General features: G+C 36.2%; 3 protein-coding genes, 1 long non-coding RNA gene and 1 other non-coding gene across 5 annotated transcripts; 3 read left to right on the top strand and 2 right to left on the bottom strand.

Moving 5' to 3' along the window:
• Positions 1–21,036: 21,036 nt before the first annotated feature.
• Positions 21,037–23,778, bottom strand: LOC136232317 (cyclic dof factor 3). Its single transcript, XM_066021394.1, has 2 exons — positions 23,468–23,778; positions 21,037–22,537 (listed from the first exon to the last, which is right to left on the bottom strand). The coding sequence occupies exons 1-2, from the start codon at positions 23,615–23,617 to the stop codon at positions 21,308–21,310; spliced, it is 1,380 nt and encodes a 459-aa protein (XP_065877466.1). The 5' UTR covers positions 23,618–23,778; the 3' UTR covers positions 21,037–21,307.
• A 17,504-nt stretch (positions 23,779–41,282) lies between these two features.
• LOC136201485 (uncharacterized) lies at positions 41,283–41,981 on the top strand. The gene is made up of 2 exons (XR_010673868.1): positions 41,283–41,510; positions 41,596–41,981. It is a non-coding gene; the product is annotated as an uncharacterized lncRNA (long non-coding RNA).
• Positions 41,982–60,791: 18,810 nt separating this feature from the next.
• On the bottom strand, positions 60,792–62,121 carry LOC136201403 (GDSL esterase/lipase At1g74460). The gene is made up of 3 exons (XM_065992094.1): positions 61,762–62,121; positions 61,447–61,686; positions 60,792–61,359 (listed from the first exon to the last, which is right to left on the bottom strand). The coding sequence occupies exons 1-3, from the start codon at positions 62,119–62,121 to the stop codon at positions 60,877–60,879; spliced, it is 1,083 nt and encodes a 360-aa protein (XP_065848166.1). The 3' UTR covers positions 60,792–60,876.
• Positions 62,122–64,962: 2,841 nt separating this feature from the next.
• TRNAD-GUC (transfer RNA aspartic acid (anticodon GUC)) lies at positions 64,963–65,034 on the top strand. The gene has a single exon. It is a non-coding gene; the product is annotated as a tRNA-Asp (tRNA).
• A 344-nt stretch (positions 65,035–65,378) lies between these two features.
• LOC136232306 (geranylgeranyl diphosphate reductase, chloroplastic) lies at positions 65,379–67,012 on the top strand. The gene is made up of 2 exons (XM_066021385.1): positions 65,379–66,135; positions 66,218–67,012. Exons 1-2 carry the CDS (start codon positions 65,422–65,424, stop codon positions 66,917–66,919), a joined length of 1,416 nt encoding a protein of 471 aa, XP_065877457.1. The 5' UTR covers positions 65,379–65,421; the 3' UTR covers positions 66,920–67,012.
• The last annotated feature ends 5,077 nt before the right edge of the window (positions 67,013–72,089 follow it).

The raw sequence follows: 72,089 nt of genomic DNA, 5'->3' as shown, positions 1-72,089 counted from the left end.
GAAGAGGTGTTTCTACAATCTCTACAGGAACAGATTGATCAGCAAATGATATTTCAATTTCTTGCTTACCTGAGGTCAGCCCTTGTATAGATGGCACATAGGCTTATGGTTGATCAGCGGAAGCTGAGCTTGGTTCATCTTCTTCGAGCTGAGCTGACTTACCTGTAGGGTCAGTTTCATCGAACTCAACATGTACAGACTCTTCTACAACTTGAGTTCTTTTATTAAATACTCTATATGCTTTACTGTTTGTTGAGTACCCTAAGAAGATTGCTTCGTCAGCTTTAGCATCAAATTTTGCAAGGTTGTCTTTTGTATTGAGTATAAAGCATTTACAACCAAAGGCACGAAAGTATCCAATGTTGGGCTTTCATCCTTTCCAAAGCTCATATGGAGTTTTCTTAAGTATAGGTCTGACTAGAGCCCTATTCAGTATGTAACATGTCGTGTGAACAGCTTCACCCCAGAAGTACTTTGGAAGCCTATTTTCACTCAACATTGTCCTAGCTATTTCGACAATAGTTCTATTTTTCCTTTCAACAACCCCATTTTGTTGAGGTGTTCTAGGAGCGGATAAATTATGGTCAATACCACTGGTTTCACAGAATTCATCAAACTGTTGGTTTTTGAATTCTCCACCATTGTCGCTTCTAATGTGAGCTACTCTTAGGTCTTTGTCATTTTCAAGCTTTTTAATCAGGGTGGTAAACATCTCAAAAGTTTCATCCTTGCTACTCAGCAAGATGATCTAAGTGAACCGAGAGAAATCATCTACAATAACCAAGGAAAATTTCTTACCTCCCAAGCTGAGTGGCTGGATAGGTCCGAAAAGATCCAAGTGTAGCAATTCCAATGGTCTTTTGGTTGAGACAATATTTTTGCTATGAAATGACTTTTTGGTTTGTTTGCCTTGCTGACAAGCTTTACACAGTTGATCTTTTTCAAACTTTAATTTGGGTAATCCCTCAACTAATTGCTTTCTAGCTAATTTGGCAAGAAGGTCCATGCTGACATGCCCAAGTCTTCTATTGCATAGCCAGGAGTTGTCCTCTTTAGACACTAAGCATATGTTTTTAGAAAACTGTTTTTCTAAGTTCAACATGTATACATTTTCTACAAGAGGGGCAGTTAAGATCAATTCATTTGTATTTCCCTCGAGTATTTGACACTTAGTATCATCAAATACAACCTTTCTGCCGCTCTTGCAAAGCTGAGCTACACTCAGCAGATTGTATTTGAGACCTTTAACTAAGGAGACAGACTCAATGGTTGGGTTACCTCCGATAGTACCTGAGCCGACTATCTTACCCTTCTTGTTGTCTCCAAAGCTTACGCTTCCACCTCGTTTAAGCTCTAGTGTGATGAACTGTGTTTCATCACCTGTCATGTGCCTTGAGCATGCGCTGTCTACATACCACAATTTTGACTTCTCCACGCATGTCAAGCTAACCTGCAGTTCAAACTATTTATTTTTAAGTACCCAATTCCTTTTGGGTCCTTTCTTGTTAGTATAAACAGGTGCAAAATCATATTTTAACTTGTGACGGCATACTTTTATGGTGTGGCCTGGCTTACCACAGAAATCACAAAATGGTACCCCTTGAGGGTTGAACTGAGCATGGTCAGCATTGTTGTGTTGAGCATGCCAACATACTTTTGTGGTATGCCATTTTCTTCCGCAAAAGTCACATTGGACAATCCGCTTGTTATGCCAACACACATCCCTTGTGTGCCCCCTTTTTCCACAGCATTCACATAGAGTGAATTGCTTACGCTGACTAGTACTTGCGTACTCAGCATGGGGTTTATTCTTACTTAAGCCTTTTACTTGGCTTTGTAACATTGTGACATCCTTTCTGAGTTTCTTTGACTCAGTTTGAACCTCCGTGACAAACTCATATATGATTTGCATGTTGGTATGTAAGTCAGAGTTGTCCTGGAGGAGATATCGGAGGTCACTCAGCTTGACCTCTTCAATCTCGTCACACCACCTGCTGAGTGATTTAATCTTTTTGTTACACTTCTTAGTTAGTGTATATAAGTCACTCAGGGCATTTACCATTTCGTTTCTAAGCAAAAGTAAGGATGTTACCTCATTGTTGTTTTCCTCCTGCTCAGATTGGGATTGGTCAGCTCCATCATCTGCCATGAAACATATGTTGGCAGTTTCATTTTGCTCAGCTTCAGATGATGTTGACACATCACTGTCACTCCATGTGGCTACCATAGCCTTTTTGCTTCCCTTCTTCTCTTTCTTGAGGTTGGGACAGCTTGACTTGATGTGCCTGGTTTGATGACACTCAAAACATGTGACAGACTTCGGGCTGTCCTTCTTGTACTTGTCACTTGACTCGGGTTTATACTTGTCATTTCTTCTAAATGACCTTTTGCCGTTTCTATCATTTCTCCTGAACAACTTCTTCATCTTTCTGGTGAACATGGCCATTTCCTCATCATCAGTTGACTCAGCTTCAGTCGAGTCAGCTTTCATGACAAGAGACTTTTGTTTCTTATCTTTTGATTTTTCTTTCTCTTTAGCTTCAAAGTTTTTCATAGAGATTTCATGGGTCAGCAGAGATCCGATCAGCTCATCATATTTATAGGTAGTCAAGTCTTGAGCTTCTTCTACAGCTGTTTTCTTTGCTTGCCAGCTCTTAGGCAGACTTCTCAGGATTTTCTTCACCTGTTCCTCTTCAGTGAAGTTCTTTCCAAGCCTTTTTAGCTCGTTTATAATATTTGTAAACGTTGCCTTCATTTCTGAGATGTCTTCACTCTCATTCATCTCAAACAGCTCGTAGAGTCTCATATGTTGATTGACTTTAGACTCCTTAACTTTGCTTGTGCCTTCATAGGTTACTTCAAGCTTCTTCCAAATCTCCTGTGCTGACTCACAACCTGAAATCTTATTGTATTCTGCAGCATCTAACGCACAGTGAAGCATATTTATAGCCGAAGCATTATTTTGTAATTTTCTGAGGTCATCCTCTGTCCACTCAGCCTCACTTTTAACAATTTTCTCATTGTTAACAGTTTTGTATTGCACATGTGGACCTTGAACAATTGCAAGCCATGCACTCATGTTTGTGGCTTGAATAAAGTTTTTCATCCTATTCTTCCAGAATGTATAATTTGACCCAAAGAATAGGGGAGGTCTAGTGATTGATAATCCCTCAGGGAGTATCTGTGTTGTTTGGTTTCCTGGAAGGAACCGAGTGCTATTCTCACCCATTTTTAGGGATCAGCTCAAGATTGTTAGATCTTTGAGTAGAGAGCTTAGGCTCTGATACCACTTGTTGGTCCCTAGTAATTAGTTCCAAGGGGGGGGGGGGGTTAGGAACTAATATAACTTTTTCGCGTTCAATTATGCTGACCAGAAATTATTTTAGGAGTTTGTTAACTCAGCTTTTGGTCAGCTTGGTGAGATATGTTTTAAGACAGCTTTAGTCAGATGTTGACCAAAGTTATTTTCTTGTAAGTTAGGAGTTGACACTCTTGGAGGTCAGCTTCTAACTCAGCACCGCTTATTTACTCAAGGTCAGCTTTGGCAATTTATATGCTAAGTAGATAAAGCAAACAACACATGCAATATGAGAGAGTTTAGAGATTACTTAGTATCACTTATCCTGGTTCGGCCTCTCTGCCTACGTCCAGTCCCCGGAGTCCTCTGGGCTTTTTGAATCCAATACTGAGCTCTTTAACGGTAGAGCACAAACCAATTACAAGGCAGTTGAATATGCAAGAGTACCTTCCTCTATTCGTCTACTCAACTCCTACTAAGTGCTACAACCCAGCACCTAGATTTCTCTACCACTGAATGCTTACAACCAAGCACTCAGCTTAACACTCTCAATATTCCTATTGATCACAAACTTGTTCTTTTTCAACTAAAGAACACTTTAGATGATTATAAAACAATCAATCTAGCATTTACACAGAGAATAGAAAAGTTGGTGTAAAATCTTTTTGTATTTGAGTGCTTTCAAGATTTTCTCTCTTTGTATTTTTCTCTTGATACTTCGGTAATTATCCAAGGTTCTTCATTGTCCTTTTATAGAAGGAAAATTGTAGATTTGGATCGTTTGAATTGTTGTTACCGTTAACACCAAAACGACTCTTTTGGGGGACAGATTCTGGTCAGCTTCAGTCTGTTCCGCCATTCCCTTCCTCTGTTTTCTTCAGGCGTCAGGTTTTGTCTTATTGCACCAGACTTGTCTTTTTGCGCCAGTTGTCTTTTACCAATAATCCAATGACCCATGTTTCTTGGAATTAGTCTTTTGTGTGTCTTCGAGGTTCCAATTATTGGTGCAGAAGATTTACAGAATTTGTCCTTTAGTGAACAGATCCTTCATGCTGTCCTGACTGTCACTCAGCTTCATTCGTTATCTTCGGATGTTCAACTTCTAAGCTGAGTTCCTTCTTGGTCAGCTCTGTTCTGGTAACTTTTTTGAAGAGAACTTCTGATGCTAAGTTCTAAACCACTCAGCTTTCATTCTATCATGCTGAGTTCAGTTCTACTCAGCTTTGTTTGTGCTGACTTTTGTCCTGTCTTTACTTTATATATATTTTTGCACTCAATATTGAACAAACACATTAGTACAATTAAATCAAAGCATTTAAATTTAATTGCCTCTTAATCATGGATGATTTTTTCAAATCAAAATCTTGTGGAAAAGGTGTTCCAACAATCTCTTCTTCTTGAACTTCGTCAAGTTCAATCATGCTTCCCTTTTGTGTTTCTTCGAGAAACTCTTTCTCTAAGAAGGTTGCATGCTTGGATACGATTACTTTCTGATCATTTGGACGATAGAAGTAATATCCCATAGTTTCCTTAGGGTATCCAATAAAGAAACATTTATCAGATTTAGAATCTAGTTTGTCGGACGCAATGCGTTTGACAAACGCTGAACAATCCCATACTCTCATGAATGAGAACACGGGTTTCCTACCAACGAACAATTCATATGGTGTGGAACTAGCGGATTTAGTTGGTACTCGATTTAGGGTGAAGAGGGCAGTTTCTAAGGCATAGCCCCAGAACGTTTTTGGAAGTAAGGCCATGCTCATCATGGATCGTACCATATCTAGTAGGGTACGGTTTCTCCTCTCGGATACACCATTGTGTTGTGGTGTATAGGGAGGCGTCCATTGTGAGCATATCCCACATTCAGTTAGATAGTTCAGGAAATCATCCGAAAGATATTCGCCACTTCGATCAGATCGAAGCGTCTTTATTTTCCTTTCTAATTGATTTTCCACTTCATTCTTGAAGCATTTGAATTTCTCAAAGGCTTCTGATTTGTGCTTCATCAAGTAGACGTAACCATATCAGGTATGGTCATCTATGAAGCTAATGAAGTATCTGAATCCTCCTCTTGCTTGGACTGACATAGGACCGCATACATCTGAATGAATAAGTCCTAGAGTGTCCGATACACGCTCACCTTTATTGCTAAAGGGCGTCTTTGTCATTTTACCTTTTAAACATGATTCGCATGTTTCCAATGATTCATGATCGATTGGATCTATAAGCCCATCTGAATGTAGCTTTAGCATGCGTCTCTTGTTTATATGGCCTAAACGACAATGCCACAAGTAAGTTGAATTATCTATCTTATGTCTTTTGGTATCAATTGAAAAAACAGGAGTTTTGTCATCCAACACATAAATCCCATTTTGTGATATTCCTGAAAAATAAAAGATCGAATCTTTATAAAAATTGCAACTATTGTTCTTTATTGAAATATAAAAACCGTCGTCAACAAGACGGCTAATAGAAATAATGTTACGAGACATTTCAGGAATGTATAAACAATTCCTTAATTCTATTACAAGCCCAGATGGCAAAGATAAAACATAATCTCCAATTGCGATGGCGTCAACTCTTGCTCCATTTCCCACTCGCAAGTTTATGCTTCCTTTCTTTAGTTCCCTAGTCTGTTTTAGCTCCTGCATATTTGTACAAATATGAGATCCACATCCGGTATCAAGTACCCAAGATTCAGACAGTGAAACTGTATTTATTTCAATATAAAACATACCAGATGTTGAAGCACCACCGTTTCCCTTCTTGAGGGAGGCTAGGTACTCCTTGCAGTTCCTCTTCCAATGCCCGTCTTTACCACAGAAGTGGCACTCTCCTTTGGGCTTCTTCACTTCCTTTCCCTTTGCTTTGTTGGGAACGGCTTTCTTACCTTTCTTGGGATATTTAGGATTGGGATAATTCCCTTTCCTCTTCTTTGATCCCTCAATGACAAGAGCCGGTATGGCTTTATCTTTCTTTATATTGGGCTCAACCGACTTGAGCATATTTGCAAGCTCTTCAAGAGAGGTTTGCAAGTCATTCATCTGCTAGTTCATAATGAACTGTGAATAACTTTCTGGGAGGGATTGAAGAATTAAGTCTACACTTAATTCGTTATCCATCGCAAATCCAATACTAGAAAGTTTGGTAATGTAGCCAATCATCTTGACACAATGTGTCATGACAAATGTGCCCTCTTGCATCCTACTACGATACAGCAACTTGGATATCTCGTAGCGTTCACACCTGGTTTGTTTCCCAAACAATTCCTTTAGGTGTACGATGATGGAATAGGCATCCATTTCCTCATGTTGCCTTTGTAATTCCGGTGTCATCGATGCAAGTATGATGCATCCGGCATGATCATCATCAGCCTTATGCTTCTGGTAAGCATCAATTTCCTCAATGGGAGCATCATCAGTAGGGATAGGGGGTATCGATGTATCAAGTACATACCCTATCTTATCGAACTTCAAAACAATTTTGAGGTTACGAAACCAGTCGGTGAAGTTTGAACCATTCAACTTGTTATCGGTAAGAATGTTTTGCAGATTGGTGTTAGTCATGATTTTAAGAGTGTGCGGTTAATTAAACCTGAGAGTGAGAAAGAGTAAACGTATGTCATTCATTTGCTTAAAGTATATCAATCTAAAATTATAGGACTTTTAGTTTATTTTAGATTTCTCCCACTATTTTGCCAAATTAATAGCCCTCCATATTAATTCGAAGAATTTCACAAATCCTTTAGTGAGCTAGGATCCTAACTCCTGAGATTTCGCCTTGAGTTTACTCAACAAGCTAGTCTCATTCATTAGGTAGATTCATATGATCAATCACATCTCTAATGTGATTCCTAGGTTATTGGGTTACTAACCACATTAGTAACTAATATGCTATTCATATTAATCCCAACCATCTTGCCCATTAGTTTATGACAACATGAGTTTACTCATCCAATTATCATAATCTAATTTAAGTATTACCCCATATTCATGAAAGAACGATTTTCGATAATTCAGGTGTTACCATAAGACCCCGAGCTTGAGTTTACTCAACAACCCAAAGGCCCCCAGTACTGCCGGCTGAATTATAATATTAGGGAGGGGCAACCGATTTTAATAACTTACTTATTTACTTAACTTTTTAATGAGGGATTTTATTTTAGGTCTCATAATCTAACTTAGTCTTGATTTGCTTTAGCATACATCAGACACATACATTCACATACATTGGCGTTATGGACATATCATCTAAATTATTCCGTCGAGCCAGAGACGGAATAAAAGGGCAAACCTAAGGAAATACTAACTATTACATATTTCTCTTTAGGTCCTCCGTCTTCTCCATGTCGCCTTGAAATTACATATTAATTTCTATACTACTAAAGAAAACTTCAACTGAATTGAAGGGAATTAGATGAGAGGAGAAATTACAATAGATAGTAGATAGGCAGGACTCGCAGGCCCTATTTCAAAAATACCAAAAGACTAAAGAGAGGGTCCAAATATGTCCATAACTCCAAACATGCATAGACTCAATTAAATAAATTTAATTGGTTGATTACATAACTATCTTATGTAATATTTATGTTAATCACATTAACTTATCAAATTAACTTTCATCCAATTTTACTTCTAATAGTTTCGTATCATTTTATATTAAACTTTTAGGTTAATATAACTATACAAAACTTTAATTATGCATGTTCCAATTATTTAGATTTTAATTCATTTAACATTTTGATTTACAAATTGGTAAAACAAACTTTTAAACAAATTTTCATTCGATAATAAAAAACAGAAAAACTATCAATTTCTGAAATATATATATATATATATATTCAAATATAAAACGATTTTAAACCATTTAAAATCAAGTGGGTATCGGGCCGGGCCCGAGAGTGGGCCGCTGCCCTTAGGGCGCGCGGGACGCCGCTGCCTTGCGGCAGCGGTGCCCCAGCGCCGCATGCAGCTACTGCCGCGAGGCAGCAGCCGCGCGCGACAGCGGGCCGAGTCGCGCCGCTCGGCCCGCTGTCGCGTTATATATTTTTTTTTTTATTTATAAATATATATATATATATATATTAGATTTTAAAACGATTTTAAAAACGATTTTCAGAAATAGGAAAAACTACAATCGATTTCCGTTTTATCTTTAGATTTAATAAAACTGATTTTATTAACCTAACTATAAAACTAATAGATTCTGTTATAATGATTATCAACCGAAATAATTAGGAACATATGCATAATCAATTTTAATTAACAATTAATTAAAACTTATTTATCCTTAGGATTAATTAATCAAAACTTATTTATCAATTAACCTAACCATAAATATTTATTCAATCCTATTGAAGAAACTTCTAAATTTTCATATATGAAATAACGGATTTAACGATGGCTCTGATACCACTGATGGAAATTAGGCTAAGGTATAGCAGCGGAAATATAAAATTTTAGCCTACTTCCTTTTAACCATAGGATCCGTTAATCGTTATTTCATATAAAGAGGGATAAGAAGAAATACCTTATGATGAACAATCTACCGTTGTTACTAAAGTGCCCACAACTCTTCTCCGAGTTCCCAAGCACAAAGTAGAACACAGTGAGATTAAGTTAGAATCAACCGTATGAGATGCAACCAAAATAGATTGCCTCTAATTAATCAACACAAGATCAAAGAGAAAAGAAGATGAATGTAATTAATCAAACGATGAAAGCCGTATTAATTCTCGTCCACGAACTAGGGGAGTCAAATTCTCTTTCTCTCTTTAGATGTAGGTTTCGAAAATCACATAGAGGGGAGGGTAAGAGCTTGGTCGAAATTCATGTAGTAAGGGGGTATATATAATCTCTTGTATCTAAACCCTAGTTAGATAGGAATAGGTTACTTAATAGGAATTCAATTCGGAATAGAATTCCTAATTATTATCTCACTATATATCTAATATATCTAGGATAATAATAAATAACCTTATTGGATAATAATAGGAGTATATTAATCTAATTAAAACTCTTAACTTAATTATCTCTTAATTAATTTAATTCATATTCCTAATCAAATTAGGATTAATGGAATTAAAATAATTCCTTACCAATTACATATAAATTTCGGCCCCCCTTAAATAAATGGGCCTTACTGGGCTCATTTGGGCTTCCATCAATTAACAACATCCATCTCTCTTTTGGTTCCAAGTCTTATGTGTGATCCATTAGGTTCTTACTACTTCTGGCCGTATGCAACTATTAAATTAATTTCTTCAAGAATTATATTTAATCTTTGCATAACGGAATGATGTACTGAGTATGTTATTGGCAAGTCTGTAATCATTCCCCCAGAGTCCGTTAAGAAGACAGGTTGATTCTGTCGTTAACCTTTTTGTATTAGTTACAGTATAATTCGATCCTTTATCAACTACATCCTTGAACTGAATCTTATTACTATGGATGATGTCAAGTCACATATAGCGAGACGTTCGTTTTACTTGTACAGGCCGAGTCAACTCAAATAGATAGGTTAAGTGAAATCCGCATTTCAAGTCTTAAGCTATCACCTTGCAAGGATTTAGAGTCGAGTCTTCCACAAGTGATCCATGGACGTATCTCCCATTAATCGGGAGTGATAAATGCTCAATCCAATGTATAACTACCCTGACATTACCTCTTGTGACACCCAACCTTTACAGTTCACACCCTAGAGTCATCTCTGTTAAGGATCGTGGGACCGCAGGATCAAAGTCTCACATTCAGTAATTCAGGATGACCAATTAACATTCCTTTGAGTCTGAGGATTAGTTATACCTATTAATACCAATGAGATGAACAGGTGACAATGATGAATCTACCCATCCTGTTATCTCAAATCGGATCCCCAATCCTAATGAACGACGTTTCACCGGATCTATGTAACTGTCCAGATATCTGTATATATGAAGCTTGTGAGATCAGCTTTCTGTCGAACAGAAGACATTGTTACATACAAGTCTCAACAGTGATATATCAATCCTAAACATATCACTTGACTTGGGGTGGTTTTAAGTTTATTAGTTTATTATAAAGTTTTGTCTTACTTCATACTTGTATGAACACTTTATAATCACTTTAAACAAACTTACGGATTTCCTTTTATTAGACTTTATTTAGTGCTTAAAAGGGATTGCCTTTATATAGTTATAAAACATACATCTCATTAAAACAAATGATATAAAGAACAATTCATTTACATTAAGTTTGTATCCTAGAACAATTGTCTATAGGACACCAAACCCCAACATTCACTTCAACTTTTGCTCTTGTAGCAAAGTTCACCACCATTAGAGTACTGTTGGCAATAGCTGTGTCAAAGAATTGGGGTATACAGCAATTGGACATTAACAATGCCTACCTACATGGTGAATTGGAAGAAGAGGTTTACATGAGCTTACCTCCATGAGTCAAGGGGGAACAGCCGACTCAAGTTTGTCGTTTGAAGAAGTCCATTTATGGGTTGAAACAGGCTGGAAGACAGTGGAATGTGAAGCTGACACATGCCATTAAGAAGATGGGATATAGGCAGTCTCCATCTGATCCTTCACTCTTCATCAAGCAAGGTGAAATTTCACTCACAGCTATGCTTATTTATGTTGATGATGTAGTCCTCACAGGCAATTGTAAAAGAGAGATTGACTGCACCAAAAAACAATTAGATGAACTCTTCAGCATTAAGGATCTTGGGAAGCTGCACTTCTTTCTTGGTTTTGAATTCATTAAAAATACAGATGGCTTGCACATGTCTCAACGCAAATATGTGTTGGAGTTGCTCCAGGACAACCAATTTCTCAACTCTAAGCCAGCATCCTCACCTACATTACCAAATTTCAAGCCAAGCCCCAATGCTCATTTCCTCTCAGACATAACATCCTACAGAAAATTAATAGGACAACTGTTATATCTCACTCATACAAGGCCTGATCTCACATACATTGTGAATCAGCTCTCTCAACACTTGAATCAACCAACTTCTGATGATCAACAGCGGTCGCACTGTGTCCTTCGATATTTGAAAGGCACCATTGGAATTGGCTTGTTTTTCTCTGTTCATAATGACTTGAAATTGCAGGCCTTCTCGGACTCTAATTGGGGAACATGCCCTGAAACAAGGAGGTCTTTGATAGGGTATGTCATCTTCCTCGGGAACTCGATAGTTTCTTGGCGATCCAAGAAACAAAACACTGTATCTCGATCCTCTTCAGAAGCTGAGTACAGAGCCATGGCATCCACCTCTTGTGAGCTCCATTGGTTGTTAAACCTACTTCGTGATCTCATCTCCACATCCCATTCTACAACTCTGTTGTTCTGCGATAACATCTCAGCTCTCCACATTGCACAGAACCCAGTGTTTCACGAGAGAACGAAACACATAGACATCGATTGCCATGTTATCCGCGAAAGAGTTCAATATGGTCTCATTCGTTTAATGCCATTTTCCTCTGCACTTCAGCTTGCCGACTTGTTCACCAAAGCTCAGCATTCTCCTCAACTTCGGTTCCTTGTTCTCAAACTCGGCTTGGCAAATCCCTTCCAAGTCTAGTTTGTGGGAGGGTGTTAATTTGCAGAAACTAAAGTTACAGCTTAACCAATTTGGGTCTAATCCCTAATTCCCAAATTCCCACAAATCAATTCAACGGTAAAATTGCAACAGACTTTTGGCTTCAACACAAAAGACATGAAACTCACCGTTTCATTTATTCACCAAATTCCAATCCTCTTCTCCACATCTTCTACATTTTCTCTCTCTTTTCTGTTTTAACAAATTGTACCTGGTTTTGATTTGCTAGCTGTAATTGTCCTTCCCTATACTGTCATTTTCAATCCTTCTCTTTATATTCCTGCAATCATCAGCAGACAAATTAATGAGAAAAGTTATAAGAATTTTTGATTCTTACCTCATTGTTAACAGCGGCCTATTACATGTGCTACTGCTGATCAAAATCGAATGTTAGGGTATCGAATCTATGCTCCTCCTCCGAATCTCGTTTTCGAAGAGAGTAATTACATGAGAAAAGCATTCAGAAAAGATCTTTTTAAGGATTCCGGCGAGGGAGAAAACAGTACGGGTTCTAATAAGTCTACGAGGATTGGAATTCAAGATCATCAATCGAATAATATTGTTGCAAACACCTATGTGGGCAATTGGAAACGGTGGAAATGCGTTTTGGATGTTACCGGTAGGTAGCGGAGGAAGCACGGCGGGCACCATGGGAGAGCCGCGGATGTGGGCATTTATTGATCATAGTGGAGATGAAAACACTACTCATTCTCAATAATCTAAACAAATTTTATTGATTGTTTAATTAATGTAAGTGTGGTAATATTTAATTATAACTAAGCAAGGTTTCATGTCTATTTATTCATCTTCATCTGTTTCTCTTTTTCATCTGCTTCTCCTTTTTTTTTTTTTTGTTGGAGATTGGGTTTTTGATCAGATGCTTTTCTGTAATTTGAGCTTAGATGATTTTGTTGATAGTTTCTCTATCTTTAATTATATCTGGAAATTGATTTTAGAGGGAGAAAAATTAAGAAAGATGAGAGAGAAGAGAGAAAGAAGAAAAAAAAATAAAAAATTAAAGAGATGGAAAAGATTGTATAATTGATTTTTATTTTTTTATTTTGGTGTTTGTTTGTGATAATTAGATAATAAAGGAGGTTAATTTATAAAATAAATAAATATAAAGACCAAATTAACTCTTTTCCCTTTGACTTTTAACACCGTTAGTCAATTTAGTATGCGTTTGCTAACGGAATGAACCTCAAGGTATCATTTTGTAAACTTTTAAACCACAAGATGCTGATCGAAAACAGATGTAACTACAAGGTTTATTTTTGTACTTTTCCTAAAAAAGTTTGACGAGTCTAGAACTGAAAAATCGGCGAACTATAAAAAAAAACAATGTAACTTTCTTTCTTATTCTACAGTAATACTTCAAACAGTAGCAGAATCATAAATTCTTTACTGGTGCATCATTTTTAGTAAATTTTTTTTTTATAAAGTATCTTAAAATCAATAATAATATATATTTATTATAAATTTTGGAAAGAATAGAACAAAATAGAGATGTAATGATTAGAGGCTTTCGCCTCTATTCCATCTAGCCTCTTTTAATCACAATATATTTGTTTGTCTTTTTTTTTTTTTTTAATTCAAGGGTAGAAGCGGCATAAAACAATTTTAACCAAAGACAAAACGACATATTTTCTCCTTAATAAAAATAAAAATCTTAAACATTGTCTTCAACCTCGGTTTACCGCTGCACCAACGATAATCTTACCTAATACATTTTTTTGTGCGGACAGGGGCTAATTGTCCCCCTTGCCCCAATATAATCCACCACTATCTTCATATATATACCTACCAACCAGCTAACGGGAACTAGTTTGGATGTGAACATGATTTAAAGGTGCCTCCAAGATGATATAGACCCTTCAAAATTACCTTGTGGTATGGAAATATATATATATATACACACACACATTAATTAAGACCTCTATAAATTAATAATATTGGGACCATGAAATTTTATTAATTTATAGAAATATTAATTAAGCAATAAACTAATAATTATTAATTTATAGAGTGATGAAGTTGAGGGTGATTCGGTACCTTTGGAATCAGTCACAAGAAAGGAAACAATTATAGCATCGACCACTATTTATAATATTTTGTTACAATTTGACAAGGGTACACCATAACTTTTGAATGCACTGAGAATAATTAGAGATGAAATTCAATTAGATTTAAATTTCAAGAAAAAACAAAGTACTATATAGTCATATTTTGCTAAATTATACTAAATATATATCTATAGAGGGCGAGCCTTGGCGCAACGGTAAAACGTTGTTGTCGTGTGACTAAGAGGTCATGAGTTCGAGTCTTAGGAGCGGCCTCTTGCCAAATAAATTGGTAAGGGAAGGCTTGCCCCAGTACACCCTTGTGGTGGGACCCCTCTCCGGACCCTCGCTCAGCGGGGACGCGTAGTGCACCGGGCCGCCCTTTATCCTAAATATATATCTATATATACTTGGCATATATATTTAAGAAATTATTAATTTATAGAGATAATAAAATAATTTATTTATATAGGGTTGTTCGAAAAAATTATTATCTTATTAATTTATTAAAATTGATCATTTTTTGAACTGGCCCAAGTCGGGACTAAAAAAAATTATTATTTTAAAGAGATTATTAATTTATCGAGTATTAATTTATGAAGGTTTTAATGTAAAAGAAAGAACTATATTCTAACTAAACAATAAAGAGATAGATTAAATGGGGAATGTGTTATCTCAATCTCATTTACATAAAATAATTATCAACCCCTGCTCAAGTAATTGAATCGAAAGGCGCCTTTGTAGAAGTTGAAAGCAAGTACTCGATAAAGGCTTGATCAAACATGTTAGCCCATTGTAAACTTGTTCTCACACAAAGTGGTAATCCAATTTAATTTAATGTGTTTAGTTTATGTATGAAATACCTGATTGATTGTAAAATAAATAGCTCCCACATTATCACAACAAAACTGAAATGGATGGGGGTAGAGGATACCCTAACTTAGATCAAAGGGATTGGAGCGAGAGAATTTGATTGTTGCATTGGCAACGACTTTATACTCACTCTCTGTGGAGGACCGTGAAATTCTCAGTTGTTTTCTTGTATGCCAAGAAACCAAACTTTTATCCAAGTAAACACAATAAACACCTGTCAAATAACGGTCATCAAAACAACCACCCCAATCAGTATCCAAATAGGAATGTGCAACATGTATATAAGGCAGAGAGAAATTAATACCACAGTTCAACATACCACAAATGCATCATAATATGCCCTTAACCCCCTTCGAGTGCTCATCAATTGGATAGTGAAGAAATTGTTATAGATTGTTAACTGAGAATGTAAGGCCGAGTCATGTTAGGGTGAGGTATTTTAATTCCAAAAAACACAACGATATTCATATTCAATATGTAATTTCACGCCAATTTCCTTGGACAAGTTTGGAGAAGAAACTATTGGAGTTACACAAAGCTTACTATAAATAATTTTGACACGATGAAGTGAGTCATTGGAATACTTGGCTTGACAAAGATATATGCCTTTAGATATATCGAATTTCAAGGCCTAGAAAACAGGTCTCCTGTTCCAAGTTTCTTATTGGAAATTCCCTTTTAATGCTTTGAATCGTTGACTAAATGCACGAAGGATTTGTACTAATAACCATGATATCATCCACATACATAATATAAAGTTTTCATTGAGATGTCGTTTCATTAAAAAAGATTTTTCCTCTTTAGATATTACAAAATTAATGGAACCTAAAAAGGATTTTAAACGAGTGGGCTATTTTAAGGGGTGATTGTTTCAAATCACATATAATGACTTCTAAAGTAAATGATTGAATTTGCACATAAAAAAATTTGACATCAAAATAATATAGCAACATTATACTTACTAAAGCACTTTCATTATAATTAGCGTGCCTAAAAGTATAGTTTGTTCATTTAAAATAAATAAATTCAATTCAACCCAACTATTAATAAACTAACTTCTGAAAAATCCATCAATATATAAATTAAGCAACTGTTCCATAATTTGATAAAAATAAAAGGAAAGGATTTAAATTCAAGTAAATGAAAAGATGTAAAATTTAAAAACATTAGGTTAGTGTCTGTGGGGCAAATTAAAGTTGGGGAATAAGAAGAAACATTGGAGGGCTATGTTATGGGCATATATAGTTAAACGAATACCTAAAGTTAGGTGAATGAAAGAGTTTAAGATATATATAGAGGTTTTTGAGTTATTTAGATATGGAAGTTAGGGCATGTCATAGCAAGTTTGGGTTTTGTCTTTTAAAGCTCTTAATTAGGTGTGAATTGTTGTATTGCTTCCTTATCCTAATTCAACCTTTTCCTTTTGGTCCCTCCACTCCATTGCTTAATTTAGCTTTCAACCAAATTTCAACTCCATTTCTTCTATCTCACCAAGTCGAGTAGAACTTTAGCTTGCTCATGATTGGCCCGTCAGAAAATTGACAAGCTCAAACTCGAGCTCAACATCTTATTTGTGACCTGCATGAGAGTTTGTTCATGAGCTTTACTCGCGAGCAACTCGTTAATTATTCTCATGAACTTCGTTCGAGCTCGTTTATAAATCGAACCAAACACTGCCGAGCTTGTATCAAGTTGAACATTGAACGGCTCAGTTCATTTAAAACCCTAATAATAAGACCAAACAAACATTTAGTCTAAAAAGATCATAACAAGTGTGTTGCAATGATAAGTTTGGTCGGCAGGGCAAATGAAATAGTATCTTGGTTATATGGTTAGAAATTGATAATGGAAAAGGAAAAGGAAAAGGAAAAGGTTGAACTAACTAACTAACTAATATTAATTAGTAGTAATAGAATTAGGGATGAAACTATTGCTTTCCCACTAAACATTTATATGCAATTGGGTCCCTTAAACAACTCATTGTGGCTTACATTTGCTGCTACCAACTAAATATCTATAAACCAGGGCAGGGAGGGACACATGTTCCTTAGATTTATTTAAACTATCATTTCCTTTTCAATACCAAATTTAATCCATATATTATCTCTTTTACTTTTCTCACTATTTCTAACCTACGTAACACACCCATTTTCAAAAGTGATTTTTCTGTAAATTATATCAAATGGACACCTGTACATAACCAAAATATTAAACAATACTTTTATCTACATGTTTGCTCATAATTATTATTCAATTATCACAATTATTGATTGGATACTTCTTAATATATATCAAAGAAACAGACCGAAACATTTGGTTTCTAAAAGACAAATTAACTAGCCAATTTCAGCTAGGGATGGCAACGGGTAGTGTACCCATGGGTACCCGGTACTACCCGACTCTAATAGGACTATCCGTACCCTGTATAAAAGGGTATGTGAAGGGTATGAGATCAAAATAATTACCCGTTAGGGTAATGGGACGGGTATAGGAATACCCCCAGGGTACCCGGTACCCATTACCCGTCATAATTATTTTATATATTAAAAAAATTATTATTTTTTAGATGTAATATTTGAGATTTTAAACCTCAACCTTTTATTTTTCAACCATTGAGTGATACCACTAATCTACTTATTCTTATTGATTAAGGTTCAATTTGTTCAATTTTTAGATAAATGATTTATTAAATTTATACTTTGTTAAATTTGTAATATTTTTTATTTTATTTATTGATTTTAAACGGGTAAGGGTACCCGTGGGTACCCGCGAATTAAATGGAAAGGGTATGGGATGCAAAAATATACCCGTTAGGGTAATGGGACGGGTACGGGCAATTAAAAAATAAACGGATAAGAGTTTGGGATTGACACTACCCGTGGGTACTCTACCCGTTGTCATCCCTAATTTCAGCTAACCAACCAAGATTCGGTAAAACAAATTACACGTGATTATTCTATTTTCCGCAAGTTAGTTTGATGAACAATCACTTACTTGACTAAATGCAAAACGATTTAAATTTTAGTAAATATTTGTATAATTTACAGGCTAAAGCAATATGTAAAATACTTGTGAGACATTGCAAAAGATTTTTGACAAATAAAAATAATAAATACTCCAAGAATCGGGTTTATTAAAACACTTATTCAGTTTATTAAACAAATGAACTTTACTAAAATGCAATGCGATTTTATTAATCTTAAGGCTTTTAAGAATCAAATCTTTATTTTGGAAGAAAGAAAAGAATTGGATCAAAATAAATACTAAAATTTCATGTGGGAATCAAAACTGATAAAAACCAACAAATGAATAAGATTAATTTACATTTTTATTTTTGTGAAAATCAAATCGATTAAAATAATGAAAATATTTCAAAGAGACCTCACAAGTACAATACAATAATAATTAATTTTAAAAAAGTTTTATCTCTCCTAGTGTGTTACCATTGAAGAGTGTCTCTAGTATCTTGCTTGATTCTAATATCGAGAGCTATACAAGTTGCTTTTGTATCTTTGAAAATTCTTTTTAGAACTTTGACGAGTCTGAAATTACTAACTTTGTAAATTACTAACTTTGTGTTTATGACTAATAAACTTATAAATTTATGTAACTAATTATTTCTCTCTTTAGACTAATTTTCTCTCTCTTCGTGGTGGAAATTTTTTCTACTAACTAAAAATGTCTTCCCTCTTTAAATTTATTTTCTTAAATTCTCCTCTAAAATTGGGCAATGAGGGCTTCTATTTATAAGAGCCCCCAACGGGAAATGGGTGATGCCTAGGCCATGACCTCCGCCATGGCCTCCATCAGAGGAGAAATGCTACAAATAAAGACAATAATATTGATTTTAATTGTAAATCACTAAAAGAAGTTTTTTACTAGCTAAAGAGTTAATCCTAAATAGAGGTAATAAATCTTGTTCTCAAAGAGAATTTGTGTTTGATTGATTAAAAGATAAACATCCTTGCGAAATTTGAGGTTTAAATACCCCTTTAACATAAACACAAAAGACAATAAAGTGATCACTAGGGTTACAAGCTAACTAATTTAATAGGGGTAAAGTGAGATAGAAAAGATAAATGACAAAGCAGTAAATAAGCTTTAATGGCAAACCACTAATTATAGAATGGTAAAATAGTAAATAGAATGAAGCAGGATTATGGCAGGTTTGTCTCGTTGGAGAGGAAGCAATCTCACACGACGTGTGGTCTATCTAACACGCATTGTGGTTGAAAACTCAGGCAACTCGCATGGCCGCAGGGTTCATCTTCGACAGTCTCTCCAAACATGTCACACAACGTGTGAGGAAAGCCACACACTGTGTGAATTTGCACAAAAGTTTCAGGAGCTTCAGTAATCCATCCACATGATATGATGCCCTCTGACACCTCGTGTGAATAAAGCTTCATGCTCTCCTTCATTCAATACTTGCCTCACACGACGTGTTGCTAATGTTACATGTCGTGTTAGACCTCCATCAGCCTTGGATTGGATTCTTGGAGGAGATGCCCGCATCATTCTCTCCTCATTGAAAAGATTTAGACCCCAAGTCTAGCACATGATAAGAAACAACACGCTTCCTTACATATGTTTCTGCTCCGCACGTCCAAGATCTCCATGGCCAACCTTAAGCTCGATGGAACCACTTCCGACCATTAATAGCTTGTCGAGGCCCAAGGCGATCGTTGAGTATGCTATTTCGTGGACTCGTGTCACGAGAACTTCATGCTCATTTCTCCACTTAGGTTCTCCATCATTGCCCAAGTGTTGTACCATAAGCTTATAGACGGTGCATATTTCTTCGAGATCTCCCATAATTCCACCATGGTTTGGGGCCAATCGATCTCGGGCTTCCCGATAATCCCCATATTTGCTACGCTTATCGATGTCTTTCTTGGTACGCTTCCCAAACCTCAAGCTCCTCCTCATGAGGTGATACTTTATGATAGGAACATAAAATGGATGTTTTCCCAACAAAGCTATCATATCTCTCAATTTAAGCAAGTTCACGGTATCTCCCGCAACATCTTTCACTATGTATATCCCACCTCGATCTTTCACAACACAAGCCTATACTTGAGTATTATATGTGCCGAGTCCGGTGTCCCAAAAGCATCGAAGACGAGTCCAAAGTCTCACAACCTTTAAATGTTATTATTTTGTAGGTTTAATAGACATATATATTTAAGGCTGTTTCCATGTTGTACATCCCAGTTTAATATTATTATTTTTTTTGTATCCTCCCATTTTCATTTATTGTAAACATGCAATGAATTCATTTATTCATCTCTTTCTGTTATATTGAGATCCATATTAATCAATCAATCATAGTACCAATTGGGTTAAATCAAGTATAAAAAGTTGAAATTAATTCGACACTAGAAATGAGTAAATGAGTGTCCTGAAGCAAACTATGAAGAGTATCAACTCTATATCATTCAGCTATAAGTTGTTTAATGTCACGTTTTACCATAGCTATCCTTAGAATGTGTGTGTGCCGCTCATGATACGATAGTATTTCTATTTCCGAATATGGATTCCACGGTGCTGCCACGCCCGCTCGGGGAAGTATCATGCGGTCATATTAGTGTCTTCTTATATTCTTTTCTACTATATGATATGATCTGTAATCAGCTAAATTCTCCTTGTTGTTTTCTTGCAAAATGAAGCAGACATGTAGGTCTGCAGAAGCACATGAGTATTAAATTTATGTTATTTTACAATTAGAAAGAGATAAAATAAAGAATGAGGAGAAAAAGCCTTTTGAAAGTAAATACAAAGAATTTCAATTGCATTTAACTTTTTGTGCAAGTTGTTTGCTTCTATTGGGCACAAAAAGGTGCTTGTCTAGCTTTTTTAGAATAATTCGAGCTTATCTACACATGTAAAGCTCTAAATATTAATTTATTAAATATTTGTATTGGTCATTTTCTCCACTTTAACTCTATTATGGGACCCCCTCACCCATTATTTCACTATAATGCATTAACTTTTTCTGCTCTGCCATTATCCAAAATTATGCTTACTTTTCTGATTCAAAAAAATACATCTGAAATTGCAGTGCATACTGTTTTGTTCTTTGTGTTCAATCTTTTAACTTCCCTTGTTCTTGGAAAAGGTAAATTCTTCTTTCTGAAGTTAGAATGTACATACAACAGAAACAGAGATCACCTGAAAGGATTATTAGGTATGGTACAAAGCAGCAAAAAGATTGGGGAAAAAAAAAGATCCCACTTTGAAACCTATGGTATGAATAACACTGCAATCTATATCAGTATGTCACATATATAGAGATATTTACACTACTACAAACTCAACAGACTAAGTAAAACAAGAAGCATCTGTTCTAAAATTAGATCTCTAAAACCCGGAAATTCATACTGTATGCTGCTTCATCTCAATCAACTAGCATCATAACTTAGTATGTCAATGAGGTTTTCAATAGCATGGTAAGTGATGCAACCACAGTTTTCATGCCAGGATTTTAAGAAGTCTCATGAAAGTTCATAGACCGCGACATGGCAGCAGGATTTGCCATTAATAATTGAGAAGCTTCATTAACATGAATCTTTTCATTGGTCTTGGAGTGGAATGTCTTTAATAGCTTTCCTCCATTCAATGATTCATTCTTGATTCCGAGAGTTGTCCATATAGAACTTTTTGCTGCTTCATTTGGATCATCAATTCTTAATGTTTTTGGGGTTAAAACACTTCCATTCCTATGCTTTTCGGGCTCATCGTGTTGCTCCGATTCATATGGTTTGATAGTTTCTCCATTCCTTGAGTGTTTTCCCAAAGTAGGAGGTGGTGCTGCTTTTTGATTTGTTGAAGATTGAGGAGACATCAAAGGGATATTCATATTCCAACCACCACAGTTCCAAATGGGGGGATAAAATTGGAGAGGAAATCCTGGAGGACAAAAGGCAGCCGGAGGAGGCAATTGATAAGGCCAGGGAACACCAGGAAGACATTGAATCGGAGATGCAAATCCATTCATGTAACCTTCTTGTGAACAATTCCTTCCTCCTTCCTCCATTGAATTCGAAACTGTCACAGATGATCCGCTCGAGCAATCATCACCATTTTCTCTACCTGGATTAATCCTCTTTTCTTCAAGCTGATGTAACCCATTTCGAGTTCTGTTCAAAGCCTTATTGTCAGTAAGATTGAAAACAGAAGCCATAGAATCACATATTTGTGGATCCATGCCAAAGCTAAGTACTCTAGCATTAGTTTTGAGTGCAGGATTGTGAGGTGATTCCATTCGAGCAGCTTGAAGTGCCTCGGAAATAGTTATGTGACGATAATGGGATGCAGAATTCTTGTTCTTGCGTCTTCCTGCTCCGACAGGAACATTCCTCATAGTACCACCAGCAGTCCAGTATCTTTGGCAGGCTTTGCAGAAATGGCGAGGCTGATTGATGTTGTAATTGTTGTAGTAACAAAATTTAGTATCCATGCTATTGCATCGAGGGCAAGGAAGTATTTTGTCTGGCTTCTTAAGTGTTTTCTCATCTGTATTTTCTGTATCATTCTCTTCTTTTTCTGCTTTTGAATTCTTTGATTTTGTGGGTTCTTCATTCACAGGGGGTGTACTCGGCTTTACATTAGACTCTGTTGATGTTTCTGGATTTTCACACTCTTTAGTAACCTCAATTGAATCATCTTCCTCCTCTTCTTCTGTTGTCTCTGTGAATTTTCCTGATAGAATATCCTGAAATTTGAAATTGTTGATCAGTAAATTAATTCCATTTTAGCACATCAAGAAGGAACAAGCTAAAGGATGTTAAAATAAACTCAAATTCCAAGTTTCTTGTTTCTTGTTAGACACGTGTAGAGGTGGTATTATCAAGAACAATGTTATTCTTTAGCTTTCTATGAGCCCTAAAAGTTCTAAAAAACTAGTCAATCAAGCAGTAAATAAGTAGAAAGGTTTGGATCACAAACATGAAAAAGAAAAAGAAAATCAGCAGGAGGCTTTTTCAAAAGTTCATGTTAGAAAAGTAGAATCGGCACTTATATATCTGGCAATAGATATGAACCCTTTAGGATTGGCCAGAACACGAAGCAATTGATATTTCTCCCGAAGATAGAAATTATAAGGCAGGAAAAGTAGAAATAGAAGAACAATTGCAACAGTTCCTATTGGACATATGTGAAGGAAAAGGCCTTAAGAAGCAACTGTTCTCAATTAGAAATCAGAAGGCTAAGTTTGGATTTAACCGAAGGAATTGCTAGAAACTAGAAAGCCAGTCCTCGAGAATCTTTGAAGAAAACTATAGTGAATCTGTTAAGAACAAACATTTGTAGATTTTGAATCTGTTTTATGAAACAACTTAAAAGATCAGAATTCATTTTTCCTACTTTCCTGCCTTTTCTCTGCAACCAAACACCAAAAACAAATCTGGAAAAGTGGGAGTAAAAAGCCTTTAAAAGTCAAAACAACTTGAAAAAGCAAAAGCAAATCCAATCAAGCTCGACGGAAAATTGAATTAGAACGGCCTCCTGACCTTACTATGCTGAGTAAGGAAAATCAATTAAAACAAGTAAACCCAACCCAACCAAATCATTCTTATACGATTATAGCAAGTCAGATTTCCAAATAAATCACTAATTGAATATCCTTCAATGTAGAAATTATTACCTTGTTCTCTACTTTCTCCTCTTCATCTTCTACTATCTCGAAATGATGAAACTCCTTCCCGGAAATCGGCGGACGTTCATTTGCAGTCGTGAGAGGTATTTTCATTCCGAAGAGCTTAATAGTGGGATCCTCACTACAATTTTCTTGCATTTTCTTTTATTTTCTCAGTAACCAAACAGAGGAGTAGAAAAAGCGCGAGAAAAAATAGTTGGTTTGGGTTGCGTCTTTGTTGGCAATCTGGCAGCGAACTTACATAGGTATCTCAGTATTTGATCCGTTTAAAAGAGAAGTGGATGCCACGTAAGCATCTCAGTTTATTTCTCAGCCACAAATTTATGTGGCCTTGGAAGATTTTCCCTTTTTCTTCCCTTCTTACACACACTATAGCTTTTGATATTGATTCTATATGGGGTTGCACAAAGATTTGGTACACCGGTCTTGGTCCTAGTCAGCATTTGATATTTCCCTTCGACCAATAGAAACATGGCTGCTACGATGACATGGCAACTAAATATTGGTTAAACAAGGGTAAAATTGTCCGATGAAGACTATAAAAAGTCTTGCGCTGTCTCTTGAGTCTTGACAATTAATATTTAAATTTTAATTTTATAAAAAAATATTTAATATTGGCCGGCGTTGATATGACTTCTGCCCTCTATTTTATGCAATGGATTTTTTTTTCCTCTATTTTTATTTATTTTTTTCGTGGGAGAAGAGGTAGTTGAGGTTGCAATTAGGGATGGCATCAGCGGTATTGTCAATTTTAAACTCTTATCCATTTATTTGTTAATTACTCGTACTCTTTTCATTATCCTAATGGGTATATGTTTTGCATCTCATACTCGTCCCATTTAATTCATGGGTACCCATGGGTACCTTTATCCGTTAAGAATCACTAAATAAAACAAAAAATATTACAAATTTAAAAAAGTATAAATTTAATAAATCATTCATTTAAAAATTGAACAAATTGAACCTTAATCAATAAAAATAAAATAGCTTAGTGTTATCATTTAATGATCGAAGAACAAAAAATTAGTATTCAAATCTCACATTTTACATCTAAAACACAATAATATTTTTTAATATATAAAAAATTATGATGGGTAACGGGTACTGGGTACGTTAGGGGGTCTTCCCATACCCGTCTCATTACCCTAACGGGTAATGTTTTGATCACATACCCGTCTCATACCCTTTATACAAGGTACGAGTAGTCCTATTAGGGTCGGGTAGTGCCGGGTACCTGCGGATAGGGTACCCGTTGTCATCCCTAGTTGCAATGAATCTTAGATGTAAGGAGGGTAAATTACAAAAATGGGTCAAATGGAAGGCTCATTTACATATTTAACCCATTTACTCAACCTACTATATATCTAGACTGATTTTGTGTGACTTTTTTTTATAATACCCTCAATATTTACGCGCGTCTCCCTCCCTCCCGTCTGACTTTGCAGATTCGACATTATGCGAAGCTAATGTTTGGGTTTACTTGATGAATTTAATTAGCATATGCGAAACCTGCGAAACTAATGTTTGGATTTACTTGATAAATTTAATTAGCATATGCGAAGCCTGCGAAGCTAATGTTTGGGTTTTCTTGATGAATTTAATTAGCATATGCGAAGCCTGAATGTGTTTTGAAGCTAATTTGCGAAGTGGTATATAACAAAAAAAATGTCAAACAACAACGGATTCTAACATTAAAATCATAACATTATCAAAATTTACAACAAGATTGCCACAATAAATTTCTAACAAATCACTTCAAAGTGAACCTGACTAATCCGGTACCAATTTTGAAGCGGATGAGTAATTTCTCCCTCTATAGGAAGTCCAGACCTTTTGGGATGAGGAATGGAAGTTTAGACCTTTTGGGATGGACGTGTCCCATGGTGCACACCAAGATTGGCACAATCTCTCCTAACCAACCATTTTAAAGTGAATGTGCCAATCTTGAGCGAAATTTCTCCCTATACAGGAAGGAAAGTCATCTCCCCTGCAGCCCAATACGCTGTCTTCTAGAAAGGGATGTTATGTAATCAACTAGAGAAAAAGGTGATTTTACTTCGCTAATCGATGTTTTCACGAGGTATGCAGGGTCTGAAACATGACGATCTACGTCGCATATCGATGCTTTCGCGAAGTCTGCGAGGGAAATCATGAACTTTTCTACTCGCAGACTTCACAAACTAATCGATTCACGAAGTAGATCGTCACGTTTTAGGCTCTTTCTCTTCGTAGATCTTCGCAAAATCATCGACTACGCGATGTATATTCATGAAAAACCGCAGAAAAAACAGCAGATACGTACATTTTTCGCGAGTTTCACCCTTAAAAGCGATAATAACAATATGATAACCTGGGAAAAACGATGGAAATAACGTAGAATAACCATTTCTCTGATGGTAACAAGAAGAAAGAAACCAAGTAACGAGCAGGAACAGGAAGATAAAGAACAATGGCTTCGTTTTCTATGATTAGGAAGTTGCAGAATCAAGAGATGAAGAGAGAAAAAAGAGAAATTCATTGTGATTTGTCAAAATGGTACAGATTTCGTGCAATTTAAAGGAAGATAGGAAGATCAAAAGTCTTAAAATCATTAATGGAGGAGCCAACTTTTTGTGTAACCAGTGAGAAGGGGGGAGCGGCCGTTCGCGTTGTGGGAAGTGGAAAAGTTAGGGGTATTATGGGAAAGTCACACAAAATCAGTCTAGATATGTAGTAGATTGAATAAATGGGTTAAATATATAAATGGACCTCTCATTTGATCTAGTTTTGTAATTTACCTTTTTTTTCCTAGACGATATGTATTTACATTTAAGCTCCTCAATTTTTCTTGCAAGTATTTTTTATTATTTGAGATATATTTTCACAAACTCAATTTGCCATTGCAAACTCCATCTCAATTAGTTAAATATTTATATTTCTAACGAAGTTTTTTGTTAGAGGAAATATAAAATGGGATATAAATAAAAAAACGAGATAATTTATCTCATGTTTGTTTAAGAGATAGGAGGATGTGACAATAGAAGGATAAACTTCTTATCACACTAAAGTTATATCTAGAGGGGGTGACATAAGACATGAGGATAAATTATTTAGATGGAAAAGTCTAATTTGTCCTTCAAATTTTATTATTTATTCTATTTATTGTTTTTAAAATTTTAGTAGTGTTCTAAATATTTCTCAAGGTAATTTTAATTTTTAAATTTTTGAAAACTTAAGTTGTCTGTATATTATTGTAGTATCAACGTGAAATGAAATTGATTAAATTTAATCTATCCTATTAAATATATTAGTTATTACATTTTTGGGAAAAGTACGAAAAAAATGCATGTGGTTTGTCTAATTCACAAATAGAGATATGTGGTTTAAAAGTTTAAAAATAAAGGTATGTGGTATGTTTTATTTACAAAACAAAGTATTACAATTACACAGTTAAGTTCTAATTACAACTAAATACATTTTTATCTTAAAAAAAACTATTCTTACATATCAGCAAAATACAACCCTCCGAAAAAAACAACTTCCTAAATCGAAATAATAAATAATATGGTAGAATTTTACGTTTTTTACTAATCTGACAGTTTATGAATTAAATTGACATTTAAGTTTATTTACACCGTTGCAATCTGATTTTGGGATCTGTATTTTGTCAATATATAAATGTAATTGAAATAAAAAATAAAAAAATACTCTTATTGTCATCAATTACTTAAAAGTTTAATTTTAAATACTTTGTTTTGTAAAAAAAGCATATCACATACCCCTATTTGCAAACTTTTAAACCACGGACCTCTATTTGCAAATAAGGCAAACCACGAGCATTTTTTTAGTGATTTACCCTACATTTTTTGTGCTTTGAAAATTTAATACAATGTTCAAAGTATTTCTCAAGTTAGGATGATAGATTAAATTTGATTAATTTCATCCCACATTGATACTACAATAATATACGAGTATATTTAAATTTGGATATAGGTAATATAGTAAAATGAACCATTTTATCACTAACCTCGTCCTACATACCAAACATGAGATAATAAGTCCTCATATCTTATATTTATCTTTATTCCAATCTTTAGTACTTATCTCTATTACAATCTTTATCTCTATCTCCGTAAAATACTAAATGCCCGTAAGTTTATAGTAACAAATTTTTGCAACTGATTATATTGTATACCTAGCTAATTAATTTCATAATTGATGTCTCTTTTAATCTGCGATGTAAGCTTGATAGACTGAATATGATTCACCTGAGAAAAAATCAACAAACTATCAGAAAGGAGTAGATGTACGACGTCCCTTACTCGATGCTTAAGTCAGTGATGTCTCTAAAAGTGAAGTGATGATGATTTAGAAAGCAAAGTGGAGCAAGAATGAATATGTATCTTGTATTTCTTTGGGAATGGCTATTTATTAGATATGGTGAAAGGTACATACTACTGTGCAGATCTCCATGTGGCCATGTTTGATTGGCTCACTTATACATACACTATTATACTTGTCTTCCTTTTTTCGTAAGTTATGGTGCTTTCTATGGAGTAGGAATGTATGTTTGGAATATGGCCATATGATTGGGATACGTGTACCTAACAGTTATGCTTTTTGTATAAGGTCTCTCATTGGTCCACATGTCTAATTTCCTCTAACTTCTTATTTGATGTGATATGAGATGTCCCCCTTTAGAATTTTATGTGTGAAGCTCTTTAGGGTTTCCTCTTCTTAGATTATCGATATGCTCAAAGATGGGTTCAATATTTTTATTTTGGAAGCCCACTTCTTACCACCTAGACCTGATTTCTCTTTCCTAAAAGATTTCCATCTCATGTCGTTTCGGTAGATGCAATTATTACATATCTATAACTTTTCGAGAATACCTAAGGGATAGATTATAATTATTAACCTGCCACCCCTTAGGTTTCTCCTGATTTGCGCGTATAAACCCTTGAAGCAGGTCTTCTCTTTTACTTTTCTTGAATCATCTTCTGCTCTTTTATATTTGTAAGTTCTTTCGCTTTCTTTCTTTTCTTTATTTTGTTATAGTTTTGCTACTATTTTTAGCTTGTAAGGATTCTGAAGAACTTTATCCCTCTTTCCCTTTTCAGATCTTCCCCTTCATTTTATATCATTTCACCTAAATCTTCCAAATCCTAGAAAGCTTCGTCCTCTAAAGACTCTCAAAATCATGTTGAATACCTAAAAAGGTTAAGCATGTGAACTTAAATGTTTGTTCCCAGTTCTCTACTTTGACTGCAGAGGATTTGGTGAAAATAGTAGTTGTTTGTCTATAATTGGAACAAATGATTGTCATTTTTCCCTCTGAAACTTAGAGAGCCTTTGATCCAGCTCCAATACTTTGGGGAGGTTCACACAACTTCACCAAAGTCGTCAAAACTTTAAGTGTGAAGAACTTCAAACTGAAATGGTTTTTGATGGAGTTGAATGCTTCTATACCTAAAAGTCCCTACTCACAAGGTTTTCCTTTTGAGATGAAATGGAGCGAAGCTCTGTGTAGTCCCGAAACTTGGAAAGCTGCTAGTGGGCTTACCTCTATGGAGAATGAGGGTATTGAACTCCTATAACTATAACCAACCATGGATATTCCAAGAAATGCTAAATATGATATGATCCAACCTTGTCTTGGATTTCATAGTAAAAAGGACAAATTATATATAGGAGCACAAAAAGTTACCAAAAAGAAAAAAAATATGTCCTTACTTTATATGTAGGGTTACAAAAAGTTACCAAAAAATTATATAGGCAGGCCTAAATATTCTGGTCCATTGCTGGAGTGATATAAAATGGCTCAAGCAAGTTGTCACTAGCATCAATGAGGCCACAATTTCTAGCCAGTGTAGTTGTAGTACTAGGAATATTTGAAACCGATTGAATAACAAGTTGAACCATGAAACTACTCATTTGAGTCATATCGCGATGTTATTTCCACGCTCATCGCACCACTTGATGTCTCTCAATCTGCAATTTAGGCTTGATAGACTAAATCAGATTCAGCTGAGAAGGAATCAACAAACTGTTAGAGATGTGTCGATGTACAACGTCCTTTCTCCGATGCTTAAGTTAGTGATGTTATTGAAAGTGAAGTAATGATGACTTAGAAAACATACTAAAGTAAGAAGGGATGTGTATATTGTGCTTATTTGAGATGACCATTTATATATATGCATGAAAGGTACCTCCACGTGGCTATACTTGATTGGCTCACATATCTATACATTTTTGTGTCTGTCTCCCCTTTTCTGTTAGCTACGACACTTTTTTAGGAATTAAGAGCATATTTGAAATCCGGCTATGTGATTTGGACATATGTCCCTAACGGGTATGCTTTTCATATAAGACATCTTATTGATCCATATGTCCGACTACCTCTTTCTTCTTATTTGATGCGTTATCAATAGCGATAATTTTATTATAGTAAATATTAAATATTACTATGCCTCGTTTCTAGACTCTTTAGTTCATGGTTTGCCAATAATTTTGATTTGCACTTTAATGTATATATTTTATAAATGTTAGTAGTAGGTCCAAATTTTCATTTACGTTATTTATATACATAGTTTAATTGAATTAGTTGAAAGTTCATGCAATAAAATAATAATAAATAAATATATATTTTTTATAATTAAAATATATATTAAATAATTATATATTATTATATTTAAAATAATTAATAATGATGGACTATTATTTCTAAAGAGGGTTAGGCTATGTTTACTTCTAAAGATAATCAAACAGATTAAAAATTGGAGTTAGAAAAATGTGGTAACATAAAACAATATTGTATAAATTTCTATAGATTTCAGGAAGACAATTCACATAAGTTGAAAATTTTGGAAAGTATTAACAACAATCTCGAAACCGAAATTTGGGAGGGAAGCATTTAGATTTGAAAATGAAAACTGTTTATTAAGGACAAAATGTAAAAGCCCATCTCCAAAATGAACTGGATCAGTATAATTGCAAGAGACCTTGTTCTCTACACTAAATTACTTTAGTTTTTTCTTTTTTCTTTTTTTGCCCGTGTTTTCATGTGTTGTTAAATTTGTATTTGAAAAAAATGATATTAGTTCAAATAGTGACTAAGCTTTTCTTTTGCTTTTGCTAAAGGAGTTGGCTAGGATTTTTCGTTTTAAAAATAAATTTGAAAAATTTAAAAATTTTAACTTTTAATTTTGAGATTATTTAGGTGTTAGGCGAGAGGAGAGAAAATGAATGTTTTAGAAAGAAAACTCCGAAAATGATGATTTATAAAAATAAAAATTTGGTTTCATAGTTACTATGTCGTACTAAACAACTTTAATTCTTGAAATTTTCAATTTTGAGATTGATAACGGCCATTTTTATAATGTCAAACTAAAAATTATCGTTTTTAGCAAAACGAAAAAATTCAATCACCGTTTAGAATTTCTGTTGTCTTAGAGCCTGGGCCGCCAGGATGCATCCGGACTTAGTTCTAGGGACGTGATTCTGGACCCTTCACTCAGAACCTCGATTTGGGGTTTTCAGGCCTCTCAAAAACTTGGCCCAATGCAGAAAAACTAAGGTTGAAATACATGAATATCATAAAAAAAAAAAAACCTGAGCTTTTTTTAAAAGAAATTTACATACAAAATCACTTTTAAAAAACTATCTACAATTATATTAAACTAATAAAACCATTATTTTTAATACATTTTAAGGATTAGAGTTTATAAACTAAGGATCTAGAATATATTATCTAGGGTTTAGAATTTATGAATTGAGGTTTAGAATTTTTAAATTAGGGTGTAAAAAATAGTGACATAGTTTCAGAAATAAAAATAATAAATCAAATATACCAACATAGAATAGACTGCTCGATCTAAGAGATTAATAATCTTATTCATATAATGGCTAACAAAACTGATCATAACGTCATTAAAAGAAGAATAAAAACTTTTGCAATCATCCAACACAAGTCCATAGGCTAATCGGAAAGAATTTTGTTGAAGATGTTTAATAACCACAACTACATCTGATTCAACCACAACATTATCAAGCATCTTACTCTTTAACCAATTAAGGGCCTCACAATCTTTATTGCCTCGCCTTTCTTAGATAAAAGACCCATACAACAGACGACAAAAACCACCATAGAAAGCCTTAACGCTGTTATGAAGAACGGTTCCCACATCAAAATTACTCGATCCCGGTACCAATGATGCATCAACATTAAGCTTTAAAAATAAATCTGGTGGATGAGACCAACGAACCACAAGATCATCATTGCAATTACGAGCACTAAACAAACCAAAACCAACATGGTTACCATTTTAAGACTCATGCCACTCTTTAAGCAAAGAACAAACCATACAGATAGAAACAAAAGTGAATTATAACATTCTTCCACACCAAACTATATCTCATAGTTTGGGATAGTAACCCCCGCTCCCACCCAAATTAATCCATCGAGAGTAAAATTTCCTTTGGCTCCCAGTCCCTCTCTGAATGATTCAGTGATTCCTCTCCCCTGTCGGTTCAAATCCTTGCCGTTTTCGGGGAATCTCCGCCCTATTGCCATCCTTAGTTGTTCAGCGCGATTTAATTTTAACCGTGTTCAGCTCGATTTTATAAACGAGAGAGCTTGAGCACGACGAAATTTGGTTCGAAAGTTTCATGAGCAGACTTGGTGATGAGTTCGTGAAGAAGCTCATGAAGAAGCTCAAGTATAATGTTAATGAACAGGCTTGTCAACAAGCTCGATTCAATTAATTTTCCAATAATAGTATTTACAAAAGGAGAAAAGTAAAATTATGTAGTTTTGTATAAAACTTTAGTTCTGGAGCGTAATTTATGAATATAATAGTTAAAATATAAATTTTGTTAATAAAAAAATTATATTACTTCAGAAAATCAAATAACTCTTAGTCGTTGTTTGTCAAATAACTTTTAACTGATTACATTAGATGTTAGCTGATTATCTTTTTGGTTAGCTGATTTGACCAGCTGATTGTGTAAACTTGTTTGGTAAACTTAGCTGATTGCTAATAGTTGTTTGTGTAAAATTACAAGTAAGGATATGATAAAGCCTTTATTTGAGGTTAAATGGGAGTAATTAGTTTATTTGACACAATAATCTTTTTCAAACCTCTTTTTACTAAACACCATTTTTAAAAAAATTGACCTAATCAAAATCTTTAAAATGGATCAAATCTCTATTTTTATTTATAAAAAAACACTTTATAAAAAAAACGTTTAAGTATCAAAATAAGAGGTTGAAATCTATGCAGTAGTGTGGTTCTCTATGCTTGGGGGCGTGTTAATTAGACAAAATGTGGTGCAGGGGCACGTAAATTATGGACCACAGAGCTAGATGGTAGAGCAAATTGCATATTATCAAATGTATTTCAAATTTTAGTTTTGAGTTAGTGCTTATTTGATAAATAACTTAATTGCTTAAATTAAAAGGTTAAACACTTATTTAATTTAAGTGTGTTTGATAACGATTGTTTTTCCACCACTTAAATTAAGTTAAAAACCATTTATTTTGATAAATCAAAATATATAACTTATCATTTTAAGTTAAACATTATCAACTAATATTTTTTTTAAAATTAAATCATTCAATATTTTTAGCACTTATAATATTCAGCACTTAAAATTCAGTATTTATTTTTTTAACACTTAATTTTCAGTTTTTTTATCAAAATTATTAATGTTTTTGTAAAGAAAATGTGACATAAGAACAAGTATATAAGCAGGATAACGTATTTGAAATATTAAAAGACGTGAATTTGAAATGGAGTGAATAGTGATTTGATGTAAAATAATTAGTAGCCTATGAATGAGATGAAATAAAACCTATGAACAGAAATCTTTACAGAGTTGACTAAATTTTGTTTCAAAAGAAGAAATGATAAGGGAATGGAATTTCTTTCACTTGTTCTACTTTCTTGGCCTACCTGTTTTGACTTAATTGTCCTTTTCTATTCTCCACTTCATTTGTTTAACCATGCAACTAACCACCAAATTTCAATTACTTTAATTCTACATACAGGGAACAGAATAGGGTGGCTGACCGTCTTACGGCTGAAGGCTATGGAAGGATGCCGAGAATTTCAACATTCTCTTCTCCTCTGAACTTTCTTTGTGCGATTTTGTTGGATGATCGGGTGGGGGTTAGCTTCCCCAGTCTAATCCTGGGTTAGGTTTTGGTTTTTTTTTTTTTTTTTTTGTTGTTTTTCTTTCCCTTTCCTACCAAAAAAAATTAAAAAAAAAGTCCAATATGAAATAACTCTAAAAATTACCAAATCATTATTTTATATATAATTTATTTTAATTATAAATATTATTATAAAATACATAAATAGTAAATAACTAAATCATTTATATATATATATATATATATATATATATATATATATATATATATATAAATAAGAAAAAAATAAGAGCAAAGAGATACCAAAAAGTAACAACATTGCCATAAAAAACTAAACAACTCTTGTTATTCCAATGGAAGTCACTCTTTCAAGCACCTTTCACCTCATCAAACACCTCAAATTGGAGATGCTCTTAGTCGACTCAATTGATTTCGAGAAAAAATGAAAATAATTAGATTTACTGATGGAAAATTCCTTCTCTAAACATAAAATTTTCTTTTGGTAATTTCATTATTTACAAAATTTGTGACAAATTCGATGATATTGAAAAATCAGCAACGAATTTCGTTACTGATTCTTAATCTCATATTGTTTTGGCCTAATACATTCTCAGCCCCCTCAAGTTGTTCAACAACTGCAACTGACACTCTGAACTTGAAGACATTACAACTAATCCTACCAACTTACTTATTTGGAAAAATAATCCCCCAAATTCCATATAGCAACGCATGATTAGCAGTGCATGATAGTAGCGGGTTAGTTGTAACGTTTTGAAGTTCCAATCATGTACTACCACATGATATTTGAGAGATTATTTGTTCTAAAAGCAACTTGATGTAGTTAGTTGCAACGTTTTCAAATTGAGAGGATCAGTTGCACTTTTTGAACAACCTGAAGGAGTTGGAAATGTATTATGCATAATTACTTTTTTTTTTTATATTTCTTACTAAATTTTTATCCATTAACTTTTCAAGTTTGACTTATAATTATGCCACTAGTTTAATTAATTGTATCTCCATGAAAAAAGTCATTATATGCATATGGATACATGCATTAAAAAAACCTTTTCAACTTAGTCCATCAAGAAAAAATAGAGCCAAATCGATGTTTTCAATTAATAAATCTGAATGTTTATTTTTATATGAATTAATTGATACTAACTAACATCATTATGGAAAACTCATCTTGTTGGATCCTAACCACGTTTTCAGGGAAGATTTGGAGATTCAGAAATGAGCGGAAATTTGGTAGAGAACTCTTCAATGCTCAAGTCAATCTAGAATCCGAATAGCTGAAATAAGAATACTCTTGCATAAATGTAAGATCTAAACTTATCTCAATAGTCTCACCCCTTCTACAAAGAGAAAAGAATCCTAATTAGACTAACAAAGCTCTTTTGTCATCTTTTAGAAAAAAATACTAAAGAAGATACAATTTTGCAATATAAGTACAATCCCGTTTGTTTACAATTCTTTGCCAGAATAGGACTAAACAACCCTAATTAGGGGGAAGGGGTTTTCGAACCCCCCATTGGACATCTAGTCTCGCTAGAGAGATCTGGTCTAACTTGCTCCTAAATCTAGACTAAAATATTTCTGAATGTTATCAAAAGTCCTCTCAATAAGTCGAATCCAGTCTTTAAGGTTGGTGGGATTTTTGCACTTTTCGAGGAAGAAGCTAATGTTTTTAGAAGGTTTTGCACCTAATCAACAAACACCACATGTTCTATCATTCATTCGGATAAGACGAACTATTTCTTTTCCACTGTTTAAAGGTTCCACAAAAAGAATGTTCCTTTATCGAATCTTATTCTTTTTTGAGCATTTCTAAAAAAGTCAATTCTTCCTACAGTTATTCTTTTTGAAAATCTTCATCTAAGAGAAACAACAAGTTTTGAATTTTATTCATCCTTCTCTTTTATCCTTATTCCCTCCTTTTCATTTTTCTTGAGCTATTATACTTTAAAAATGTCTCAAAACACTAATGTATCCGAGTAATCTTCCACAAACATGGAGAATATTATCCCATTGTTTACTAAATTCCAGGGGTTTTGGTCGAGGGTACCTAAAACTTATCTCAAACCACTTCTTTTTTGCAAAGAAAATCCTATGAAGATAAGCTTCTAAAACTTCTGAAAAACACCTTCCCACTATCTCCAAAATCTCCAAGAAGATGACCCCTAGGATGGAGGATATGTCTTCAACTAAATTGGAAGACAAAATTTATGACAAAGACTATTGATTGTCACTAGTTAATCCGATATGAGTGTGTAGTCTCGCGATCCATTGACATAATTCACCAATAGCCCCTAGACTACTTTTCCATTTACATAAACTTTATGTCTAGTGCATCTATCCACATCATTCCTAGATCTATCATATTATGAAAATCTTCATATTAAACTTCATTTCACTTCAGCTCATCCATAGACAAATGGAATGACCGAAGTAGTGAACAGAACAATTATACATGGATTGAAGAAGAGACTGGGAAAAGCTAAAGGATATTGGATGGATCAAATCCAGCATGCTTTATAGGCATATAGAACAACCCCAAGAGCAGCCATTGGTGAAACTCCATGCTCTCTCAGATATGGTGCAAAAGCTTTCGTTCCGGTAGAAATTGGAGCAACCAGTCATAGAGCGACTTACTATTCTGTGGATGGTAACAAAGCATGCGCCAGAAGCTGGACGTTTTGGAAGAAAAATAGAGCAAGCTTCAAACAGAATGGCTGCTTACAGGCAGAAAATGAAGGCAGTGCATGATAAAAGGGTCTGACCTAGACAATTCTTTTAAGAAGATCTTGTTTTGCAGAGTGACAAAGCTTTTCAATCCAGAGAGAATAAAGGGAAGTTAAGCCGTAACTGGGAAGGACCATTCCAAATTGATGAATGCATTAACACTCACACATATAGACTTCCAGAGCTCTCAGGCAGAGAATTCCTTGTACTTGGAATGATGTAGCGTTACGAAAATTTTATTAATGAAGACTCATGTAAACCTACCTTTTGGTAGTGATTAGCTCAAAAAGTTGTAAATCATGTCATTCGACAGTCGAAAGCAATACAATACGATTTCCTTTATTCAAAATCTTACATAGAATCCTTTTTATTATATTAAAGATTAATCATATGCATGCTACAAGGATTCTAATCACAATCACAAAGTCGATACATTATAAAAAAGATACTGAAAGCTATATTTAAATTAATGCAACGTGAAAATCATTATGAAAGTAAGTAAGGCGAATAGATTTTTTATATATAAACTTCAACACATTTATCTTACAACATAATATTTAGCAAAAAAGCATCAATTACAAAAAGCTAAAAGGAGGGATATGAGAATTTGTCAGGTAAAAGCACCTCAGGAACGTCATTGATCTCTTTGCGAGGAAGAAGATTAACCCAGAATTTAATGTCAGCGGGGAAACTGATTTTAAGGTATGTAAGAAAAGTACCCTAAATTTCAAGGCTCGGTTGAACCCTATATTCTGGGTATCCTCTGCCACAGATGCCAAAGTTTCAGATGTTTGCTCTTTTAACTCCTACAACCTTATTAGGGACCATTATTTTTAAAGGTTTAAATTGCCCATTAGTTCTATTCACCCCTCTTTAGAACTAATCCAACCTTATTAGGGAGCATCCTTGATTTTTCTTCATTGTACATTCAGAATCGATTCGGAGCAAGCTCTTCTAAAGGTGTAAAATCAATTTTTGGAAATCTTTGACGCTTATTGATGAGTTTGGGACTTTGAGCAATGGGCACTCGAATTCATTATAAACATAGGATTTGGGATATAAGTTCTTCTTTGCTTAGTTTCTCCAGCTTCATCCATTTTCTCGCTTCAAAAATATTAGAACCTGAATAGCTAAATTTCAAGGCTCGGTTGAACCTTATATTCTGGGTATCCTTTGCCACAGATGCCAAAGTTTCAGATGTTTGCTCTTTTAACTCCTAAAACCTTATTAGGGACCATTATTTTTAAAGGTTTAAATTACCCATTGGTTCTATTCACCCCTCTTTAGAACTAATCCAACCTTATTAGGGAGCAACAATTTTTCCTTTTCCTTGATTTTTCTTCATTGTACATTCAGAATCGATTCGGAGCAAGCTCTTCTAAAGGTGTAAAATCAATTTTTGGAAATCTTTGACGCTTATTGATGAGTTTGGGACTTTGAGCAATGGGCACTCGAATTCATTATAAACATAGGATTTGGGATATAAGTTCTTCTTTGCTTAGTTTCTCCAGCTTCATCCATTTTCTCGCTTCAAAAATATTAGAACCTGAATAGCTAGAGCCTTCACTAATCAAGGGAGAGTGAAGGAACTCGTGCACATAAACTTTGTTGGATTGAGGAAGAGGACGCATGAGCATTGTTCTGCAATATTTTCAGTAGGATTTTGGACAACACCGTCAGCTTCAGGTGAAGAAGGTACATAAATCACACCTTGACTTTCAGGCAGTTGCTCTTCTTCGATAAGGAAGGGAGTGTCAGGAAACTCATTTAGTGCTTGAATATGTTCGTCATTCATCTCAGCAAATTCATTTTGGATTGGCAAAGGCGGAGGTGGTATGACATCAGAGGAAGTAAGAGGAGCTTCAACTTCAGGATTTTGAGGCTATGCTCCAAGATTTTAGGGCTGTATTTTTTAGCTTTGAGAAGAGGATTGAACTTAATTATACTTCCCATATTTGTCTCAGCGACATGTAATGCATTCATCTTTTCGACGGTTGCAGGAATAGCCGAAACAGTCGGTGTGCTCAAAGGCTTTTGGGCAACACTCAAGGCTTTGATTCGGGCTGCAAATTAAGAGCGAATAGACATATTGTTAGAATCACCTGCATCCAGCAAAAATAAAAAATAAAAAATAAAGAAAATAAATCACCTTCTATTCTTTTGAATCTTTTCGATCCAAGATACACAAGTTTTCCTTTTTTGTTTGTTCATAAAGGTAGAAAAACCATCGTATACCGTAGGCTTCAAGCAGCGTTGCTCCATCTTTTTTTAGAACTCAACATGTTGGCAAGTTTCCAAGAAGCCGAATTGGTGGGAGTTTCATTCCCATCCAGTCGCAAAGGGAAATCCTTGAATGTATGGGTAGTTTGTGTCTATACCATTTGGTTTTATCCAAAACCACTTCGGTTTGAAATTCTTCACACTTTGGACTTTCTTTTCCAAGAAAGGGTGCCACAAAGAATGGACAGACCAATAGCTCATGTCTTCGTCTAATTTTTTAAGAGGATGCCAGAAATTCCAAAACAACGGGCCAATTAGCTTGAAAGTAAGAAGTTCGAGCCAAGGATTGGGTGAAACTTGACAAGGGCTCAAATTAAACTCATTTAAAATGACAACAACCCCTATAAGCAAGGAAATTGTATTTCCCACTCCAGATATTGGGTAAAAATACCCAGGGTTCCATAAGGAGGTTGAGGGTTCTTTCATTTTCTAAAGGAACGATAATGGTCATCTTCCTTAGCCAAGGATATTGGTTCTCAATTTCGGTGAGAAGAGTAGGGCTCATAATTGAAGGTTGGCTAGGAACAGTCAAGTTCACTTTACGAACTTTGACGAGAGATTTTTCTAGGTTTTTTGAAGAGGAGGAAGTTGAGGCTTTCTTAGAAGTATTCTTTCGCGATTTTGGAGCCATGGAGCAAAAATTAAGAAAAGAATTCAATAAAAATGAAGGTAAGGAATGAAAAACTTACAAGAGAATAGCATGAGGAATGACGAAAACAAAAGGTAAGGCAGAACGCTCACTCCTTCGATAATATAGAAGAAGAATGCCAAAAGGTTTGTAATTATTGCTTTAGGGACTTTTCGATTGTCTCAAAGAGTAGGGCATTAATGGTAGGTTATGAAGGGACATTTCACGAATGAGTTAGCGGAAACGTCAGCCTAAAATTTTGGTCCGTATATGGGCTCATTCTTTTAAGTGATAAAGACCTAATGAGCTTTTATAAAAGCAAATGGGGGGGCATCTGATATAATACAGAATAAGAGAATAGATCCACACTAAATCAAATAAATGGGCCTGCACCATGGGCTTGTTTCGAATCAAGCCGGTAAATCTTAAGACGTGTAGTTACCGAAAGCATTAGCATAAAATCTAACTAACTAGGCACGTGGACCAATGGGTAGTCCAAATTCCAAAGATATGCTCCTATTCCCTAGAGCACGTCGTATATTGCGGAATGGTGAAAAGAAAAAGGAATCAAAGCTAATCAAAATTCTACATGTGGCAAGGTACTTAACGTCTCAGGTGTGTAAACAAATCCTTATAAATAGCCTCAGACATACGTCACAAGGTACATACATATTCATTCTTTCACTTACACGCTGCTTTCTAGTTATTACTTTCTCCAAAGTATCTTATTAACTTAAGCATCAGATGATGCAAGCATCTCAAATGTGAAATCAAGGCCAAAGGGGAAGAGTCTCGCGCGGTGTGTGCCATTAGCCACACGACGTGTGAGCGGCGAGTTGCTTGAAGAAATGGGAAAAAGTAACCCACATGGCGTGTGAGGGCACATGACATGCGGACTGGTGGATGAGGTCCTAGAACTCAAGTGCTAATTCATATGGCGTGTGGCCATTACTCACACGCCGTGACTTGTTGGAGAGGAGCCTTGATGGATGCATCGACGAATGATGGGCGGTAGGAAGAATTAGCCACACGACATGTCACCACTTTACACGCCGTGTGAGGTGACTTAATTGGTAAGGAGACAGCTGCTGCCAGAATTCCTGCCAGATCCATGCTCCCTCTTATTTACTATTTTGCCACTCAACTATTATTGTTTTTCCATTTAGACCTATTAACCATTATGTCATTTAACCACTTTACCCCACCTTACCCCTATCACTTTCCTTATGTTTTGACTCTAGTTAGGGTATTTAAGTCTTTTATTTTTAATTTAGAGGAGGTATTTAAACCCCACTATTTATAAAGATATTCATCTTTTTATCAATCAAATTCAAAAAAACTTTTTACAGAGCAAGGTTTTCACCTTATCAATGAGATTAACTTCTTCTAGTTAAGCTAGAGAAGAAACATTTTTATTAGTTTACGATTAAAACTAACCCGCTCGTGAGTAATTCCTATCATTGGAGAGGAGATGCCGGATTTCGACCCCCCTTATCGTTGATTGAGATCTTCTCAAAGCTAATTGGGAGTGTTAGTTGTAATTGAGGACATCAGATATGTTAATTGGGACAATAGGATAATGATGCTTTGTTTTTGAGTAATGATAATTGGTGTTTAATTTGATTTGATGATGATGATCATCCTTTGTCGGTCGAGTTTAGTGAGAAGAGAGTTTGCAAAATGAAAGAGTTGTATGGCAATTAAGAAAAATGATTGCTTTAAAAAGTAAAGAAATGCTCCCATATTTAGCAGCTAATTAAGGAAATGAATACTATAAAAAGTAGAAATGTCACTTTTGGTGGATGTGAGGATTTCAAAGGAATTCAATGAACAACACTGGTTTAGGCCCTCCTCTTGATAATGATAAATTCCACTATAGATGCACATTGACTTAAATTAGTGCAATTCCTTCCCTCACAGAACAGAATAGTCATACTCCACTTGTATAGTGTGCTCCATCCATTCATATCTTTCCTAATTATTTTAATTTTAATATAACCCTCCTCAATCTCTCCTTTTTGACTTATATTACATGCTCACTGCTGTTCAATTTCCCCAACATCACATCACTAATTTCAGCAGACAGGTTTGAGAGCCCTCTCTAAATGTATAAATTGACTGCTAATTCTCTGATCTTCTAGCAAAACAAAAACTGTCTATTTGCCTCTTTCCAATGGCAGCAGTACACCTAGTTGTTCTGTTTCTGGCATTTTCTCATCTCATCTGCCTCAATGCTGTGCCAATTACAAGTATGTTTCCTTTCTTAATGTGTATGTTACTCTTAATTATCCTTGTTGCTAATTCTTGTTATTAATTAATTGTGTTATTGTACAGGAATTGGTAGGCTAATGCATGAACCTCAAGATGAAATTGTTCAACTTGGAGAGACAGTGACACAGACAAACATGGTTGAAAGAAGGATGATAGTGCAGCTAAATGACTACCCTGGCTCTGGAGCTAACCACCGCCACACTCCTTGGCCTCCTCAGTTGGCCAGATGTGCTGATTGCTAATTTATTTTCTTTTTTTCTACTATTAATATTATAATTTAGGAATCACTATATATATGCATGTATTAACTAGCTAGACTAGAGTGATCGATCATGGTAAGTTGTATCAGAAGATCTATAATGTCCTTAATAATCCATTAGCTATGATATTTTATATAAGTAAGAGTTTTCTCATTACCTATGAATATAGGTTCTGAGTATTATTAATAATTGTTCCAGAATTCATCATTTTCTCATCACTTGTAATGTTAACTGCTTTCCCTTCCGAGACTCTTTAATCTATCTTCTGTTAAAAACTCACATCAATGTCTAGCCACAAAAAAAAAAAAAAAAAAAAACTTTCAAACCTCGGTTTTCTTTCGGCTTTTAGCCACGATAAATCTCTTCTTTACTTTGTTTTATTTTCTTAATTAAATAAAAAATTTAATCAACCGTGTTTTTTTGTTTTTTTTTTTCTGTATATGGGAGTGTGTTTTTGTCTCCTTTTATGCATTATGAAGTTTTTTTTAGCGGAAATACAAAAGGGTTATGTCTACTATCACATGTATGAGATTAATTGAAGTATAATAAACTCATTCCTATATGAAACATGTTTCCTGCCTATATGCCAAAAAGAGTTCGTTTCTATAACGATTTATAAATTTAAAAAATATATATTTAAATTGCTCTAATATATTTTTAGATTGTAATAATTATTTTTATCGAGATTTTTTTAATGAATAAAACTATTAATTTTGTTCTAAAAAATAGGGTACTCCTGAAATAATACTCTCTATCAATCAATGCATAACATATGTATATATATTTTTTTCTTCCATCAATTATGCTTATATGGTGGGATTAAAAACAATTTTGATTGGTTGGGAGTATTAGTCCCGAAATACTGTAAAATTTGTCCAAGAAAACGTAAAACTAAAAAGAAAAAGAGAAATTTGAACAAAATAAAGCAGTATGCTGCTTAAAATTCAATCTAGTCCCAGCCTTTACATGGCTTGCCTTTCAATGTTGCCTTCACCATAAATTTGGGGGGAAAGAAAAGAAAAATAAAATTGAAATTGGTTTTATGCAACAAAGTCAATTATAATTTTAATTAATTCATATCTAAAATGTTTAAATAAATGTTAGCTAGGTAACCACTATATATATGTTTATATATATATAAAGACTTAGTTGCAAATATCTGAAACCACGTTTTTACAAATACTTTGTGGAAAGTGGAGATGGTGGATCCATGAGGTGGTGGCCATTTTCACTTCCCTTTGCATTGAATTGAATTGAAATAGCCTAATAGGGGCATATTTGTTTTCTTTTTTAAGCAAATGGACCAGTACGAATTAATCAATTAATTTTGCCATAAAATTCATAAAACAAAGATACTAATTGTTTCAAAATTTGACATATATTTGTAATTATTTTTCAATATATAATTGATAGGTAGAATTATTAAATTCTACTCCGTGATATCTTTTTATAAGCATTATAATATATTATAAGCTTAAAATAAATTAATTAATTAATGAAAAATTAATATTTAAAATAAGCAATGTTAATAAGGAAATATGATTGGGTTTATGAGGACGAAGATATTCGGCACTTGGCCCTGGACTTTTATAAGAACCTTTTTAAGGAGGAACCTCTTGATCTAGATAAGGCTCAAACTGTTGCTACCTTTCCCACGGTGGGAGAGGATAGAATTCTGGAAGCCTTCCATCCTATTTTCCTAAAAGGAATTAATCAAGCCATTTTTAGTATTGGGGCTACTAAAGCTCCTGGGGTTGATGGTCTGCCTGCTGGCTTTTACCATAAACACTGGGAGGTTGTGAAGGAAGGTATTTACAACTTCATCAAAGGTGTTTTTAATGGCTCTCAGGATATCGGGCTGGTAAACATAACCCTTCTTGTTCTGATTCCTAAAGTTGAGAAGCCTTCTTCTTTCTTACATATGAGGCATATTAGTCTTTGTAATGTTCTCTATAAGACTATTACAAAGATTGTGGCAAATAGAATTCGTTGCATTCTTCCTGAGATCATTAGTCAGAATCAGGGAAGCTTTGTGCCTGGTAGACAAATGATGGATAATGTGGTGATAGCCCAAGAAATGGTCCACACTATGAAGATCAAAAAGGGGAAGAGAGGTATTGTGGCTCTTAAGTTGGATCTGGAGAAAGCCTATGATCGCATTAATTGGAGTTTTCTGATGGAGAGTCTGGAGAGAGCAAGGATCCCGGATAATTGGAGAAGGTTAATAAAGGTTTGTATCTCTTCTCCTGTTTTTCAAGTTTTGATCAATGGGGAAATGTCGGAGGAATTCTCTCCTGGCCGGGGTATCCGTCAAGGGGACCCTATGAGCCCTTTCTTATTTGTTATTGCAATGGATAGGTTGTCTCACCTGATCCAAGATGCTGTTGATAATGGGAAATTCCACCCGGTGGCCATCAATAAGTTCTATCCCCATGTTACTCATTTGTTCTTTTCAGATGATGTTCTAATCTTTCTAGAAGGTAATGAGGAGCAGTTCAGTATCATTATGGATATTCTTGATTGTTTCTGTTTTGCTTCTAGTCAGAAGCTCAATGTCCAGAAGTCCAGGATGATGTGCTCTAAGAATATGAACCAGAGAGCTTGCAAAAGGATGAGTGATCTGTCTGGAATTCCTCTGATCTGTCTGGAATTCCTCTAACTTGCTCTCTTGGGAAGTATCTGGGTATTCCCCTCCATAGTGAGAGAGTGTCGAAAGTGTCTTTTAAAGATACTTTGGATAAAGCTAATATGAAGTGTGCCACTTGGAAAGCTAAGACCCTCTCTCTTGCTGGTCGGCTTACGTTGATTCAATCTGTCAATTGTGCGACTCCCAATCACATTATGCAAGCTTGTCATCTTCCTGAGCCTGTTCTCAAGGACCTTGATAAAATTAATCGTAGGTTCCTATGGGGAGAAGCTGATGAGGGGAGGAAGATCCACCTCGTTCCTTAGAATGAGGTTTGTCAACCTAAGGATATGGGAGGTCTGGGCATTAGGAAAGCCAATGATAATGTGGCAGCTTCCTTCAGCTCTTTGGGTTCAACTTTTATGCGGGAAATATCGGAAGGATAAGGTGTTTGGGGGACCTAATGATAGAGTGGTTAATTGTTCCTTTCTTTGGAAAGGCATTAGTGCGGTTTTTGCTGAGTTTTGTTCAGGGATTGGGTGGAATGTGGGAAATGGTAGATCCATCAGCTTCTGGAATGATATATGGATTGGGAAAAAGCCTTTATTGAAAGTTTGTGCTTCTTTGCCGCCTTTGGAAATTCAGAACTGGAGGATTGCAGATGTGGTGAATTCTGAGGGTGAGTGGATTTGGTCAAAATTTGATTCCTACCTCAGGCTGGAATCGCTCCTTAGAATTAGAGGAGTACAGATTAGTAGTAAAAGTGAAGACAAGGATAGTTACTGTTGGTCTTTGATGAACAACGGGGCCTATTCTTGTAAATAAGCTTTTCAGGCGTTCTATCAGGAGTTGGATACCTCGTCCCCAGGGGTGTGGAATACGATTTGGGCCTTAAAAGTTTCGTACCGTACTAGAAGTTTCCTGTGGCTAGGGGTTAAAAATAGGTTGCTTACTAATTCAGATAGGAAAAGGAGGCATCTAGTGGAGTCTGGAGCTTGTGGCAGATGCAGGGGTAATGAAGAGACTTTGTGCCATGCTCTTAGAGACTGTGAGAAAAGTAAAGAGGTTTGGAGGAGAGTTCTCCCTAGAAATGTGCTTTCTTCTTTTTTAGTCCACTTTGAGAATGATTGGTTTATGGATGGGATTAATGGGAAACTTCTGGCCGAGCTAAACCAGGGTGTTCTTTTATTTGTGGTGGTTTGCCATCAGATTTGGAGATGGAGAAATGAGGAGATTTTTGGAGGAGAAACGGTGTTTTTGCCGAATGTCTTAGATTTCTTTTCCAAAAAGATTAGCACCTTGGTTGATAGGTATGTTGAGGACCCCTTGGCTAGGGCTGTTCAGAGAAAGGAGGTCCATCTTTTAGGCTGGTGTAGGCCAAGCGAAGGTGTGGTTAAGCTTAACACTGATGGTTCTTGTCTAATGGATGGGAGAATTGCCGTGGGAGGGGTTCTGATAGATGATGGTGGCAGTTGGGTATCTAGATTCTCTCAGAATTTGGGAATTGGTTCGTCTTTTTCTGCAGAGCTTTGGGGGATTTTTTCTGGCCTAAAGCTAGCTAGAAATCTGGGGGTGAAGAAGCTTCTTATAGAGTCAGATAACCTTGAAGCGGTTAAAATGATTTCTGAGAATAATGTTATTTGCCTAAATAGCCAAAACTTAATCAAATGCATTAGAAGGATTGGCTACTCCTTTGATTTTCTTAGCTTTGCTCATATTTATAGGGAGCAAAATCGTGTAATGAACCGTCTTGCGGTGGAAAGGCATTCAAGAATGTTGGGTCTCTCTATCTTTTCTTCTCCTCCGGGCTTCATTTCTTCTATGATCTTGGAGGATGTGATGGGGGTCAGTTTTCCCAGGCTGATCCCCGGTTAAGCGGCTTTTGTTATTTGTTTTTCTTTTCCTATCCTACCAAAAAAATAAGGAAATATGGAATTAAAATTCTTTATCCCGCACCCGCTGTTTATGAGAGAGACATTCGTTTATATATTAAAATATTTCCTAAAGTTGTTAAGTAATGTTTAGTTTGTTTTGAGTTATTTGTTGACTTCCCCAATTATCTGTTGATCTGCTCTATGCTGGCTCTCGATATACTTTAGAGTGAGAAAGTAGTAATATGTCATAATAAAGAGAGAGAAAATAATGATTACCTATTTATAATCTTTTGGTCGTGTGAAAATAATGTTTTGCATCTGGTCTTAGCAGTGAGACGGGTTCTGTTATAGGCCCCCTTTCATTAGTGGAACTTTGAAAGTTAAATGAGCATTTGGAAATGAAATGGGCCTCCAGTTGGGCTTCGTTTGAAACAGATGCCCCAACCATTATCTTAATTTGAATATTGATGTGAAAAATGTTGAAACACCTTTCCACATAATTTTGATTTGACAAAATTGTTTAAGTATAATTAAAAACATATTCTAAACACACTAAGTTTAAATGCTTTGATTTATTCTACTAATGTGTTTGTTCAATGTTGAGTTAAATTGTTTATAAGACACAAAGATTAAAAGGCCCAATGCCCAATACGGAAGTCAAAGCCCAAGTCAAACAGTTTAAGGCAACTCGGCCCGCGTATGTCAAAACGATGTCGTTATGTACAAAACGCAGCTCAGCGGAAGAAGGATCTAGAAGACCTTCGTGGAACAACTTCGGGACGAAGCTGCTGAGTTGATTCGACAAAGAGTACAAGACAGCAGTTGGCTAAGGACAACTTCCAGACAAAATGTTTCCACTTTGGGTAAAGTTCAGACGACACAGAATGATGTCTAGTTGACCTTACCATAAATGAAGAGACATTCTGCCGAGCTGACCAAAAGCTGACCGAGGACAGAAGATACTCAAATCTGATTGGCCGAGAGCTCTGAGCAAGACAGGATGACAACGACAGGAAGCCGTTTCGCTCTAACGGTTATTTCAAAATTCGAAATGACCGATGCCTCAGACGTCTCTATAAATAGAGCCCTTCAGTTGTTTCATTAAAAAAAGAACTTGATCAAGCCATTACGCTGACCAAATCTCTACGCAAAGTTCTGCAAGAAAAAGCAAAGCAATCTTACACTAAATTTTATATCTTTTGTGTAAAAGTCTAGAGTGATTATTCAATCATCTAAGGTGTCTTAGCAATCATTGTTTAGGACAAACACTTATCATTTCTAGAGATTAGAAAGGAGAGGCTGAGTACTCGGTTATAGTACTCAGTGAGAGATTAGGATTGAGTAGAGGTATAGAGGAAGGTACTCTTGTTATACTCAGTTGCTAAGATTGTAAAAGGTTTGATGCTCTACCGTTAAAGAGCTCAGTAGAGAATTCGAAATCTCGGAACGTGTTCCAGGGACAGGACGTAGGCTTGGAGGCCGAACCTGGATAAATCTGCTGAGTAACATATTTCTAACCTTAAACTCCTTTATATATTTATTGCTTGCTTAAACAAAAACTGACCAAGTAAAGAGGTCAAGTTGAGTTGTGCGCCTTGAATATCTGAGCTCAGGAATAGACTCTAAGTGCTATCTCCTGACTCAAGTAAAGAAACTGACCTAGTCACCAGTTGACTAAGCCAGTATCTTGCTATTCACTCAGCGCCGCTGTTAAAACCTTTTTCTCACGAAAAAGAAGTCTGCCCTAACTTAAATTTTTTTAAATAGTTCCTAACCCCCCCCCCCCCCTTGGAACTGTACTTGTAATATTATAAGGGACCAACAAGTGGTGTTAGAGCTTAAAAGCTCACTGTAAAAGGTTTAACCACCTTGAGCTGATCCCCACTATGGGAGAAAACAGCACTCGGTTTCTCCCAGGAAACCAAACAACTCAGATCTTACCTGAGGGGCTATCCATTACTCGGCCTCCCCTATTCTTCGGGTCTAACTATACCTTCTGGAAGAATAGGATGAAAAATTTCATTCAGGCTACAAATATGAGTGCCTGGCTATCCATAGTCCAAGGTCCATTTGTACCTGTTGAAGTTGTAGCTGGCCTAACAGTTGTTAAAGCTGAGGCCAAATGGACAGAGGATGATCTCAAAAAGCTACAAAATCATGCTTCGGCTATAAATATGCTTCACTGTGCGCTCGATGCTGCAGAATATAATAAAATCTCAGGTTGTGAGTCGGCGCAAGAGATCTGGAAGAAGCTGGAGGTCACCTACGAAGGAACCAATAAAGTAAAGGAGTCCAAGGTGAACCAGCAGATGAGAATGTACGAGCTGTTCGAAATGAACAATGATGAGGGAATATCTGACATGAATGCAAGGTTTACCAACATCATCAATGAGCTCAAGAGACTTGGGAAGATCTTCACTGAGGAAGAACAAGTCAAAAAGATACTCAGGAGTCTTCCTAAAGACTGGCAAGCAAAGAAGACCGCTGTTGAGGAAGCTCAGGACTTAACCACCTACAAATATGACGAACTCATCGGCTCGCTGCTGATCCATGAGATATCAATGAAAAACTTCGAGGTGAAGGAAAAGTCTGAAGACAAGAAGCAGAAGTCTGTTGTCATGAAAGCTGACTCCACTGATGGGAGCTCAACAGATGATGAAGAGATGGCTATGTTCACAAGGAAGATGAAAAGGCTATTCAGGAAGAATGACAAATATTCTAAGAAGCCTTACAGAAAGTTTGATAAGTATAAAGCTGAGTCCAGCGACAGCAAATACAAGAAAGACAACTCAAAGCCCATTACATGCTTTGAATGTCATCAAACTGGCCATATCAAGTCAAGCTGCCCCACGCTGTGGAAAGATAAGAAGAATGGCAAAAAGGCAATGGTGGCTACATAGAGCGACAGTGATGAGTCTTCATCAACAGAAGCTGAGGCCACCGAGTCAGCAAAGATATGCTTCATGGCTGACGAACTTGCTGAGTCGTGCGTCTCTGAGCATGCTGACCCCTCCATTGCATCTGACGATGAGGAGCAATCAAATGAGGTAATATCACTTTCCCAGCTCAGAAACGAAATGGGTAATGCCCTGAGTGACCTGTATACACTTGTCAAAAAGTGTAATAAGAAAATTAGAGCACTCAGCAGGCGCTGTGACGAGGTTGAAGAGGTCAAGCTAAGTGACCTCAGATTCCTTCTTCAGGACAACTCAACTTTGCATGATAACATGGAGATCATACATAAGTCTTTCTCTGAAGTCCAATCAGATTCAAAGAAACTGAGAAAGGACGTCACAAATATCCAGAACCAACTAAAGGTTCAAAATAAAAGGAATATTCCTCTGAATGCTCAGTACCGAAGTATTGGTCAGCAGAGATGGAATCCCCAGCGGAATGTCCAGTGTGACTTCTGTGGGAAGAAAGGACACACCACAAAGGTGTGCTGGCACGCTCAGCACTAGGGTGCTGACCAGTCAGTGAAAAATCCTAAACAGAAGGTCAGCTGTGACTTCTGTGGAAAGAATGGCCATACTGTCCAAGTATGCCGCCATAAAATAAAATATGATGCTTTACCTGTTGAACCTAACAAGCAAGGACCCAAAAAGAATTGGGTACCTAAAAGTAACTAGTTACAATGCAGGTAAGCCTGAGGTGTGCTGAGAAGTCAAAGATGTGGTATATTGACAGCGCATGCTCGAGGCACATGACTGGTGATGAAACTCAGTTCATCACGTTTGAGCATAAACGAGGAGGAAGCGTAAGTTTTGGAGACAACAAAAAGGGTAAGATAGTAGGGTCATGAACCATCGGAGGTAATCCTACTATTGAGTCAGTCTCCCTAGTCAGCGGACTCAAATATAACTTACTCAGTGTAGCTCAGCTATGTGACAATGGGAGAAAAGTTATATTTGATGCTACTGGATGTAAAATATACGAGGGAAAAACAAATGAGTTAATTTTAACTGCCCCTCGGATTGATAATGTCTTTATGATAGACTTAGAGAAAAAAGTTTTCAAAAACTGTATGCTTAGTTTCAAAGGAAGAAAATTCCTGGCTATGGCACAGGAGACTTGGTCGTGTAAGCATGGACCTCCTGGCCAAATTAGGAAGAAAGCAATTGGTTGAGGGACTGCATGAACTTAGATTTGAAAAAGATCAATTATGCCACGCTTGCCAAGCTGGAAAACAAACCAAACAATCTTTTCATAGCAAAAACATTGTCTCAACTAAGCGACCGTTAGAATTACTACACTTGGATCTCTTCGGTCCAGTCCAGCCGCTGAGTCTGGGTGGAAGAAGATTTTCCTTGGTCATTGTAGATGACTTCTCTCGGTACACTTGGGTCATCTTGCTGAGTAGCAAGGATGAGACCTTTGAGACATTTTCAAATTTGGTTAGAAAACTTGAAAATGACAAAGACCTAAAAGTGGCTCACATCCGAAGTGATAATGGTGGAGAATTCAAAAACCAACAGTTTGTTGAATTCTGTGAAGCCAGCGGCATTGACCATAATTTTTCTGCTCCTAGGACGCCTCAACAAAATGGGGTTGTTGAAAGGAAGAACAGAACCTTGGTTGAAATAGCCAAGACAATGCTGAGTGAGCATAGGCTTCCAAAGTACTTTTGGGGAGAAGCTGTTAACACAGCGTGCTATATTCTTAATAGGGCTCTTGTTAGACCTATACTAAAGAAAACCCCCTATGAGCTTTGGAAAGGACGAAAGCCCAACATTGGATACTTTCGTGCCTTTGGCTGTAAATGTTTTATTTTAAACACCAAAGATAGCCTAGCTAAGTTTGACTCAAAAGCTGATGAAGCTATCTTTTTGGGCTACTCAACAAACAGCAAAGCATACAGAGTTTTCAATAAACGAACTCAAGTTTTAAAAGAGTCAGTACATGTTGAGTTCGATGAAACTAACCCTGCAGGAAGATATTTTCCGCTGACCGAGGATGATCCACACTCAGCACCCGCTGATCAAGATACAACCGCTGAGTCATTCCCTCAAGGGCTGACCAAAGGTAAAAGTGAACCAAATATTGTTTTCACTGACCAGTCTTCACATGCAGAGATTGTTGAAACACAGATAGCACAAGACATCAATCTACCCAAAGAGATAAGGATTCCAAGAGGGCACTCAGAGAGTGCAATCCTTGATGCCGCTGAGAATACCCTGATGACAAGAAACCAACTCAGGAGGTACCTCAGCAATGTAGCCTTCGTCTCAGTTCAGGAACCTAAGAACTTCGCTGATGCTGAGGAAGATGAATTCTGGATGAGCGCAATGCAAGAAGAACTTGACCAATTCAGAAGAAACGATGTATGGGAGCTAGTGCCACATCCAAGGAGTCAGAAGACCATTGGAACAAGATGGGTCTTCCGCAACAAGCTGGATGAGCAAGGAAACGTATTCAGGAACAAAGCAAGGCTTGTAGCTTAGGGCTACAGTTAGCAAGAAGGTATTGACTACGGTGAGACCTTTGCCCCAGTGGCAAGGCTAGAGGCTACTAGGATTTTATATGCATATGCATCTTACATGAACTTTAAACTGTTTCAAATGGATGTTAAAAGTGCATTCCTTAATGGAGTTATAAACGAGGAAGTTTATGTTAATCAACCTCCAAGGTTTGAGGATCCTAAATTCCCAAACCACGTTTATAAACTCAAAAAGGCTCTGTACGGCCTCAAGCAAGCACCACGTGCTTGGTATGAGAGGCTGACCAGTTTCCTGCTGACTAGAAACTATGTCAGGGGCAAAGCTGATACAACCTTATTCATTAAGAGAAAGGGTAAAGATACCCTGCTGGCTCAAATATATGTTGATGATATTATTTTCGGTGCTACTAATGAGTCAATGTGCAAGGAATTTAGCAAGCAAATGCAGACTGAGTTTGAAATGTCTATGATGGGAGAACTCAACTTCTTCCTTGGACTTCAAATCAAATAAGGAAAGAATGGCATCTTCATCAGTCAAGCTAAATATGCCAAGGAGATATTGAAGAAATATGATCTTGAAAATTGCAAGCCAATATCCACTCCTATGGGCACTGACACTGTCCTCTGTGCTGACGAGAATGGTAAGTCGGTAGACAGCAAATTGTATCGAGGTATGATAGGCTCTCTACTTTACTTAACAGCAAGTAGACCGGACATTCAGTTCTCAGTATGCTACTGTGCTAGATATCAATCTAACCCTAAGGAATCTCATTACATAGCTGTAAAAAGAATCCTTAGATATTTGTAAAGCTCAGTGAACACATGTTTATGGTATCCCAACACTCATGGCTTTACACTCGTTGGATACACTGACGCTGACTATGGTCGAGACAAGCTAGAACGGAAAAGCACCTCTGGAGGATGTCATTTCTTAGGAAGCTGTCTTGTATCCTGGTTCAGCAAAAAGCAGGCGTCAGTAGCCTTGTCTACCACTGAAGCTGAGTACATTGCTGCTGGTCACTGTGTTGCTCAAGTCCTATGGATTAAGCAACAACTTGAAGACTATAGTGTTCAAACAAAGACAATTGAGGTCAAATGCGACAACAAAAGTGCAATTTATCTATCAAAGAACCCAATTCAACACAGCAAGATGAAGCATGTCAGCATAAGACATCACTTCATTAGAGACCATGTACTCAAGGGTGAGATAAAGCTGACCTATGTCCCAATGGATGAGCAGTTTGCGGATATCTTCACAAAGCCACTGGCTCGTGAACAGTTCAGCATACTAAGAGAAGCCATTGGTATGTTTAATCCTCTTCAGTAAATTCCTGTTCTAAAATGTAAATCTATGCTGAGTGAATTACTATGCTGAATGATTTATGCAAATGCATGCTGAGTGATTGTTATGCTGAGTACTTAACGCAAAATACATATCAATACTGAGTAAATATGCACACCGAGTAGTAATCTCAAACTGAGAAATCATTCTTTCATATACTACTGACCACTCAGAATATAAAACGTTAGTATTCTAAACGCTGAGTGTTAGATCCATTGCATTAAATGCAAAAGCACGCGAATAGCCACCTAGGATGACGTATGCGCCGAATGTGTCATAAAAGCCAGGATCTTTGTCGGTTGACAATCCCAATGCAAAACTGACACATGGATTCGATAAGATCCACTCTTCACCGCTATAAATAATGGGTAAATCCCCATTTTTATTTTCTTTACACTTACCGAATTCATTGGCAAAGCATTCTCTCTCTAAAAACTCTCAAAGCTTCCCAATCTTGTTCTGAAACTATGACTAAAGTTTCCGTTAACATCTCCGGTGCCGGTCACCCTAAGACCAGCTCCGATGAACCCTCCAGGCAAACTACTGTGCCTGAAACCACCAAGGTCACTACGCCGAGCAAAGGCAAAGCTGGCCAAGCTACCTCCTCTAAGGGAAAGCCGACCAAGGCCAGAACCTATACCAAGGTATTTGAAGACATTAGCGAATGGAAAGTAGACTTCTCATGATGGGTTTCTGAGGCCTTCGTAACATCCGAGCAACCCTTCTGCGAATGGATATCAAAGAATGGCTGGACAGAGCTGTTCTCCATTAGAGATCACACCTATCCTGACCTAGTAAGGGAGTTCTACCACAATCTCCGAGTTGCTAATGATAACCAGGACTATCTGGTAACTGTGGTAAAGGAAAAGACCATTTTCATAAACCCTACCTATCTTGCTAACTTGCTGAAGTTAAAGAATGAGGGAACAAAACTGAGGCGGTCTGGAGATCATGATGGTACTGGGTACGATACCACCTTCTGTAAACCCTATGGCCACTCTGGAGAAGTCTCAAGTACCTCAATGGGTCAGCACCAAAAGATGGCTCACTATCTGCTGACCTACTTCATTTATCCCAAGATCAACTGCACCACCTCAGCAACGAATTTTGAGCAATGCTTCATATGGCATATGCTGACATACAAGCCGATCAACATGCCAGTATTCTTGATTGCTGGCTTCCTAAGGAGCACTGGAACTCTCAGGCTGGGATCGCTCATCACCAGAATCCTCTTAGATCATCAAATTGATCTATCTGAGGAAACTAAGGCTAGAGGATCTGAGATAACCGCTGCTTCGCTGAGGGCTTTGAAGTTCAATCAGCCACTAAAAAAAGGAAAAGCTGCTGCTGAACAACAAGCTGAGGAAACAGCTCCAAAGCAGAGCAAAAGGACAAAGGCTCTAGCTGCCCACAAGAGGAAAGCTATTGGGACTCCTTCAAAGAAGGCTGAGCCTCAGGCCGAGAAGTCTAAGTCAGCTGCTGAACCAGGTCAGGAGAGACCTAAGTCAGCTGAGAAAAGGAGCAGGCAAGATGAGCCTAAAATTGAGGAAAGAACAGATGCTGATGAGCAACCTCAAAAGAAGCAGAAGTCTTCTACAATAACTCCTATTGATGCTATCCCTACTGACGTCATTGTTCCTGGTGATTCTCACTACACACAGTGTCTAGGAACTGAAGCTGAGCATCAAGAAGATGATGTGCATCTGGATGATCAGTTCATTGCACAAGTTGAGGAAGAGTTAGATGGCGATAGTGAAGAAGATGATGAACAAGAAGAAGATTAGTTAAGGCAAGTCAGAAGTCTGACGTCGTCCCTCCTGTTCAGAAACCAACTGTCCCTGACTTTGTTATCCAGAAGCCGACCCAAAACCCTTCTAAACTCAAGCTGAAATTTTTCAGAAAACAACCATCTTCTACTCCATCGGCTTCCCTTGAAAAGCAAGCCTCTGTTTCTTCACCAAAGGAACACGCCGACTTGAATGCTTCTGCTAACTCTACAAGCCAAGTGGAGCCAATTCCCGTCAATGCTGTTACAACAAGCATTGTGCTGACTCAGGACATTCCTGCTCCAGTCAGCACAGACAGCATTCGGATTACTTCTTCTCCAATCAACACTTCTGCCGATCAATCAGTTCTACCCGAGACTCAAGTGCAGATTGGAAACACACTTCCAGTCACTGACCATGTTATTCCTCTGACTCCTCTTCCAACCGGTCATACTGAGGAAACCGGACAAGTTCATGAAGGCTCTCTCAGCTACTTGCATGCCACCGAGTTTGGTAAAAGAATCATCGACTCGGTGCAAACATTGATTAAAGACCTTCATCAAATTACTCCACCTGCTGCTGGGTCTTCTACTGTTGAGACAACTCAGCTCTCCCAAGTAACTCAGCTTCTCAATGAAGTTAAGGGATTCAAGGATTTGCTGAGTGTCATAGTCTCCATTCAAGCACAGCAACCTAAGCAGGATTCTATCACAAAGCTGGCTGAGCTCCAGCTGACAATTGTTCAACACCTCAACACTCTTCAAGGTCAAGTTCAGACCTTGTCAGCTGCGAACACGCGATATGCCACTTTTGATGAAGTTAAAATGCTCTTTGCTCAGCTTCACACCGAGCAAATCAAGACCAACGAGCAAATGGTCTCCTATTCTCAATGCTCAGTGGAGCAAATTGGTGAGGCTGTTCGACTGTTGAACTTGAACAAACAAGAGATGGACACTGACGCCATGAAACAAAATGAGATACTGTCTGTCACCAGACAAACCTTCAACCATGTACATCACAGCAATATTCAGCGTCAATACTACGACACATCCTTACTGAAGACATTTCATCAAGTCGTTGCTGGTCTGTCCGAAGCACTTACCTGGATAGGTAAATCTCAAGCTTTTATAGTAAGCATGATCAGCGCTGCTGAACTTAATATAGCCGCCGAGGTCTCAGATGATGGAGTTGCTATTTTTGATGGTGTCAATGAAAGCGCCGATAGACTTAAAGCGCTGTCCACGGAACTGACCAGAGCCGTCTTAACCGACGCCTTTAGGATTCCTCCTCCCGATGCTGACAAAACGGGGGAGAAAGAACAAACTAGAACACAGCATGAGCATAGTCAGTCCAAGCAAAAGAAAAAGAAATAGAAATTAGGCTAGCTCAGTTATGCTAAGTTTGTAGTCTCTATGTTTATGCTTTTCTTTTGTTGTATACGCTGACTACTTCTAGTAATATCAATACTTGCATCTTTTTATCAAAAACCTGAGTTATGAGTTATTATCTATGATGCTGAGTATTAAGTCATTATGTATCTTCAATTACATCAGCTATGGTTAATGCTTATAAAACTTATTGATTGAACCTAATGCTGATAACATGTTTGACATTGACTTGTATGTTTATATAACACTGTCTTATAAAACTCATTGAACAACAAATTACTCAGCACCCTCTGAATGTTAAAACTTTTGCTTAAACGCTGAGTAAAATAGAATATGTTCCATGAGTTGACCTATATCTGAAAACTGACCTTAGGCTTACTCGATTAAACCTTCAAATGTTTAAAGAAAAACTAAGTCAGTAGCTCAACCCTGACGGGGGAGTTTGCTAAGTTATATTAGGTCAACTATCATGGGGGAGCTCAATACTGAGTTCTTTGCTGAATAGTTTTGCCAACATCAAAATGGGGGAGTTTGTTGAAACACCTTTCCACATAATTTTGATTTGACAAAATTGTTTAAGTATAATTAAAAACATATTCTAAACACACTAAGTTTAAATGCTTTGATTTATTCTACTAATGTGTTTGTTCAATGTTGAGTTAAATTGTTTATAAGACACAAAGATTAAAAGGCCCAAAGCCCAATACGGAAGTCAAAGCCCAAGTTAAACAGTTTAAGGCAACTCGGCCCGCGTATGTCAAAACGATGTCGTTATGTACAAAACGCAGCTCAGCGGAAGAAGGATCTAGAAGACCTTCGTGGAACAACTTCGGTACGAAGCTGCTGACTTGATTCGACAAAGAGTACAAGACAGCAGCTGGCTAAGGACAACTTCCAGACAAAGTGTTTCCACTTTGGGTAAAGTTCAGACGACACAGAATGCTGTCTAGTTGACCTTACCATAAATGAAGAGACATTCTGCCGAGCTGACCAAAAGCTGACCGAGGACAGAAGATACTCAAATCTGATTGGCCGAGAGCTCTGAGCAAGACAGGATGACAACGATAGGAAGCCGTTTCCCTCCAACGGTTATTTCAAAATTCGAAATGACCGATGCCTCAGACGTCTCTATAAATAGAGCCCTTCAGTTGCTTTATTAAAAAAAGAACTTGATCAAGCCATTACGCTGACCAAATCTCTATGCAAAGTTCTGCAAGAAAAAGCAATGCAATCTTACACTAAATTTCATATCTTTTGTGTAAAAGTCTAGAGTGATTATTCAATCATCTAAGGTGTCTTAGCAATCATTGTTTAGGACAAACACTTATCATTTCTAGAGATTAGAAAGGAGAGGCTGAGTACTCGGTTATAGTACTCAGCGAGAGATTAGGATTGAGTAGAGGTATAGAGGAAGGTACTCTTGTTATACTTAGTTGCTAAGATTGTAAAAGGTTTGATGCTCTACCGTTAAAGAGCTCAGTAGAGAATTCGAAATCTCGGAACGTGTTCCGGGGACAGGACGTAGGCTTGGAGGCCGAACCTGGATAAATCTGCTGAGTAACATATTTCTAACCTTAAACTCCTTTATATATTTATTGCTTGTTTAAACAAAAACTGACCAAGTAAAGAGGTCAAGTTGAGTTGTGCGCATTGAATATCTGAGCTCAGGAATAGACTCTAAGTGCTATCTCCTGACTCAAGTAAAGAAACTGACCTAGTCACCAGTTGTCTAAGCTAGTATCTTGCTATTCACTCAGCGCCGCTGTTAAAACCTTTTTCTCACGAAAAAAAAGTCTGCCCTAACTTAAAATTTTTTAAATAGTTCCTAACCCCCCTTGGAACTATACTTGTAATATTATAAGGGACCAACAAAAAAGACTTGAATGATCTACATTTTTTGCTTATTCCAAACCTTAACCATTGTTAATCGAGGCTTTTATAACCGTTGTTGTACGAATTGACAATTAACTGCAGTTGCGAAAAGGTATATAGACTCATGCTGAGTCATATAAACCCTTTCACAAAATAACTCGTGTATAAAGAATAAGAACACCACTTCCTTCTACATTTGAACTAAAAGAGAAAAGAAACTTCTCATATTTAGGGTAGTCTTTTCCTCTGATATATATATTTCTTTCAATTATTCTGGGTGTGAATTCATTTGATCAGCGTCTTTAAAGATTAAAAAAAATTGGGTTTTTTCAATTTTTTTTTTCATCAAATGCCCAAACTCTCTTCTTCTCTAAATTATTCTTGGAAAGACGCTTCTAGTGACGAGGATAGAAATCCTTTAGTTGAAAAACCAGAAAATCTAGAAAAGCTTGAGGTTGTTACACGATAGAATAGGACATTTTTTCCTACCATAGCCTGATACACAAAGGACGTTTTGCCTCTCAGCCTTTCATGATGCTAATACTAATCTAAGTACCTTATATATGAACCAAAAATAAAATTATGGCATAAGAAGACCCTTTAGAGTGCTTTGGGTTATAGATTCGAGCATCAATGCCACCCTACACCTCTTAAGAAGTATCACCCAATTGGCGATATTTTCAGCATACTTATCTCTGAAGATGTGGCTTTGATAGTTGGCTATAGTTTTAGTTTAAGTTGGTGGTCTTATCATCACAGGTGATGATGTTGTTGAGATTAATTAAGTTAGAGCCAACTTACCAGTATGTTTCCAAATGAAATCCTTGGATGAGTTAAATCATTTTTTTAGTCTTGAAGTTGAACGCACAAAGGAAGTCTTTTCCTTTGTCAGCATAAGTATGTTAAGGATCTATTGGAGAAGTTTGTGATATTGAATGCAAACCTATTATAACTCCAATAGAGTTACACGTAAAGTTATGTTCCGCTGAAGGAAAGGACTTGGAAGATGTTACCACGTATAGACAACTAGTTGGCAGCCTAATCTATCGTACTCTAACAAAGCCAGACATATCGTACACAGTAAGCATGATAAGTCGATTTATCCAGGATCTAAAGAAGCCTCATTTAGAATCTATTAGAAGAATCTATATAAGAAAGACGGAAAGAGTGGGATACGTGGATATTGTGATGTTGATTACGCTGGAGATCATAACAAGGCATTCAACTACATGTTATGTGTTTAGTATTAGATCAACACATATATCTTGCTGCAGTAAAAGACAATCTACTATTTCTTTATCAAGTACCGAGGCAGGGTATATGGCAATAGCAACATCAGCTCGAGAATGTACCTCACTTATACAACTTATGAAAGATCTTCATCAGCCGTCGATTACTCGGTACAATTATATTATGATAATCAGTCAGCTATCCACTTGACTAAAAATGTTCCACGCCAGAACCAAACATGTTGAGGTTCATTATCACTTTGTACGAGAGAATGTTTTACATGGAGACATTAAGATGCAGTACGTGAAAAAAGAAGACCAAGTTACTCACATATTTACAAAAGGGTTTAATGCTACAAAGTTTGAATATTTTATAAAACAATTTAGAATGATAAGCAAGTATGAATTATTAAAAATCAATGTTGTAGGGGAGTATTGAAATATCAGCATTGATTTTTTTTTTGTGTTGAAAGATTTAGCAAGTTAGACTTTTCTTATTTCTAAATTAATCTATACAATATATCTAGGACTAGTCATAAAAAAAATTTATCCGCGGTATTTATTTAATATGGAAACCTTAAGGACGCAGGTTGAGGAGGATACAAATAAGAATCAAGTTACCATAAAAAAAAGGGTAAATTTCAAATAAAACTCATGTGGTTTCACTAATTTTCAGATAAAGGACTGTGGTTTACTTTTTGTCAAAACGAGGATTGAGGTTTCACACTTGGATTAATGCTATTAAAACCATCCTTAACGACCTGAAAATGAAAAATTTCAAGAATTAAAGTTATTTAATGTCATATTTTCTATGGAACTACATTTTCGATTTTCGAAAATCATCTTTTTTGGAACTTTCTCTCTCTAAATATTAACTTTCTCTCTCTTTACCAAACTTCATCTAAATAATCTCAAAATAAAAAAGTTGAAGAATTAAAGTTGCTTAGAATATTAGTAATTCTTAAAATATGTTATTTTTGAATTCGTCAATGGTGATTTTAATAGTATCAATCGAAAAAGTCCTTATTTTGATAAAGTTGAAAACATCAATCCTCGTTTTTAAGAAAAAGTAAATCACGGTCCTTTATCTGAAAATTAGTGAAATCACGAGGGTTTTATTTGAAATTTACCCTAAAAAAAAAAGCCAACAACACATGTAACTCCTGAAACAAACAAGCAGAATCAAGTTACCATATAGGTTTATCGAACCGTGCTGTTTGATCTTTTAGCAATTTTGATTCACGCCTATCAGAGATAAATCTACTGACCACATAAATTCGAACCGTGCTGTTTGATCTTTTAGCAATTTTGACTCAAAATTCTTCCATGTACTGTTGTTATTTGGACTCAAAATTGATCCAAAATTAAAAATGTTAAGAGATAAAACAAAAACATTTAAGTACAAATTTGATTCGAAATGAATTAATGTGAAACTCTATGAATTACAAAAGCACAATATGGTTATCAGTATATCAAGAAAGCATACAATTGGAAAGTATAAACAAAAAGAACATATTGTATAGATGAAACCGAAGATCAAAATGGGGTTTCTATGGGGAAGGGGCAACAGCAGGTGAAGGAGAATCCGTGTCATTAACACGTAGAAACCCAAATTTCTTAATAAGCTCATTAGCAATCAACTCATTAGCTCTATCTGAAGGATGATATTCATCCCAAAACACATACTTGCTTCTATCTTTGCACAGCGTTGATGCTGGTATACATGTCAGTGCTGGTCTTATTCTCCCAAATGAACAACATGGTGAGTCTGAGTTATTGAATCCATATGGTGTCGGATTTGTTATTACATCGTTAACAACATCATATGCATCTCCGAATTTGAAGGTTGCATTTGGAAGCCTTGAGGATAGAGAATCTAGTAACTTTGTTGATGCTTGGTTGAAGTTAAGTGCTAGTTTATTTGTTCTGTCTTGACAACCACCTGATGTGGTTAGAACCCTTTGGAGTGGAATGCATCCCATTGGCCCTAGCCCAAATACCATCAGCTGCCTAGCTCCTAAGCTGTGTAACCTCTGCATTTCATTTCACTTATATTTAATCAGTTCAAATCTAACGAATGAACATTAAATAACCAATGAAATATATATATATAGACTTACAGTAATTTGTCCTTGAAGGGTTTCCATTAAATAATCAATGAAAGTCTGATCATTGTATGTCCAGGAGTCACTATAAACAGGCATCAAGTAATTGTTAATGAAATCATTGCTTCCTAAAGCAACCACATATCTAGCTTCTCCGAAGAACTTATCCGCTTCTTGCTTCCCAATTTTGTTCCTGATCAAAACTTGTGTTCCTTCAAATAACTCTATTTGCTTATTCAGACACAACTTTTGAATCTGCCCAATTTTGTTAATACGAGGTCAGTACTTTTTGTTCAATCGGATAAGAAATGAAGTGCAGAAGATACTTACAAATAAGTTACCAGTGTCATTCAAGATGCCACCACCACCAGAAGCATAGTTTAAACCATTATCCAAAATTGCATCTTCTGTTAAAGAAGGGTCAAGGAAAGCAGGTGGCCTCGGCAGGCCCATTTGATCGCCTATTATATCAGCTACGGTGCGGCCATTAGTGAATCTGCCATTAGGCAGGCCACTGCCGAAGTCTATGCCGTACCAAGGGAGGTTTGCATTAGCTAGACTCCGAGAGAGGTACTTGTTGTTGCCCACATCTGAAAGGGAATCTCCGAATATGAACTGCACAATCTTGCTTTCGCATCTGTTACTAAAAATGCCTAAAATGGTAATGATTAATACCACAAACTTCATCATGTTTGGAATTGGGGTGAATTAGATAATGTTTGGGTTTGGATTTTATTTAAGTAGGATTTTGAAATAAAGGAATAAAAAGGAGGTCAGGATTGTTGGATGAACCAACTGTTTAATCATTCAAACCTACTTCAACTACCTATTATGTATTTTGTTACAACGGTTTTATTTTCAAATTAACACAAACATTATTCTTATATAAGGATCGATGGTTAACCTACTCAATTATTAATTTCTTGTCCGACTGCACAAAATCTAATTACTTGTCATTCTTTGACGAAGAGGCAGCCAAGTTGAAATTAAATCTATTTTGCATTTGAAATAAAATTAATTGACGAGGTGAATTCATAGTATGAGGCTGTTTGTTTTAGTTTTTCGGAGCAGCGTTTAGCGTTTCATTCCAAACCGTAGAAAATATAGTATTTGGTTAAGTTTATATAAACGCAGTTTTAACATTTTTTCTGAAAACTGCATCGTTTTTTAGCGTTTCACGAAAAGCTCCTATTTGAAACTTTTCATAAACAGTTGTATGTAGTTATTTGTTATTGATAAAATTATCCATCTTATTTCCACAAAATATATTTATTTTTTAACATTATTTATATTTCTACAACATAATTATCGGAAGAACAATGTTTTATTCCGTTCAATAATTTTTTTATTTTTTATATAGATTATTTTTATTGATTTGTGTAACACATTTTTTATTTTATAATAGGATAAAGTGCAAAAATACCTCTAACATTTATAGCTAAGAGCAATTTTACCTTTAACGTCTAAAATGGTGCAACTATACTCCTAATATTGGTTGTCAAAATCAAATTTACCCCTAACATTGACAAGTTGTGTCAATTTGAGAAATAATTTACAAACTGTATTATTGATCATGAATATTGTCATCTACATTTCACATGTGTACCATTTTATCATCGTTAGTAACAGATCACAAACATATGATTAGACATGAATTTTTTTTAAGAAAATAAAAAAATATATTGTCTTTTGTACGAGTTGGGCAAAAAAAATTCAAATAGATTACCGAATTTATAGATATTAATTTTTAATTTTATTATTAAATCACAAAAATATGAAATCTCTTTTTTAAAACTTCTGATGTGTGTAATTGGTGTAGAATAAGAAATAAAATATCTATATTTTCTAATAATATCTTAAATCGACCCAACTTGCCAATTTTAGGGGTAAAATTGCTCTTACCTGCCAGTGTTATGGGTAAAATTGCACAATTTTAGACGTTAAAAGTAAAATTATTCCTAGTTGTAAACATTATGAACATTTTTTCATATTTTCCCTTTTATAATTGCATCGTTGATTAATTTAAAACATGTTCATTTTAGACATTTTAAATCCAAACAACAACAGTTCAATATAATTTTATTAAACACTAGTAATTAAACAGTTTACTGCAACTACAAACAACTAACAGCAACTGCAACATCTATTAGCTAACCGCTGAACCAAACGAACCCTATATGCTAAGATAATATTTTATGAAATTCAATTATCTAAGAAAATACAACCAATTTCAGTTTCCCTTCTTCCTTTCGAAATCACTTAATTAAAAACATTTGATTTACGAAGTAAATTATGATGACATTCCTAGAATCTCAATTAATTCATAAAAGTCGCATAAAATTTTATTTTAACTTCTTACTGGAAATAATATTTCTACATCCATATTTCACAATTTTAACAAGGCAGTTTACGGTTTTAAATTTTAATTATTATTTTCCACTTATTTTAATAATCAAGATATATATTCAGCTGAAGAAATTTTATTGTGCGATAGACATATTACATCAGAATTCATACCAGATCAGAATTCTAACGTGGTATGTAATTATTATATTTGTTTAGAAAATAATAATTAAAGAAGAAATAAACAGAATTTAAATTGAATAATTGAAAATTTTAGATAAAGAGAGAGTAATAAGAGCATAAAAACCTAAATTTAGTGCATTATAACTAAAATTAGTAAGTTTTTTTATATTAATAGGCTATTATCAATATCAATATATGATTTTAACTAAATTAATAATTTTATATATATAACATATTATTATAAATATATATATGTTTTCTACCAAAAAAAAAATAAATATATATATGTTAGTTGTTAGTGGTAGGGATGGCAACGGGTACTCTACCCGCGGGTACCCGGCACTACCCGACCCTAATAGGACTACCCGTACCCTGTATAAAAGGGTATGGGACGGGTATGGGAAGACCCCCCAGGGTACCCGGTACCCGTTACCCGTCATAAATTTTTTATATATTAAAAAATATTATTGTATTTTAGATGTAAGATAAGAGATTTGAATACTAAACTTTTGTTCTTTAACCATTAAGTGATACCACTAAACTATTTTATTTTTATTGATTAAGATCAATTTGTTCAATTTTTAAATCGATGATTTATTAAATTTATACTTTGTTAAATTTGTTATATTTTTTATTTTATTTATTAATTTTTAACGGGTAAGGGTACCCGCGGGTACTCGTGAATTAAATGGGAAGGGTATGGGATGCAAAACATATACCCGTTAGGATAATAAGAAGAGTACGGATAATTAAAAAATAAAAGGATAAGAGTTTAGGATTGACACTACCCGCGGGTACCCTACCCGTTGCCATCCCTAATTGGTGGACATCTTTAAATAAAATTTGTATTGCGAGATAATCAAAATATATATTGGATCGTAACACAAATAAAGTATCCAAGTGGAGTTAAAAATAGTATTTTCCACGTAGTTAAAAATAGTATTTTCTAGCTGAAGTTAATAATAGTATGGAATATATAATTTAAACTGTACCATTTAACAATAAGTCGTTGTAGTATAGTGGTAAGTATTCCCGCCTGTCACGCGGGTGACCCGGGTTCGATCCCCGGCAACGGCGTTCTTTTTGCATAAATTTTGAATATATTTATCCGGCAAAAAGTGTACTGTTTATGCTATTGAAATAAGCCCATTAATTGAAGTCCAACCTTTTTCTTTGGGCCTTCTCAATTTTAAGACAGGTGAAAACTCCGACAACGTGGCACAATACAATCCTCTTACTTTACTCAGACAAATTAAAAAGTAAATGAAAATGAAATTCCCATACATTACATGGCACACTCCAATCTATCTTCATTATCCATATCCAATCCCCACCCTCAATTTCTCTAATCCAACGGCTGATAACGCCACGTATCCCTCACCATATCCACCAAAAATCTTCTCTCCAACTTCTAACAAAATCCCAACTTCACTCTCATTCCTTCACTTCTCATCGGCCACTGCCATGACTTCCTCCGTTGCCTTCAAGTCCTTCACCGGACTCCGCCGCGCCTCCCATGAATCTCCTACGCTTCACTCACAAACTCCCTCCGTCTCCTCTCTTAAACTCCCGCACCGCCGTCTTCAAATAACTGCTAGTAAAACCAGCCCCAAGCTGCAGAATCGTAATCTCCGCGTCGCTGTCATCGGCGGTGGCCCTGCTGGCGGAGCTGCTGCCGAAACCCTCGCTAAAGGCGGAATCGAGACTTACTTAATCGAACGGAAGCTCGATAACTGCAAGCCATGCGGCGGAGCTATTCCTCTTTGTATGGTGGGGGAATTCGACTTACCATTGGATATCATAGACCGGAAAGTTACAAAGATGAAGATGATTTCCCCTTCCAACATCGCTGTGGATATCGGAAGAACTCTGAAGCCGCACGAGTACATCGGAATGGTGAGACGTGAAGTTCTCGATTCTTACTTGCGGGAGAGAGCGGAGAGTAATGGAGCTAAAGTCATAAACGGCTTGTTTTTGAAAATGGAGATGCCTAAAGGAGGAAGAGAGAAAGACACCGCGCCTTATGTCCTGCATTACACGGAGTACGACGGGAAAGTGGGCGGCGCAGGACAGAAGAAGACTATGGAGGTTGATGCGGTGATCGGCGCCGATGGAGCCAATTCTCGTGTTGCTAAGTCAATTGGAGCTGGCGATTACGACTACGCCATTGCATTTCAGGTAAATTGACCGAATTTCGAAACCCTAAATTGCTGAATTTAATTATCGAATTCCGAATCTGAAAAATCCTGCATAAATGCAGGAAAGAATCAAAATCTCAGAAGAGAAAATGGTATACTACGAAGATCTAGCTGAAATGTACGTGGGAGACGATGTATCACCAGACTTCTACGGATGGGTTTTCCCCAAATGTGACCACGTCGCTGTGGGTACCGGAACAGTGACACACAAAGGCGACATTAAGAAATTCCAATTAGCGACAAGAAACAGAGCAAAGGACAAAATCCAGGGAGGAAAGATAATCCGAGTGGAAGCACACCCAATACCGGAACACCCAAGACCTCGAAGATTGCTGGAGAGAGTAGCATTAGTTGGGGATGCAGCTGGTTATGTGACAAAATGCTCTGGCGAAGGAATATATTTTGCGGCAAAGAGTGGGAGAATGTGTGCAGAGGCAATCGTAGAAGGATCGGAGAATGGGAAGAGGATGGTGGAAGAAAGTGATTTGAGGAAATACTTGGAGAAATGGGATAAAACATATTGGCCAACATACAAAGTGTTGGATGTATTGCAAAGGGTATTTTACAGATCAAATCCAGCAAGAGAAGCATTTGTTGAGATGTGTGCAGATGAGTATGTGCAGAAGATGACATTTGATAGCTATTTGTATAAGAAAGTGGTTCCGGGGAATCCATTGGATGATTTGAAGCTGGCTGTTAACACCATTGGGAGCTTGGTCAGGGCTAATGCTCTTAGGAAGGAGATGGATAAACTTAGTGTATGATTATATATATATATGTATGTGTTTAATTGTTGTTTCCCATTCCAATGTGAACTAGGAGATTATATAATTAATTTTACATTTGCATTTGTTCAATTTGCTTAATCTTTGGTTTTATGCAGCTAAGGGTAACTTCGTTGTTGTTTTTTAATTAATTAGAGTAACCATATGCTTATACTAAATTATTCATTTGTCAACTTCATACCTAACCTAAGTTAATAACTTTGGACTCTAACACTACTGGGGTAATTGAAATTAAGGTATCGTAAGTGTGGTAGGATAATTTTGTTTGTTTTGAGATGTAATTGAAGAGAAGAGTAAGTGAGGGTAAGTTATTGGTTATTTTCCACTCACCCCAAATCGGTGGGGAAACAAGGTAAGTGAGAAAAATTCTAAAACTATCCTTACTTTTCTGTTTTATTTACATAACACCTTCCATCTCTCCTCATTTCTTACTAAAATTGTATTTGCATATGCTTCATCTCTTTATTATCATTAATCTTCATTTCTTACTAAAATTGTATTTGCATATGTGATTTAGCATAAAAGAGAAAGTTAAATTTATAATTTTTAATAACTAATATACTGATATATTTACGAATTGAGATTTTTTTTATTGTTATGAAGTAAGGATTTTCTATTAAAAAAAAATCTTCCCATTTTTAAAAAAATTGGTCCATTCCCATATATTAATTTAATTAACAATTTTTTAAAATTAATTTATTTATTTTTAAAAAAGAATTAATTTATTTTATAAAAAATAAATTATAAAAGTTATAATTAAAAGTAAGGATATAAGAGTAATTTTATTGTTAATTTTACTTTACTTTACCCTCAAACCAAACATAATTATATTATTAAACCATCACTTACCTTACCTTGTATCCAAACACAACAATTTATTTTACACACCTCCCTTACCTTACTTTACTTTAATTACACTCAATCCAAATAAGGCCTAAAATGCTTATGTACCCTGCGGCTAGGATTTTTGGGTTTCTACCCTAACTTGGGGTTTACGGCAGCCTGACCTTCTCAAGATTACTGTTTTCCGATCACAAAGTTCAACCATTCCGTATTCACTGTTCGAACCCTAATTATATTTCTCCAAAAATAGTCCTTGGATTATCGAAAGCAGCAGATATGGATTCTCTAACCATGGATTGCTTGAGCCTTACGCTAGAAGAGGAAGAAGCAGCGCCAGTCATTGTTCCTGAACTTGACCAAACCATTGCATACGACCTACAATGGAGCTGTGTTGGTCGATTTATTACAGACAGAAGCATTAACATTGAAGGTATGAAAGTTACACTTTCGAAACTGTGGCGTCCAGCGGGAGGTATTTCTATTGTTTCTCTTGAGCACAACAGATTTTTATTCCAGTTCCATCACATATTCGATGTGAACGTTGTTCTTAATGGGGGACCATGGTCCTTCAATAACAAACTGTTAGTACTGAAGCGAGTGGTTAATCAGGAGGATCTCTACACAGTTTAGTTGAATGATGCAGCATTCTGGATACAACTCCATGATATCCCTGTAGGGTTCCGTTCTGAGAAAGTGGCTAATACATGTGGGGCATAAGTTGGAACAGTACTGAAGACTGATCCAAGAGATTATGACGTAAATTCAGTGGGTTATTTACGAGTTCAGATTATGCTGGATGTTGCTAAACCCTTGAAACGACGAATGAAACTCGGAATATCGGCAACCCAATGGATTTGGGTGAATTTTAAGTACGAATGTTTGTCACATTTTTGCTTCTTCTGTGGATTGATCGGACATTCTGAACGTGATTGTGTGGCATTTCGAGCAATTAATGATCTGGGCATGCCAACATTGTATGGGGCTTTTCTATGTGCAGCCCCCCCGTCACTTAGCTCCAAATACATCCCCCTGGCTGAACCCACTCCCAGTTCTAGCTGCTAGTTCAAGAACAGGCCTGCAAACTCAGAAGTTTGAAACAGCAGGCGGAAGAGGAGATGGAGTCAATCCGTCAATCGGAGGATATGGTGCAATCATTGTCAGATGCAACACGAAAGAGAATGAATGAAGCGGAAGGAGAGAAAATAATAAAACGGAATATTAATGAAATAGAGATATCGGCATGCTCCAGTGAACGGGCCATCCAGAAGCCATGACGTGCCTAAGTTGGAACTGCCGAGGCATGGGTAACCTCGAGTCAGTAAGGGAGCTCAAAGAGCTCATTCAGACCCATAAACCTAACATTGTTTTCTTAATGGAAATTATGGTAGGTAATTCTGCAATTAGTAATCTACAAAATAGTATTGGTTTCGATCGGTATTTCGTTGTGTCGTGTGTTCGTGGAGGAGGAGGTGTAGCTTTGTTATGGAAGAGAGATATCTCGGTTAACCTTTTGAAGTTTGGTAGGAACTTCATCGATGTCAAAGTATCAAGGCCACAAATGGAGGAATGGAGATTGACTGGCTTTTACGGGTTTCCAGAAAGAGGAAGAAGAACTCAATTTTGGCAATGTCTCAAAGAACTATATCGTATTGCTAATTTAGCGTGGGTGGTTGTAGGAGACATCAATGATATGCTCTTTACCTTTGAGAAAAGAGGTGGTCGAATATAACCAACCCAACTCTTAAGCGACTTTAATGACACCATTGATGTTTGTCAGCTATCAGAAGTCCCTATGCACGGTTATCCATTTACCTGGAGCAGAAGAAGACAGGGTCAGCAGACGTTGGAGGAGAAGTTAGACAGTGTTGGTCCCTTGTAAGGTTGCAAATATAGTTCCAAGGGGGGGTTAGGAACTATTTTACCTTTTTTAAACAATTTGGGCAGATTTCTTTTCTTTAAGAAAAGTTTATAAAACAGCGGCACTTAACACTCAGCAAGACACTGGCTTAGTCAACTAGTGACTAGGACAGCTTCGTTGCTTAGGTCAGGAAATAGCACTTAGAGTCTATTCCTGAACCTGCTCGTTTGTAGCGCACAACTCAGCTTGACCTCTTTTACTTGGTCAGTTTTAGTTTGTTTTAAGCAAGCAATATGAATAAGGAGTTAAGGTTTAGAAATACTTCACTCAGCAGATTTATCCAGGTTCGGCTTCTTCTAAGCCTACGTCCTGTCCCCGGAACACCTCCGAGATTTCAAATCCTCTACTGAGCTCTTTAAAGGTAGAGCCTCAAACCTTTTACAATATCAGCAATTGAGTATGACAAGAGTACCTTCCTCTATACTTCTACTCAATCCTAATCTCTTCGCTGAGTACTTAAAACCGAGTACCCAGCCTCTCCTTTCTACTTCTAGAAATGATAAAGATTTTGTCCTAAACAACAATTGCTAGAACACCTTAGATGATTGAAAGACAATCACTCTAGACTTTTACACAAATGAATAGACTTTGTAGTGTAAGAACTTTGCTTTGCTTTTGATGGAGAACTTTTGTATACGTTTGGTCAGCGTAGCGGCTCTTACTCAAAGTTCTCTGAAGAATGTGGATTCTGAATGCTCTATTTATAGAGAGCTATGAGAGCTTCTGGTTATTTCGAATTTCGAAATAACCGTTGGAGACAAACGGCTACAGGTCGCTTTCACTGAGTCTGCCAGCAGTTCTCGTTAGCCAATCAGATTCCAACGTCTTTTGTTCTTCGGTCAGTGAGTCAGTATGTTCCACCATTTTGGGTAATGTCAACCAGACAGCTTGTTGTGTCTTCTGACCTTTACCTAATGAGGAAATACTTTGTCTGGAAGCTGTCTTATGGTCAGTAGCTGTCCTGCATGTTTTGTCGAGACAGCTCAGCAGCTTCATACCGAAGTTGTCTACGTGGATCTTCTCGATCCTTCTTTACTCAGCATGCGTTTCATCACTTCAACGGCGACGTTTTGGAGATACGCGGGCTGAGTGGTCTTTGGCTCGTTTGACTTGGGCCTTGATTTCCATATAGGGCTTGAGCCTTATGATCTTTATGTCTTATGATAAATTATAAACTCAACATTGAACAAACACATTAGTAACACTAAATCAAAGCATTTAAACTTAGTGTGTTGTAGAATATTTACTTTCACTTAATTAATTTTTTCAAATCAAAATCTTGTGGAAAGGTGTTTCAACAAACTCCCCCATTTTGATGTTGGCAAAACTAATCAGCAAGGAACTCAGTATGAGCTCCCCCATGATAGTTGACCTTTTTAATTAAGTGAACTCCCCCGTGAGGACAGAACTACTGACTTAGTTTTATTCTAAACATTCTAAGGTTTAGCTGAATAAGCCTAAGATCAGTTTTCAGTTATAGGTCAGCTTATGGGTCATATTCTATTTTACTCGGTATTCAGCGGAAGTGATGTATAGTGACGGAGCGCTGAGTAAATCATTTGTTCAATGGTTTATATTTGACAAGTTCAAACATTTATATGCAGCATGCATTTATATAATACTTGGCATTTAAAGGATGAATAATCAACAGTTAAAATATGAATGCAAGTATTTCAGGAGTAACAGAAGTTAGGCAAGTTAGGCATAAAATAAAACAACACAAAAACAAACATTACAAAACAAAACAAGATAAAGTTCTTCTTCCTAACTTCTAACACTTAACACTCTAGTTTCTCTAACACTCTAGAGTTCCTTCTCCTTAGTTGCCACTTTTCTCCCCCGTTTTGCCAGCATCAGCAGTAGGCAAATTAACGGTAGGGGCAGGAGATTTGGCCTGATCCTGCAGCACACGTATTTGACCTTCCAAGGAATTCATATGACTGACCATAGCCAGCATGAGTTCAGTCATTCTGGTCATGTGAGCATGTGTGGGTTGCTGCGTCTGGACAGAGGAGAAGTGATTGATTAATTCATGGATTTCACGCAGAATATGGTGAGTGACAGGTGGATGAGAGGACTGAGCAGGAGTTGATGGAGTAGGTGCTTGTTCTTGAAGCAGAGTGCTTGCTGAGGCGATGACACGCCGACCTGACTCAGTGGCACCAAGGTGTGCATATTTGGCAGAAGTGGGTTCACACTGAGGGCCTTGTGTAGTGACAGGACTACGAGGCGTGTTGACCTCAGGTGCTGAGTTGCTTTGAGTTTGAGGTGGGAGTGGAGCTTCTTTTGGACTTACAGGGGTCTTGGCTTGTTTCTCTATGGGAGGAACAGAGGCTTGATTTTGTGGAGACCCCTCTTGAGCAACATGACCCTCAAGAACAGGTTCTT

Source organism: Euphorbia lathyris, chromosome 1 (genome assembly GCF_963576675.1).
Source record: "Euphorbia lathyris chromosome 1, ddEupLath1.1, whole genome shotgun sequence".
NCBI classification, from domain to species: domain Eukaryota; kingdom Viridiplantae; phylum Streptophyta; class Magnoliopsida; order Malpighiales; family Euphorbiaceae; genus Euphorbia; species Euphorbia lathyris.
The sequence above is the reverse complement of the archived record's forward strand: the minus strand, read 5'-3'. Positions and strand labels throughout refer to the sequence as shown.

Bases quoted from the DNA above. Each gene is read 5' to 3' on its own strand.
- LOC136232306 (XM_066021385.1), top strand. From the start codon at position 65,422: ATGACTTCCTCCGTTGCCTTCAAGTCCTTCACCGGACTCCGCCGCGCC. The intron at 66,136-66,217 runs GTAAATTGACCG...GCATAAATGCAG, and splicing joins ACTACGCCATTGCATTTCAG to GAAAGAATCAAAATCTCAGA.
- LOC136232317 (XM_066021394.1), bottom strand. From the start codon at position 23,617: ATGCAAGAAAATTGTAGTGAGGATCCCACTATTAAGCTCTTCGGAATG. The intron at 22,538-23,467 runs GTAATAATTTCT...TTCAAATTTCAG, and splicing joins AGGAGAAAGTAGAGAACAAG to GATATTCTATCAGGAAAATT.
- LOC136201403 (XM_065992094.1), bottom strand. From the start codon at position 62,121: ATGATGAAGTTTGTGGTATTAATCATTACCATTTTAGGCATTTTTAGT. The intron at 61,687-61,761 runs GTAAGTATCTTC...AAAATTGGGCAG, and splicing joins ATGACACTGGTAACTTATTT to ATTCAAAAGTTGTGTCTGAA. The intron at 61,360-61,446 runs GTAAGTCTATAT...AATGAAATGCAG, and splicing joins CCCTTCAAGGACAAATTACT to AGGTTACACAGCTTAGGAGC.